The sequence below is a fragment of the Mesoplodon bidens genome (genome assembly GCF_964165515.1).
Source record: "Mesoplodon bidens genome assembly, chromosome: 4".
In the NCBI taxonomy this organism is placed as follows: Eukaryota; Metazoa; Chordata; class Mammalia; order Artiodactyla; family Ziphiidae; genus Mesoplodon; species Mesoplodon bidens.
This window is the reverse complement of record NC_138160.1, coordinates 112041083-112102030: the sequence shown is the minus strand read 5'-3', so window position 1 is coordinate 112102030 and position 60948 is coordinate 112041083. Positions and strand designations below refer to the sequence as shown.

Here is a 60948-nt window from a genome sequence, read left to right as displayed (position 1 = left end):
GATGGTGGTGTCCTGAATTTGAGCTGTGGCTACAGGAATGGAGAACAGTAAATGGATTGAATGATCTACTAGGTAATGTCTACCATGGGGGAATGTGGTGGGGAAGAAAATGGAAATGACCAGGAGATGCTGATTCTGCTTCCTGAGATATGGGAAGTGCTGGGGTGGAAGGAAGTGTGGGCGGTGTGAGATAGAGTGTGGGGAGATAATGAGTTCACCCATCAAGTGGCCTCAAAGAAAATGCTATGTGGGTCTGGAGTAGGCCTGGGCTGGAGATTCAGAACTAATAGCCAAGGATTTATAAGGGGCCCAGGAGCCCCTGGAGGGCCTGAGGGCATGTCAAGTGTAGTAGGTTGAATTGTGGCCCTGAAAAGATATGTCCATATCCTATTACCTGGACACTGTGGATGTGACCTCATTTAGAAAGAGGAATTTTGCAGATGTAATTTAACTTAAGGATCATGAGGTGAGATCATCCTGATTACCCAGGTGAGTCCTAAGTCCAATAAGTATACTTATAAGAGACAGAAGAGGAATAGAAGCAGACACTGAGGAAGGAGTGGGGTCCAGGACTCTGAAGGCCTGTGGAGGCTTTAGTCAGAACTTTGGCTATGGTTATGTGGAGCAAGGCATTAAGGAGACACCCATCCCTTCATATAATCATGAAATATTTATTGAGTCCAGTTCTGTGGTAGTTACTGAGGATGTCATGATGGACAAAACACACACTGTTTACGTACTCCCAGGCCAGTGGTGTGTGTGGGGGGAAGGGGGGCAGACATGAATCAAACAAACATTCAACTGTAGCAAGTGTTAGGAAGCATGTAGGACATGTGAGGCTGTTATAGGAGATTTTGACCTGGCCAGGGAAGTGAGGAAATTCCCTCTGGGAGGATCTGAAGGATTTAGTTGGGGAGGAGGGACATTTTCCTAGACAGAAAGAACAGCATGTGAAAAGGCCTGGGAGTGGAATGGGGAGGGAGAATGGCCAGTTAGAGGGACTGGAGGGGAAGGTCAGTGTGGCTAGAGGAGTGAGCAGGGACCAAACCATGCAGGGCCTTATAGGCCACTTTCAGGACTTTTCCTAAGAACAATGCAATTTACTAAGCTGAGAGTGATGGGTTCAGATCTGCATTCTGAGGAGGTCACTGTGGTTGCCAGTGTGGAAGAGAGACGGGAGGAAGTAAGAGTGGAGGGGGACAGTCAGCCGGGAAACTATTGCAATCATTCAAGTGAAAGAGGATGGAGAGAAATGAGTGAATTAGAGAGGGCTTTAGGTGGTAGAATTGAATGGACGTGAGATATGGAAGGACAGGGTTTGGGTTAGGTAACCGGTGGTGGTGCAGGGGGCCGGGTGGCTCCCTCAGTGAAGCAGGGAATACGAGAGGTATGGGGGTGGGGGAAGGGGAGAGAGCATGAACTCAGTGCTGGGCACGTTGTGATTGAGGTGCCTGTGGACACTCAGCGGAGATGTAGACTCAGCAGCCAGTCATACGCGTCTGGAGCTCAGGAGTCAGGGCAAGGGTAGAGAGAGAAATTTGTGTCATCTGTGTATAGGAAGAAATTATAGAAAGAGGAGAGGATAGTAGAGTGTCTAGGCCTGAACTCTGAGGAACCCCCAACCTTTACCGACTAATGGGGAGAGAGGGAAAGGAGGGTGAGCTGGGGGCGAAGATGCCTGGGCAGAGGTGGCCAGAGAGGATAGTGGCAACCGAGGGAAATAAGTGTTCAAGGGAGACAGTGGCCAAACACTGCTGGGGTGTCAGGTGCTGCTGGGGGCTTTGGCAGATGAGGACTGAAGAGTGGCTGTTGAATTTAGACTTGGAGGTTATAGAGAGTTTGTTGAGATCTGGTTTGGTCTTGTCGGGAGGCCAGAAGGCCCACTGCAGGGTTCTGAGGGGTGGGAGCAAAGTGAGGACAGACTGCTCTTTCGGGGAATTTTGCTGTGGTTGAGAAGGAGAGAGACACTGCAATAGTTGGTGGGGTCTAATGAGGGTTTTGTTTCCATACTAGAGACCTGAAAATATTTACAGGTCAAGGGATGTATCCATTTGAGGACAGGAGGTTGAACATTCAAGTGAGAGAAGGGATGATCCACAGGGCAAGCTCCTGAGAAGGGGGAGAGGATGGGAGGACCTGGGCAGACAGAGAGAGACTCCTGCAGCATAACAGGATGTAGCAGAGGCAGGAAGATTTCTGTCTGGTTTTAGTTGAGCTCTGGGGAGGTCAGCTGGTGGCTGAGGAAGGGCGGAACAGTGGCTCATTCCGTGTTTTATGTGTCTTGTGTGTATTTTTCTGTGTGTTCATGCCTTCCCCAGGTCTGGGCTGCCAGCCTGGATGGTGTGCCATAGGGAATATCCCCACACTGCACTGGGCGGAGGCTGAGCACCTCCCACTCTGGCCTAGCTCTCTGATGAGATTCTCAGACACTGTTTCCCCTCATTCATGTCTAGGAAGGTTCACAGAGCAGGCGTGGGAACCTGCTTGGCGGCCAGGGCCTCCTCTAGCCTAGGCTGAGATTTGCAGTATCCCTGCCTTCACTCCCTCCCAGCCTGGATTGGCTGAAGGAAGTGTCCACTGTTTTTGGCCCATGTTGTATGTAAGGGCTTGGGGAAAACGAAGGTTGGCTCCAGGGTGCCCCCCCCCCCGCCCCCGGAGGAGCGTCGGATCCGGGAGCTGGGGACAGTCTGAATCCCTTTGGGAGCTTGGCCCTGGGGGTGGATGCCAGGTCTCCAGTCTTCTTAAGGTCCTTCTCCACTGTCCCCATCCCTGAGAATCCAGCTCCTGGGCCGGGTGACCCTACCCCCTGTAACCTGATGGTGGTGATGATGGGGAGGCGGCAGTAGGAGCCGTGTATACAGCAGGACCACCGAGGAAATGGGCATGAGCTGGGGCCAGGGTAGCTGGCCAGCATCCAGGGATGCTCCCCCCGACCGCACCGACTTCAGGATCGGGTCGTGGGCCCCTCTCCAGCCGCCCAGGGGCCGGGGAGGAGGGCGGGCCGAGTCCCACAGGTGCGAGCGCCAAGGAGAGGCGGGCGCCGCGTACGTGCGGCGAGCGGCGGGCGGCATGAAGGGCGCGGGCGGCCGGCCCCAGGTCCGCTCCCGGCTCCCGCGGCCGGGCGGCCTCGGCCTTCCCGGGGGTCGCTGGCTCTGGTGGTGACCCCTGGCCGAGGCTGTCTGGGCGCGGAACCAGGGGCCGGGGGCAGGGGAGCGGGGGGCGGGGCGGGAGGTGGGGACGTGGCTGCCGCTCAAGCGGGCGGAGCCAGGCGACGGCGGGAGGTGGAGCCGCCGAGGGAGGAGGGCCCAAGCGAGCTGTGTGCCGCCGCGGGAGGTTCTGGAAAAGCCGGGAGCGGCGCGTGTCCGGGTGAGCGTCCCGCGCGCCCGCCCTCCGGGTCCGCCGCGGAGCTCGGGCGCGGCCCAGGGTCGCCGGTTCGAGCCTTCTGCCCGCTCGGGGCTGGGAGCTGGGGACAGGGCGTCGTGCCGTCCGGGCCGCAGCCCCGCGACCTCCGCTCTGTTTCTACACCCGTGTGGGTTCCTGTCCCGCCGCCGCGTCGCCTCCCCGAGCTCAGGGTGGTGAGGTCAGCCTCACCCTTCCTGCCGGTCCCCTCGGGACGGCCGGACCTAGCGGGCAGCCTGGCTGCCCCGCCTGTCAGGCTCCCGGGAAGGGGCGGCCTGGCCCGAGGGCTGCCAGAGGTTGGAGGCGGAGGCAGGGGCGCCGGGCAGGCCCTGAGGGGCCGCTTAGTGTTAGGGAGGTCCACCATCCTGCCTCCAAAGGGCTGGGAGTCTGCGGCCTTGGCCCCGCTTGCTGCCCATTGAGACAGGCTGTTGGATGAGAAAGTTTTGTTTCTGTCTTTCTTTTTTACCCCTCCAGACATCCTTTTCTAACCTGCATGGTTTTGCCTCAGCAGGCGCGGAGACTTGTAACTAGTTAATTAATTCAACAAACGGACCCTTCTGCGTATCAGAAACTGCAAGGAGTTGCTAGCCCAGTGGGGCAGGCGGACTGGAAGACCAGGAAAGGCCAGGCCCCGGGCAGTGTGGTGAGTGCTGTGCTGGGAGGGAGCACCGGACTGTGGGTACTTGGTAGAGGACAGGATGCTTCAAGCCAGAGGGCTTCCTGGAAGAGGTGACCCATGAGCTGGAGTGGTCAGATGAAGGCAGAAGAAAGGGTAAGCCGGAAAGAGGAACAGCGTGTGTGAGTGGAAGCAGACCTGGGCACTCTAGTGGAAGCAAGGTGATGGGGGAAGGGACGCTTTAGGGAATAGCTGCCCATGGATCCTGTCCAAAGAGCTTCAAGTGAGAGGACAGTGCCTGGTATTGTGCCCTGTATGTGGAGGATGCTCAGTGAACCCTTGCAGCATAAACATGGATCAGCATAAACCCTCCTTCTTCAGGGCAGAGGCCCCTGGCCTCTGTTTTCTAATCTGACACCTTTAAGGTGGTGTAGAAGAACATCAGAGTCCCTCCCAAGGCTGAGACTGGTGTCTTCTGCTGTAGAGTGACACCTAAGTCTTGTGCTGCTTGATGTAAACCATCTGAAGCTTAGCAACCTCAGTGCTTTTGCAAGAGATCCTGACCCTGAGAGCAGGAGTTGGGGAACATTGCTTTGTAACTTAGGGCATTCTCAAATGTCCCTGATTTTGCAGAGGTCCACTGTCCACCTAAGAATTTATAGAATGGTTTTGCAAGCTGCTGCCCGTATCACATCTGGGATAGCAGGTTCCATGATTTAGTTCTCCGTTAAATGAACCATGGTTTCCTTTGGCTTGTGCTTAAACAGCCCCTGAAGCTTCCAGGGTGCAGTCTCTCATTTTATTCTGGGCCTCAAGGGCCAGCCTCTCTGTTCAGTTCTCCCTACTTATAAAATGTTTGGGCTTTGAATCCTTTTATCCTTGGGTCTCATTTGTAGACGGCCAAGCCCACGCACTGTGTGGCCCAGCCAAGGAAGCCACGTAGCAGAGTTGGAGTGTGTTGGCTGGGGGCCTCATCCCAGAGATGCTGTCATACTGGGCCACCCTAGTTCGCTGAGAGGTCAGCAGGCAGACATGGTGGCGACTGAGCATTGTCTGTGGCTTGTGATAGGCGCTTCTACCCTGTCCAATGCTCTGAAATGGGTGTGCCCAGGAGAGTGCCTACTTTGTCACTGGTTTAGTCTGGCCACAGCCAATCTCTGTTCATTCCTGGAGTACCTCCTGTGTGCTGGGCTTCTGCTTAAAGTGTACCTGGGGCTGGAATGAGGGAGGAGGGAAAGGAGGTAGTGGCGGTGGCACTGTCCTTGCCCATGGATGGCTCACAGTCTCTCTGAGATTGCCGCTTCACGCTGGCAGGTGGTCATGTGCCAGGGAGGAGCTCAGAGTGTGAGTGCTCATGAGAAGGAGAGACCGCATGGGTGCAGCCCTGAGGAATGAGTGGGGTGAGAGAATTGGGGGTCTGCTCATTTCCTGAGAGAACCTCGCTTTTTGACTCTGCCCTCCCACATCCTTGGGAGGGTCTGAGACTGGATGGAAGACCTTGGCCAGTGTGTGGCCACGCTGGCTGTAGTGTGCATTGGGCTGGCCGGTGTGTCCCTGGCTCCTGGGATCTCTCAAGAGTTTAATTCTATGCAGATGGAAGTTGGCAGGAGATGTTGTGATGCAGGCACCTGCAAGCCCAGACAGGGTGCTGGAGTGAGAGTTAAGCTTTGAAAACGTTGCTTGAATCTAGCAATTTGAACTTTTGAAGTGCACTAGGATGGGACATCAGTCTGTTCTTGAGCAGAGAGGGCTGGTGGCTCCTGTGGTCTCTGGGGTTTGAGCTGGAGATGTGGAATGATGGGTATAGTTTTTATTCTCAGGAGGAGCAGAGGAGCCTGAAAAGGCTGGATTAGAGACCGAGGAGACCTAGGTCTTGGAGACCTAGGAGAGAGTGTTTGTTCAGGTGGTGTCATTGCAGGGCAGAGGATTAAGTGTTTGGGTAGTGAGTTCCCCAGCTCAAATAGGATGTCAGCCTGATCACAGACCAGCATCTGCTCTAGACCTTTCATGAAGTGCTTGCTAAAACATAGCCTGCTCTGTACCCGGCACTCCTGAGGGCCCAGGGTGTGGCCGCGATCCTGAGGCCTGGTACTTGTAGGGACTCGGAGTGAGCAGGTCAGAGACACAGAAATACGTGAGATTCTAGAGTATTGGTCCAGTCACCTGTTTTTGCCAGAGAACTTTCCTTCCTTGGTGAGAGTTAGAGCCAGTGATAGACCAGTTTCCAGAGTTATTCCCTGATGGTCAATATGTTGCATTACGCCTGACTCCACCCTCTGCTGAATCTCTTAACACTACTGGGACATGGAGTGTTAAGAGATTCAATTTCTCTCTTGTTTTCATCTTCACTGTCCCCTAGACTGGACCTTCTTTCTCTCCAGGGATGAGCTGGGAAGCTGGCTGCTTCAGGTCTATTGCCGTTCCTCTAGTACCTTTGGTGCTCTTGACTGGTATAAATTGTGCCTGGTGCTAGGCTGCCCACTGACATCTGTCATCTTATTCAATCTTGAAAACAGCCCTATGATATGCAGATTCTAATATTTTCACTGTTAAATAGATGGGAAAACTGAGGCTCAAAGAGACCCTGTAACTTGTCTAAGGTCCCAAAGCCTGGAAGTGATTGTGGAGCTTAGCTTTAATTCTGGGCATCTCTGACCCCAGGATGGGTGTGCCTGCCTACTAGACTGTACTGTCTTGCCCTGAGCTGGGCCATTCAGTCATTTGTGAGTGCTGTGATGTCTGGGCAGGAGTGACTGCCCAGTTGGACTCGAGGCACCATGTTTTTGTCTTCTGGGTCCATGTTGCTGTCTGCCTTCTGGTGGGATCCAGCCACGGATGTCATGAGGCTGCTTTGTGAACCACAATAAAGTCCTTGACCTGGGCAGGCCTGTTCTGCCAGGCCAAAGGGTGGCTCCTCCTTTTGGGAAGTCCTTGTGCTATAAGACAACAGGTGTTACTCAGTAGAATTGAAGGCAGCAATATATAGTAGAAAGTATGTTTTGGATTTGAGTCTGGGCTCTGCCATTAATTTCCTGTAGCGTGTGAGGTGCGCAGGAAACTCTCAACCTCAGTTATGTATCTTATATATCTATATCTGAAATGGAGATGATTATCTAGTTTACAAGGTGTTGGTGAGGATTAGATGGTAGAACTGAAAGATTTTTGGAAACATGAATAGTGGTTATCTTAGCCTAGAAAACAGAGCCCAAGGCAGAGCTTAAGTACTTAACACTTTGTTAGAAGGTACAGTTGCTGAGTAGCAAGGGTAAGGGAAAATAAAAGTGAGGTCGAGAAGGAGACGAAGCATATACAAGTTGGTGCATTAGCAAGCTGGCCAGTCTGCACAGAGATACACTAGTTGCTCAGCCATGCAGGACATCTCTGGGTGAGCTCTTCAGAAGCCCTGTGCTGCAGAACAGTTTCTCAGTGAAGGCCTGGAGAGGGAATTTATCTGCTGACGTCCTCTTGTTTCTGTCCTTCATTGGTCACAGTTGCCCCAGGAGGAGTTAATTCCCCCATGCTCACTCCTCAGTTGCACTCCCAGGGTCCTCCAGCAGCCCCTGGGGAGGTCAGCGTGGTGCTTCACTGGAGTCTGGAAATAGCAGGAAGAGTCAGAGATTTGGGGCCTGCACAGTCTCCTTCACTGGGTCTGAGGCAGAGCAAGTGGCCCAGGGCCCAGGAGGCAGGTGAGGCCAAGAGAGTACAAGGTGGTATGTCAGATGCATCCAGTATAGTGGTGTGTGGATTTTATTCTTTCCTGTAGTTCCTTATAAGGTAGTCTTACCTGGACTGCCAAGTCTTTGCCAAGACTGATTGAAAACCCAACTGGGTTTTGCATGTTGGTTTGTACAGCCTTTTCTACTACTTAATTGTCTAGTTACTAAAGCAGGAGACTTTGGGGTTTTGATGGTACCCACGTGGGAAGTACAAGTCAACATGTCCAGGTACTGGATAGAGAAACTACAGTCAGCCCTCCATATCCACAGATGCAAAACCTGTGGATACGGAAGGCTGACCGTACTACCCCTATTATGTAAGGGACTTGAGCATCTGTGGATGTTGGTATCTGTGGGGCCTCCTGGCACCAATCCCTTGTGGATACTGAGGGACAACTGCGTAAGGATAGGTATGCATGAACATCTAGGCTTTGTTAGGTTCTCAGTGAAGAAGAATGTTTTTCATGTGATGTGGTAGTTGAAGGTATGAAACCTGGAGTCATGAGATGGGGCTGGAGAGGACAGTAGGGCCGGGTCACGCAGAGTCAAAAAGGCGCTTAGTGCTAAGTAATTTGGACTTTGTCCTGAGAGTAGTGGAGAGCCTTTGGAGGGTTCTTAGGGAGAAAGAGACCAAATAAGGGACTGTAGTAAGCTGTGATGGCTATTTTGTAGAGCAGAGGTGGGAGGGAGGCCACGTAAGATGAGAGACCAGTGCAGGTAGGGGCCAGTATATAGCTGCAAGAGGGACTTAGGGGTGGCTCAGATCAGGGTGATGATTGAGGCATGACATCAGGTAGGGAGAGTAGGGTGCCTCCCATCCTTCCCTGGGGTGCCAGTGAGAGCAGCTTATGGGCCCAAATGGACATCCATGTACATAGGTAGGTGGGGTCTCCTGGAGCCTCTGTTGAACTCTTCCTAGGTTGAGCACGCAGGTCCTCTTGGCTCTGCCATTCAGAGTTGGCCACACTACTGGGAGGTAAGGCCGCTGCGGGGAGCCCTGTTCAGGCTCATTTTGCCCCTTCACAGAAGGCAGGCAGCCTCTTGTTCAGAGCTAAGCCAGACAAATACATTGTTAAAACTCAAGCTGTTGCATTTGGGTTGCAGCTGGGAGCTTGGCAGAGGTTCCTGCCTGATGAGGTAAGGGGAGAAGCTGAGGACACTGCTGGTTTTGCAGTTGGAAACATCTTTTCATGGTTATTTGGCCAGGTTGTAAACGTCCTTTCCAAAGAGCGGGCGTGCTAAGGCCTGTGATTGTATGTCTTGGAATTGTCCTGTGCTTAGAAATAGTGCCGGTCGCCTGGTGGGTGATTTATTGTCACTGGGGTGTTGGCAGGCTTTGGAGGACCTCCCTGTGGGGGTCCAAACTCAGGCTGCTGGGTCGCTTTGGAGTCTGTTTGAGAGGGCCTGCTTTGTTTTCTTTTCATTTTAAATATGAAATATATTTTAAATTTCCCATAGAACTCCTTGTGGAAAGATTAGGAAATAAAAGTAAACATAAAGAGAAAAATAAAATGATTTCACCAAGATACAACTAGATTTCTGACTCTCCGCTTGCATATATATGCAGGTATGTAAATTTCCATATATAAAAATTTTTCCTTATAAAAATGAAATCATAGAGTATATACTGTTTGGGAGCCTGCTTTTCTCACTTAACAGAATGCTTTGATCTTCTCTCAATGTTAATGTGCACACAGTGTCCATTTTTACACAATCCATAACAATCCACTGTTTGGAAGAATTGTAACATCTTCTGTTGTTACAGTTTCCTGGAATGAACAAGTCTGTGGTGAGGGTTTTTTTTTTTTTTTGCCGTTGTTGTTGGGCCAGACTTTGTTCTAAACTTGGGATGCAGCTCAGAAAAAACTCAGTATTGGTTTTCTGTTCAGACTTGGTGATACTTTATTTTCATAAAAGGGGCCTCAATGTTGCCCATTTCTCGGCCTATTCAGCATGGATTTCTGAGGGTTCCTGGAGGGCTTTTGACAGCACTGGACACTGGTGGGGGCACTGGGCAGGCATACATGCTCCCACTTATTCTGTCATAAGCAAGCTCTGGGTATAGGTACGAGATGGGATGGGGGGCGTGTAGGTGGTTGGCTTTTCCCATTCTGTGGCACACAGTCTTTCCTGGAGACTGCCTCCTCCCAGCCTGACCCTGATTAGATGGCCTTTTGTACACCTAATACAAATTAGTGTTCGGGGGCTCAGGATCAGGAGAAATAGGCTGGGACTCTAGTGTACCTTTGCCTGGGGTGGCAGTGTTGATTGTGGCGGTCTGGGGGCTGCGTGGGAGCGCCTAGCTCTCTGGACCAGCAGGGTTGTCATCCCCCTCATCCATCAGAGCAGGACTTCGTAGGCTCTTGGTCAGCCCAGAATCCCATCTGTGATTCTTTGGGCTCTGCCTCCAGGCTGGGATTCGTTGATAGGCTCAGTCTCAGCCAGATAGCACATTCCAGAGAAATGACAGCTGGTATTCATGTAATGAAGGAACTTGGCTGCTTTTTCCTGAGTGCTGTAAGGCATGAACCATGGGCAGTATCACCAGGGTGACTTGAAAGGAACAGAGAGGCTTCTCCCTCCCTTAAATTTGTTACCTGATCTCTGAATGGGCATGCCACTGCAACTGGTGATGGAACAGGGGACAAACGCTGGTGCCCCCCAACTTCCAACTGTGCTTGGTCTGGTCTCCTGCCTGGGCACTGCTCTCCCATCATCCCAGCCTGATGGGTAGTTGGCTGAATCCTCATTGTCCACAGATACAGCCTCCTGGCTCTGGGTTTTTACTGTTCCCTCCCTACACACATACAGAAGGTGTTCTCCTGAGCTGATGAAGCCTCTTGAAGTACAAGGAGCAGACCCTAACCCTGTGAATGGGTCTTATGTAAGCAAGAAGAGAGGCCTTCTGGAATCCCAGGGTGGAGATGTGGTATGCTGAGGCCTGGGAGCAGATTTGTGGCTGGCAAAAGGGGGATCTGGGCTTTACCTTGGGACTAGGCTGGGCCGTCTCACCTCTTCTCGGTGACTTGCTTTCATCTGCTGCCCTAACTTTATAATGGATCCCTTAGCCCATACTCCCTACCCTGCAGTAGGCTGTGGGCTGAAGAATCTTGTTCTGTGTATCTTTGGGGCCCTGACACCTAGGGTATTGATGGGCATGATGTCAGCTCTGCAGACATTTGGCAAGGGATGAACAAATGGGGACACTCACTTATTCTCTCCTCTTCCTCATATAGGAACCCGTTTGAGGGTGGGGGTCGTGGTTGGGCTTCTCTGAGCCTAATCTGGAACCACAGTGGATTGGAATTTCTTCTGAAAGGGTGAGGTGAGGAATGGTGGGAGTGACTGTGCATCTAATCATCGCAGGCAAAAAACTGCTGAGCTGGCGTTAGTCAGCTCAGACTTAGAATTCTGTCAGATAAGGCTTACATTTTGGAGAGAAAGCATTTGTATTTCCTTTATATTCCTTGTTTTCTGTCAGTAAATTTCCAGTGGGGCTTGGCTGAAGTAGAGCAGGAAGAGGAGGGACTGACAGAGCTGGGGCTTACGTGGGTGCTGTTCCTTCAGCATGCTCCAGGCTGCATGGCTGAGCTTGGAGATGATGTCCAGAGCCTCCATTGTGTACTTGGGTCCACTGCCAGTGGGGCTTGCCCCATGGTGTGCCTGCTGCCTTCAGAGCTGGGTCTCGCTATTTCTAGGCTGATGAGAAGACAGCAGCTGGCCTCTTACTCATGTCAGCAACCCAGCCTGGCCTAAGGTTTTGGCCCTGTGTGGCTGATTCATTTTTGTATCCCGAGTGCGTAGCTCAGTGCCTGGCATATGTGGGTCTTTAGTAAATATTTGTGAATGGTGATTCTCCATGATGACAGTGTCTCCCAAGGAGCTCACTACAGGAAGAGCAGTGTCTGCCCAGTCTGCTCTAACTGTGGCCAGGTGCAGACCAGCAGGGAGCAATCTGATTTCTCTTCTGGCTCACCATCTGTTGTACACCTTATTTTGGGTGTGGGTCCCCTGGGGCATATTGTGTCAAGTTCTCTTTCTGTCATTGTCTCTCCTGTACTTTCAGTCTTCTTGTGGGCAGGGACTGTGTGTTACATCTGGGTCCTCAGCACCTGGCACTGTCCTCACACCTGTGTTGGAAGGAAAGACAGAAACAGAGAAGAGGTCTGGGCCAGAATCTTGAACTGACAGACTGTTAGACCCAGAGGTGACTGTCGTCCATGGCCCCCACCTCCATTCAGCCTTCCCGTGTTGTCAGTGGTTACCAGAAGTCTAGAGGCAGAGCCTCTCCCAAGGGCACTTGGCCTCCCAGAGCAGGGGACAGAATTAAGCATACATCTCTGGTTCTATACCCTGGCATCTTTCCACTGGTGGTCCTGAATATCTTCCCTGGCTTCTGTGTGTTAGGTCAAGATTTTGGCATGTTTGAATGTGTGTATATATGTGCATATGTGTATGTGTATCCTTACCTAAGTTGCTTTTTACCATTGTTGATCTAATGACTACTATCACTGAATGCCTTGCAGACACTGCCCTCTGTGACCATGAAACTCTGGGTATCCATGTTGCTGGTGGCCTGGTTTGGTGTCCTGGGCCGTGTGCAGGCTGAATTCTTTACTTCTATTGGTATGTGCCAACAGGACTGTTGTCTACCTGAGCAATCCTTGGCTCATGTGCCAGGGGATGTCACTGCCTGAGGCCTGTTCTCATTCAGGGTGGGATGGCCTCATCCACTGGTTTTGACTAGATCTGGGGAGAGCTGCTGTTTCCCTCTCTGAGCCCTGATGACCTGGATGTCCTTCCTGGGAGCCAGCTGTCTCAGCTGAGCCTCCACCTTGGGTAGTGCAGGCTGCTCCTGGGCTGCCTGGCATTTCTGACCAACTTTCTCCTGGACTAGAGAGTAGTTCTGAGCAGAGAAGCCCCCAGGATGTCTATGTCCCAGTAACATGACCCAACTGGGTGGCAGTGGGAGAATGAGATTTGGGGTTCCTTCTTTAAGGTGTCCTCAGTGCACTTAACATTCCCTTGGAGACTCTGCCTCTCTCTTCCTGAAGCTGGGGTCCAGGACCATACGAATGTCTAGGCCTCCTTTAACTCTAGGTCCCCATGATCCCAAGAGAGTTGATATGCACTTGGCCCAGGGGGCTTGCCTCTGTGCTGATGTTTTGTGCCTCAAATTTGGGAGCTGGATGTCCCTCATCCATTTCTTACTGGCCCTTTTTTCTCTCCCTTGCAGGGCACATGACAGACCTGATTTATGCAGAGAAGGACCTGGTGCTGTCCCTGAAGGAGTACATCTTGGTGGAGGAAGCCAAGCTCTCTAAGATTAAGAGGTGTCTAATGTCCTAAATCCCCACACCCACCCTGAGCCAGCCCTCCTCCCCTGCCCCCCCGCCCCTGGAACCCATCCTGGGCGCCCATAAGAGGAAGCCCTTGAGGGGGCGATGTGGGGCTGGCCTGGAGGTTACTTCATGCCAGTCCCCCAGAGTAGCTAAGTATGTGGGCTAAGGACTCACTGCTTTTTCCTTTATTTTTTAAATAGAGACCCCCTGAATCTTACCAGGAAAATTACCATAGGTCAAGATCCATGTGTTAACCTTCCTTTTTCTCTGGTTCCACAGCTGGGCCAACAAAATGGAAGCCCTGACCAGCAAGTCAGCTGCTGACCCTGAAGGCTACCTGTCCCACCCTGTGAATGCCTATAAACTGGTGAAGCGACTAAACACAGACTGGCCTGCGCTGGAGGACCTTGTCCTGCAGAACTCAGCTGCAGGTGAGGAACAGTGAGCAGGTGGTTGGGTGAGCCATTATGTCTGTGTGCTGGCACCTGGGGAGTGTGGTTCTGAGACTGTCCTGGGTCGGGGTGTTGGTGTGCACGTGCAGTGTGTGAACATGCAGCCTGCCAGTCCGGTGGCTGTCATCTCTGTGGGGACCTGGCAGTTGTCTGTCCTTGCTTTTAATATGTTATAATAATCAGTTCTTGGGGATTCCCTAGTGGTCCAGTGGTTAGAACTCCGAGCTTCCACTGCAGGGGGCACGGGTTTGATCCCTGGTCAGGAACTAAGATCCTGCATGCTGTGCTACGTGGTCAAAAAAAAAAAAAAAATCAGTTCTTGTCTTTTCCTAGTGTTTTTGGGTCCCTTTTTTTTTTTGGTAGTGGCTTTTTTCTAATTACACTTTAGTAATACATATTTATAGAAACGTTGGAAAACACAAAAACAATCATATAAGAAAATTACAGTTCTTAATCCAATTGCTTAGTGATAATCACTGTTAAAATTCTAGTCTTTTTACACATGTATATACATTTAAAAAAATGGAATCATACATATATATCGTGGAATGCAAACTTACTTGCTTCGAGGGACCAAATGAATTAACAAAAGTAAGACAAGTGGGCTAAGTGGTGGGACCAGTGCAAGCTGGGGAGCACGGGCCTCATCTAAATTCATTCCCATTCATATCTTTTAGAAAGAAAACATTATCTGTTGGCAGATTTGTGACATAAGCATATACTGTTTTCCTGAAATTTTCAGCTTCTCTATATGTCCTTTAAATGTCCTTCTGCAACATGGTTTTAATGGCTGGACAGTAATATGTCATACTGGTGTAGTGTAAAACTGGTCAGGTCAGTGGATGTGGAATTGTTTCCAGATTATCAGCAATCTTACACATATCTTTATGCCCATCTCTGATTATTTTCTTATGATAAATTCCTATAAGTGGGATTTGCAGGTTACAGTATGAACTTATTTAAAGCTTTAACTGTGCTTAGTCTTTTACTATGGTAGTACTTTCTATGCTCTGATATTTTCCTCTTAGCAGGAGGTGGTGGGGCAGGCCTGGAGGTGGGCCCTTCTGATTCCAGCCTTGAGCCCAGCCCCCCTGGACCCACTTTCTCTTCTCCCTGAGTTGGAAGTGCTGATTAACTTCAGACTCATCGTCGTCTCTTGGGGCTGAGGCCTTTTAGCCCTTATGGCCAGACTGGGCTGGGCTTGGCTGGGAGCAGGGTGGCCTCAGGGCAGGGATTGGTGAGTTCAGCCGGGCGGAGCTGTGCCCAGTGAGCTCACTGCCTCCAGAAGCCACGGCTGCCTTTCCCAGACCCTGCCTCCCAGCCTGAGCCTGTAGCTCAGAACTGGCTGGCCTGCCTGCAGTGCCGGAGAATAAGCCTGCCCATATGATCTTCTGTTCTCAAGCCTTGTTCTTCATACCCATCCCCCACCGTCAACATCTGGTTCCTCTGGAAAACCTTATAATTACCCGGAGGGAGACAGGACAGCCCCAGAGAGCAATACGTTGTGTTCACCTCTTTCTTGAAGAGTTCTTTCCCATGAAATGGGGAGAGGGGGAGGCAGGGAGACATGCTAACAATGTGGCTTTTTCTGGAAGCATTTTTTTCCCCTGGATTGTAAACTCATAGAGTCCCTGACCATGCAGCCATGAGGAAGACAGGGTTGCAGCATCTTGGTCCCTGAGTTCCCGGGCAGGGCTAGAAGTGGGTGTTGGAGCCTGAGATTGTGAGAGTAGGTGGCTATGGGTCCTGCTGCTCTGGGGAAGAGGCCAGAGAAGAAATGGCCTTGGACTTCCCCTACTAATTCTCATCTTAGGAGCACAACTGAAGCCTCTGAATCAGCATGGGAGGGCCTGGCCTCCACCTGGAGTCCTGAGATTGCAGGAGGTGTATATCTTGCTTTACAACTAGGGCTTGGAGTCCCCAGACAGCTTCCTTGGGTGCTTCTGTGCTCAGGGGCTCTCCCAGGCTCCAGGCTGTGGTCTTGAGCACCACAATTGGGGAACTCATGCCCTGAGCTCATTGTGGGTCTGAGTGGTAGGAGTGCCCTAGTAAGCAGAGCAAGGCCCAGTGTGGTCTCTCAGGGGAACCATGCCGGGCTTGTGCAGCCCCACCTCAATACTGACCTTGGTCAGATGATTCTCAAGTCCCTAATCTTGGCGTGGGGACAGCACCAGACACCTCCAGGACTGTCATCATTACCTTTCTGGATGATAAGGGCCAGTGGTCAGTAATGAGTGGCCAGCTGGGCTCTCTGAGTTGACCACTTCTGTCCCTTGGGCTGTTCAACCTGAGATGTAGGCTAGGAGTCTGTGATTACCTGGCCAGGCTAATAATCCTGGATCAAGGTTTTCCATGTGATTTGTTTTCCACTGAGTGGTCAGCACGTCCTCCCTGAGTCCTTTCCTGTGTCCCTGTCAGTTACCCTCACTGTCCTCTTTTCCTTCTATCTCCACGCCAAGACTCTCAGATTCCCACGTGTTAATTAGTGTTAGGGGGCCTTTCTCTTCAGTTCCAAATGAGCAGCACAGGCACTTGGTACAGTGAGGAGTGAGAAAGGGGAGGTCTCCCTGGACTGGAGCCATCAAGGAGGGCCTCCTGGAGGAAGGGGAAACAGCCTTTGAGGGAAGGGGCAGGGAGATTGCACTAGCCAGAGACCCTCCGGTGGGTGCCTGTCTGGTTCCAGGTGGAATTCTATCCCTGGATGAGGGTAACCTTTTGTTCTCACTCTCTCCTTTGGAAGGCTTTATTGCCAACCTGTCAGTGCAGCGACAGTTCTTTCCCACTGATGAAGATGAAACAGGAGCCGCCAAGGCCTTGATGAGACTTCAGGACACATACAAACTGGACCCAGACACAATTTCCAAAGGGGAGCTTCCAGGTAACTCACCACTCCATGCAAAGCCTGTCCAGCCTGTGTGTCTGCTGTGGTGTATGGACAAGGATGGAGCCACTGCTGACTCATGGTCTCTATGCTCAGGCTCACCACGACCTCTGGCTGTAGTTCTTTCTTGGGTTTCCAGTTGTTGTCAGTCCTCTATTCCCATGACAGCTGTCTCCCCTCACCCCCTGCCCCACCACCTCCCTCCAGTATTAGCCCAGGCCTGTCCTCTCTCAGCTCAGAGAATGCCGAGGTTGCTGCTCAGGACCTCCTTGGTCTCTGTCTCCAGGGCACCACTCAGGTCTGCATCCACACCCACTTCTATTCCCCACCCTCCGATTTCATCTTGCCTAAGACTGATCTCTGGATTCATTGCCCCATGTCCTGTGTGCCCTCAGTTACAGTCTCTGCCCCTGTTCATTCTGTGTCCACCTCTCTGGACTCTTCCCCCTGAGCTCACACACATGCTCTGTTCTCGCTCATCTAACAAACCCCTCCCTCAGGATCCAAGGCCCTTTTGAGTCTCTGCTGCTGACTGATCTCTTCTCCCTCCTGGCTAGGCAGCTGGAGAGTCATCCACACTCTTTCTCTACTTCCTTGGTTCCTATGTCCTCCTGAACACACAAAGTCTGGCGTCTTTCCCCCCCCCATTGGCCAATCCTGCCCCTGCAAGGTCACCAGTGGCCACTTGGCTGGTAAAGCCAGTAGACAGGTTTCAGGCAGAATGTTCTTTAGCTTTTCAGCAGCATTTGGCACACTGATTGCCCCATTCTTCCTGATAGTCTCCCCTCCTTTGAATTCTGGGGCACTGATCTTGGCTGTTTCTCTTTTGGCTCCTCTCTCTCTCATTTTTTTATAGGCCCCTTTTCAATTCGGTTGTCTGCCTCAGTATGTTTATAAGAAGACGTGTTGGGGTTTGGTGGCTCTTAAAGGCCAGTAAACCCAGGGATTCAGTTAGACTCCATTAGACCTTGGATGCCACCTCACCCGTGGGGACCCTGTAGGAGGCACAGCAGAGGGAATCACGGTGAAGGGGAGGGATGCACTGTGTTGCCGGCTGGTCAGGGCCTGGAGCCTTGGTACTGAGGAGTCCAGTGAGCTAACAGGAAGGAGTGTAGACTTCTCCTTAATCCTCACTCAGTCAGGTTTTGGACCAAGCCAGGCCATGAGGCCAGAGAGAGAAGATGGCTTGGGGCACCTGCAGGATCTTTTCACCCTGTAGCTGTGAGAATGGTTGTTGGGAAGAGAGAGCCAGGCATTGACCTTTTACATTCACTTAACAGACCCATGCATATCCTGGAGGGGAAATGAGGGGTGGACAGCAGTTGTTCCCCAGGATGCCATCCCTACCTAGTGTCTCCCTAAGCACCTTCTCCAAGTGAGCCCAGCCATTTCCATCACTTGAGGTATCTCCTGTACATGGATGACATGCGGATCTGTGTTCCCTGTCAAGGCTTGTCTCCTGAGCTTTCAACCAGTGCAGGCAAATGGCTGTGGGACATCTCTACTTGGATGTTCCATGGGCTCCTTAAAATTCACGTGTCCCAAACTGAAATCCTCATCCCTTTTTGAATCATCTACTGTCCTTCCTCCTTACGTCAGCAAAAAGCACTCCATCCACTGGCTGCTCTGGATTCTACCTCCCTACAATGTCTTGTGTACTTGGAGGCCCTGACTCCAGCCTCATGGTCACTTCTTTCTCAACTGGATTATTAAAATATTATTCTAATTTATTGTATACCTCCAGCTCACTCCTTAAAATCATCCTCCATGTCGTCTTAAGCACATATCTTTTTACATGTGTTCCTGATCACAATGCTTAACTTTTAGGGCTAAACCAAATTCCTCTTAATGTGTGGTCTTTGTGGTCCTGTGTGGCACCATCTCCCTGGCTTCCTTGTCTGTTGTACTAAGATTTGCCACTGCTCAGCTTCTTTGTTCATCCCACAACCTCTGCAGGAATACCTTTACCCCCTTCAGCTGGGTTTCATCACGTGTGATTGCCCTTCAGCCCTCAGCTCTGCTGGCATTCTCCAGGGAGCACTGTCTAGGGAGCAGACTTTCAAGTTGGCTTCTGGGAAGGATGCTGAGTGTCTGGGAGCCATTCTTGACATTCTTGGTATCTGTGAGACATGTTGATAATAGCTACTGATTATTACTACTCTGGGGAATCATAGGAGACATTTTCATATGTCGCCTTGTTGAATTCTTGGCGCAAGTCCTCTAAAACTGATGGTATTATCTCTATTTAGAGATAAGGGACTAAGAATCAGAGGGGCTATGTAACTTGTCCATAGTCACACAGTTGTGGGGTGCCATAGTTAGGCCCACACAGACCCTATTTTGTCCAGCTCACTCAGCTGTGTTATACTGCCTCCATCAGTGTTCAGTTCCTTGGCCTACAGAGCCAGAGATCTGTGGAGGTACGTGGAGAGTGAACAGGCACTCAAGGACCTCCCTACCCCAATCTGTGGTCTGCCTACTAACTCTGTCTTGTGTTTACTCTCCCCATTTTCCTGTCCCACATTGTCTGTTCCTGAGCCATCATGGCGAGCAATGCTTGGTCTCTGAAGCAGCCAACACATTGCAGCAGGGGTTTCATCCTGTACATCTTGGACATCAGGCATCAAGAGCCTGCTCTGAGGCAACTCTTCCTTGTCAGCCATGCCTAGACTGCTCTTGATGGGGTTGTAGGGAAACTCCCTTGCTTTCCAGGGAGGGTCACAGCCTAAACCCTGCATCTCCCCATAGCTTACACACCACATCTCCTTTTTGACTTGAAACTCTCTTCATGGTCACTTTCCAGTGCTGAGTCAACAGCAGATGACCTGTGGTCACAGGACCTGCTTAATTGATCTTCACCAAGGGCCCCACCACCTAGTGGTCAAAGCTGGCACTGCAGTGTTATCTCTTGGTCTCCCTTGGCATCCGTCACATCACTCCTGCTCCTTCTGTTTCTTTCTCAGTGTTATTCACTCTGTCCTTGCTGTATAGGTGGTCTCTGGGGCCCTGGCCTCAGCCACCTTCTCTACTCTTTCCTGACACTATTTCTGGAAGCGATTATCTTCATCCATGGCTTTACCTGCCACCTAAGTTCTTTTTTTTTATATATTTAACTTATTTTTCTGACTTCCAGTCTCAAATGGCCAGCTGCCTCATAGACATCTGCCGTGTGGCTCACAGGACCTTTATACTCTCCTGAACACTATTCCTTGGGCTTCCTCGGCTCTTCCGTAACAAAGGACCCTTCCCACTTGGGGAGTCTGAGGTTAGGAGATAGGCTGTGCACCCCAGCCCGAGGCAGGGCCAGCCTTGGCTGTGCTTTCCGTACTAATGGCCCTTGGAGGTGTGTGGTCTGAAATCCTGGTGGGGCTCTGCTGGGATGATGCCTCCCACCCAGGGACCCAGGCTCCCTCAATGGGGGAGTCTTTCTCCCTAACCCAGAGGCTCTTTGAGCCTGACTATTTGCCTCACCTGCTGCAGGAACCAAGTACCAGGCTGTGCTGAGTGTGGACGACTGCTTTGGGATGGGCCGCTCGGCCTACAATGAAGGAGACTATTACCACACAGTGCTCTGGATGGAACAGGTGCTGAAGCAGCTCGATGCAGGGGAGGAGGCCACCACATCCAAGGCCCAGGTGCTGGACTATCTGAGCTATGCCGTCTTCCAGTTGGGTGACCTGCACCGTGCCCTGGTGCTCACCCGTCGACTGCTCTCCCTTGGTAAGGAGGTTCTAGGGGAAGGTCAGATGCAGAGGGGGAGGTAGCAGGGGAACTGGTCACCCTGCTGGCCACTACCTGACTGCTCTCCAGGAACTGAGCCAGTCTGACCTGCCGCCTAGCCACTGACTAATGCTTTGCTGCTTTCAGGCCCAGCCCAGCTGCCAGCTAGCTCTTTACCCACTGTAGTTCTGGCCTTAGCCCTTGCCCAATCACTGATGGATACACTCAGGCCTATGGCACCCGTGGCCCTACACATGGATTCCTAGTCCATTTCTAAATAGGAATCCAGTGCTGTAGTGCATCTGCTGCTATGTAGGGTGGAGCCTATACTACGTCAGGAATAGCTCGAGAGGCAAGCTGTATTTCAGGGTTGCTGCAGTGACAGTGACCTGACGTGTTAGAGGCCTGAGGTCTAACTGGTGGACTTTCCATGGCTTTGGTGATTTCAGTTGTCCTGTGGGGTTAGACTGAAGGGGATCAAAAGTGCTGTGTCTTAAGAACCCATTTGTTCCACCTCTTACTAATATATGGGCTATCATAGTCTGAGATTTCACAGACCAGCAAAGACTTCCTTTCGCTGCTCCTTTTCATGGGCTTTGGGTCTGAGACCAGCTAGTGTGAATGTCTGTAAGATGGATGTGGGAAGAGAGCTTTTTTGGACTCTGTCGTGTTAGTAAGAGCCTTGTACAGGGAGTCAGGACACCTGGATTCCTTTTCTGAATAACCTAACCTTAATCTCTAACATCTTTGGGCCACAGTTTCCTCATCTGAGGGGTAGCACAGTAATCCTGCCGAGCTTGCTCCTTCTTGTTTTGAGGCCCACAGGACAAAGCTGTGGGAGTGTCATGTGGCCCTTCTTGCCACCGGTGTTTCAGCCTGCCTTCTAGCTGTGGCCAGCATGTGATGTGGTCACCAGTAGTGGATGTACTCTAGGGGACGGCTGTAACTAGCACACAGCCAAGTGGGGAGGAGGAGGCAGAACTCTGGCCTGCTTCTCTGGACCTGTGTCCTTGGGACTTCCAGGGAGTTCTGGAGGAGAGCCGCATCGGTGGCTAAGCGTCCCCCGCGCCCCCCTCTTGTTGCTCCTTTCTCATCTCTGACCAGAGTAGGGAGAACCTCTGTTGGCCTTTCCTCTACGACCAGCGAACCCTGCTTAGGTGCTGTGGAAGGCAGAATGCTGCGTGCGAGTGAGCTGCTGGGAGAGAAAACCACTTACAGAATAACTTCTCTAAATGACCTAACAGATGTTTGTGGTTTCCTTTTGCTTCTTCTTCTTTGCTTTTTCTAGACCCGAGCCATGAACGAGCTGGAGGGAATCTGCGCTACTTTGAACGGTTGTTGGAGGAAGAAAGAGAAAAGATGTTATTGAATCACACAGAAGCTGAGCTAGCACCCCAGGAAGGCATATATGAGAGGCCTGTGGACTACCTGCCCGAGAGGGATATCTACGAGAGCCTCTGTCGTGGGGAGGGTGTCAAACTGGTGAGACACATGGATGGGTCAGGGCCGAGGCTGTGGGCCTAGACTTTGGCTCTGGACAGGCAGATCTGAGGAAGATGTTCCTCTGTCTGTAGGTAGTTTTCTCAGTTCTTGGTAGCATCTGCTGAGGCTGACATGTGGGTGTGCTCTGAGGTATAGGACAGGAGACTTGTCTTCCCTGAGGTCCCAGGCAGAGTTTCAATCCTCTGAGTTATAACTGAGCTCCCCTCCCCACCCCAACAGGGCAGCTTCTGCTTGACTCACTATTCTGAAGAAAGCCATGAGTGTGGATGTGTCTTGGGCCCCCCCAGAAGTCATGATCTCTAGCAAAGACAAGGCAGTTGCTAGAGCTTGGTATGGGGTACCACTGGCCTTTGAGAGCCCTTGGACCCCAGTGCTTCCTCAAGGAGGCTCAGGTGTGAGACAGTCTCTCAGTCTTCTCCATGCCCATGTCTGCTTGGCTCCCACTGGCTCCTCTGTCTAGAAAGACTTCTCCCTGGCCCTAGCCCTCCTGACCTACTCACATCTCTGTGAGAGGGGCCAGGGATTACACCCTGCTACAGGACTTGTTAACATAAGGTATTCTTGGGAGGGAAGAAACATTGCATGATTTGTGGGGTATCATTTCATGCCTGTCAAACTGAGGGGCTTTTGTTTTCTTCTCTGGTGAGGCGGGAGGGAGCGGCTGCTGGACATGGGGTGTGAGGCCAGTGTCTGCAGCCAGCTAGCCTGGGACTGAGGGTTAGGACTCACTCAGTTCAGGGCTTGTTGCTCTGTGCTCCCCAGACACCCCGAAGGCAGAAGAGGCTTTTCTGTAGGTACCACCATGGCAACGGGACGCCACAGCTGCTCATCGCCCCTTTCAAAGAGGAGGATGAGTGGGACAGTCCGCACATCGTCAGGTACTACGGTGTCATGTCTGACGAGGAAATCGAGAGGATCAAGGAAATTGCAAAACCCAAAGTAGGTGTCTCTGCAGTTCCTTCTTGGGCCACTCACTCCTGGTACCATGGGGCAGTTTAGTTGCTTACCCGGCTGGCCTTTGCTTATGTCTTGCATGAGTCCACTGTCGGGTACTAAGGTACTACAGACTCAATTTGACCTTGAGGGTTCATAGTCCAGTGGGGAAAGAAAATTGAGGAACCAGTATGGACAGACAAGGGCTGTGATAGAAGGGCACACTGGAAGCAGGGCAAGCCCACAGTGAGAGGTGTCACCTCACCGTGTTGGGGGCTGGTGTGTTGGCTAGTTTTTAGGAAGTTATGCCTTGGGGCACTGCCAGGCTGGGTCCTGTGGGTCTCCTGATCAGGATTGCAAAGAAGTGATTGACTTGGAGGAGCACGAACATCTCTACAGTATTGAGTCTTCTCATCCAAGAGCACTCTGGGTCTCTCTATTTATTCATATCTTTAAAATTTTTCTTCACCTAAGCCCTGCACTTTTCTTGTTAAATTTATTCCTAGGCAGTGTTTTTTTTTTTTGTTATTGTAACTTCACAAAAAACTGTTTCTTTCATCATTATGTTTTTACTGGTTACATTATTAAATTAGTTTACTATTATATACTAAACTATTGATTGTAAAAATATATTTCATAGTAATAGCTAATGTTTACTGAGTTGTGAAGTGTGGCAGGCCCTGGGGATTTTTTTTTTTTTTTTGGTAAATTTATTTATTTTATTTTTGCTGTGTTGGGTCTTCGTTGCTGTGTGTGGGCTTTCTCTAGTTGTGGTGAGCGGGGTCTACTCTTTTGCGGTGCACGGTCTTCTCATTGCAGTGGCTTCTCTTGCTGTGGAGCACGGGCTCTAGGCGAGTGGGCTCAGTAGTTGTGGCTCACGGGCTCTAGAGCACAGGGTCAGTAGTTGTGGTGCACAGGCTTAGTTGCTCCACGGCATGTGGGATCTTCCTGGACCAGGGCTCAAACCCGTGTCCCCTGCCTTGGCAGGCGGATTCTTAACCACTGCACCACCAGGGAAGTCCCGGCAGGCCCTGTTCTAAGTCCCTAACGTATGTTAACTGCTATGTCTACTTAGCAGGCTCTGTCATCATCTTCATTTTACCTGCAAGGAAACAGACGTGGTGCAGACCACAGCTACTTGTTGAACTCACTTATTCTTCATTTGGTTTTTAGCTAATTATCTTGGGTTGTCCAGATAGTATTAGCATCTGCAAATAAGAAAAATTTTGTTTTCTCTATCCTAATAGTTACAGTTCTTTTGTTTTTGTTGTCTTCTTGAACTGCCCAGAGCTTCTAGAGCATTTTTACAATAGGAATCTTTGTCTTGTTCCTGAATTTCATGGAAATTCTTTTGGTATTTCATTGCTAAGTAGGCAGTTGGCTGTTGGTTTTGTATATATTCATCATGTTATAAAATTATTCTTCTATTTCTAGTTCATGAAAGATTTTCTCCTTTTTGACATCTTTCAAAGAGAACTACTTCCTGCCATATCCCCATCCTTCCTCTATCGCTGGTGATCAGAAGGGAGGATTTAGCTGGAGCTCCTCTACTGCTCTGCTCCTAATAGAACTGCAGAGGCCAGGAGGCCCAGCACTCCGGGAGAGATCTAAAATAGGCTCCTATCCTAGGCCCTGGACTGTATCTTGGAACAACCTTGGCTTGAGATACTAGGACATCTCCGGCTCAGAGTCAGTTCTTAGTGTCATTGATGTCACTGAGGGAGGGTCTAGCCAGTGTGTGTGGAGAATGGGGACCAGGGACCCCCCCTGCCCCCCCGCTTCCATTCCCTGGACCAGCTCCAGATTCCTCCAGGAAAGAAAACTGCTTTCTTGGCTGTCAGGTGAGAGAGGCACTGTTGTGCCATAACCTCCTGAGAGAGTTCTCCCTTGTCTCTCTGACCAAAGCACTAAAACCTCTCTCTGTGTGTGTGTGTTGATGTTGGGTGCATGTGTGCACATGGGTGTGGCTGGGCAGTGTGGGCAGGGAGGAGCGTGTTGGGAAAACTTGTCTTTGAACAGAAGCCATGTGAAGAGCCAAACATGTTGGCTATTACAAGCTGACCTCTCCTTTCCGGAGCCTGTGAGGGACAGATGCTTTGCTGGCTTTGAAGTAGGGCCCATGAGCTTAACTTGTCCTCTGGGGAATGCCTGGCAGCTGCCTGTGGGTCTCTGGTCTGCTTTCAAAATAGCCCTGTCTATCCCTGGGAGCAGAGCCCCAGCTGCCCAGAGCCTCCCTGTGGGTGTCCGGCCAGTGCTGCAGCTCACATGTTTGGATGGGGTCTAGCTGCAGCTGCAGTTGTCATCAGGAAAGAACTGTAGATACGATCTCAGGGAAGCTCTCTGCTCTGGGTGCAGTGCCATCTTACCAGAATGCGCTGCAGCAGCTCGTGTCCAGGTTGGTTGATCTCACCTCCTGGCCAGTCTTCTTGTCCATCAACCCCCTCCATCCCTTCTGCCACCTCTTGCCCTGACCTCTCCCTTACATCCTCACTGGCCTCCTTCTTCCTGCTTTGACGCCTCCTTAGCCAACCCTCCATGATGTCTCCACAGTGATCCTTCTTACATTCAGATTGTGGTGTCCCTCCCCTGCAAAAAGCCTTCCCTGCTTCTCATTGGTCATAGGTTGCATCCAGCCCAACCCCCACTTGCCTCCTCAGCCTATTCTCATGTCTTTGCTCTGAGTTCTAACCCACAGTCATAGTGCCACATCCATTTTCACCTCTGGGCCTCTGCATCACTGTTCTTTCCCTGTTCCTGTAATGTTCTCCCACCTGGCTAACTCCTACTTACCCTTCAAATCTCAGCTAGGTGGTCCCCCGTGTAGGAAACCATTCTTGACCCTGTAGACTGAGCTCCTACAGACATTGAGCTTCCCCTCTCCCAGCACCTACCATGCTGTGCTGTGATTACCCAGCTAGTTTTCAGCCTTCCCCACTTGACTGAGGTGTATGAGGGCAGGGGTCATGTCTTGGTCACCCAGCAATGCCAGGCACATAGTAAGCACTCATTAGGACAGTCCACAGCCGAAGCACTGGGGGCTGGCTCCAGGCAGCAGGTCCTTCCTGGGAGTATCACTGCACCAGTCTGTGGAGACTGGGGGGATATGAGGTAGGTGAGTGTGTGTGTGTGTGTGCGCGCGAGTATGTGGAGGTGGCTTCCAGGCAGCAGTTTACTTATTGCACCTTGTAGATTCCTTTCCTATTCTATCATCTGACCTTGCAGGCCTCCCAAGGTAGTGAAAACTGTGCCTTCTTTTTTGGTTCCTTGGCAGCAGTGGGAGGCCAGCGTGGGCTGGTGCAGTAGGAGAGTGTTTGGGTAGGTTTCTGGGCAGAGAAGGCCGCTGAGGTTCAGAAGGACAGTGTAGTTGACCACGTTGAGAGGAGCATGCAAGATTGAGGCTCAGGGATGGCAGCACAGTCTGAATGTGGTAGGAGCAGCCAGGTGCAGGAAGGTGTGGTGGGTGGGCCTGGTGAGAAAGGGGCTGTCCAGGCAGATGGGCAGATGGACAAAGCAGACTCCATAGGCATAATTCTGCAGACAGCACGGACCTGGGAGGGAGCAGGGGCAGGCAGCAGCCAAGCAGGGTAGTGGCCAGGGTCTGATAGAGCAGGAATTTGGAGGCCCCAGACCACTGCCCTGGCCTGGCTTGCAGGATCATGGGGCCTTGGCTAGAGCCACTGACTGCAGAGCTCCTTCCCGCAGTGGCCTGATTGGCAGATCAGGTCCCAGTCTCTCCAAGAAAATATTCAAGGCAAAGAATAAGTCTGCCCTTTCTTCCTGCCTTCCAGCTTGCACGAGCCACTGTTCGTGATCCCAAGACAGGTGTTCTCACTGTAGCCAGCTACAGAGTTTCCAAAAGGTTAGCAAAGGTGATGGTGGTGGCGGGGTGGCTGCTCAAGCCCCAACTCCTGGGCCTCCCAGTTCCTACTGAAGGGAGGGTGGCTTGGCTTGTCCTCCCTGCTGGCACCTCCCCTACATGGAGCACTCACCCTGTGCTGCCTGTTAGTGCTGGCCCTGACGCTGGGGAGAGAGTGCAGAACCTCATCTAAATCTGCCTTCCCCACCTTCCTTTCTCTCCCTCTTGTTTTGGCTTAGCTCCTGGCTGGAGGAGGAGGATGACCCTGTTGTGGCTCGGGTGAATCTTCGGATGCAGCACATCACAGGCCTAACAGTAAAGACTGCAGAATTGTTGCAGGTACGGCTTGTTCCTGGGACCCTGGAGTTGGGAAGGGAGTATTTCTAGCTAGATGGTCTTCCAGGGTGCTCAGGGCCAGACATAGGGAGGCTTGCCCAATAAACTGTAGGACCGCAGGATGCTATGAGTATGGAGTGACCTCGTGTTGGGAAGCCAGAATTAAGTATGTCCACTGGCATTCAACAGTTAGCATTCAACAAATGTCAACTGAATGTCTTTTGTGTGCCCAAGTATCATACTAGGAGCTAGGGATCATTGGTGGGCATGGCAGGCCCATTTATGTCTTCCTGACTACAGAAGCTGAAATCCTAAGTTGTTTCAGGGACACCTCTAAGAGCTATAAATATCTTCATAGGTCATGATTCTGAGTCATAGTCAAATGCACTTGGAGGTAAAGTGTTCTGTAATACATTGGTAGCATTGAGAGGTCTGGACTGGTTGGCCGGTGAAGGTGGAATGCTCCTTTCTAAGTACCCCCGTGGGACCCTGGCTTCCTGCTTTTTATTTCAGAGGTGATTGTGAAGAAACATGGTAGCACCATGCTGAAAATTTGGGGTAAAGCTCCTACTAATGTGTTGTCTGTTCTGTTGAGTTCAAATCAGTACTGGCCACACTCCCTTCTGAACATCCCAACTTCTGGGTTCTGCTGTTAAATGACGATCTGAGACACTGCTAGAGAAGTTTCACTGGCATTTTTCTTGAGTCCCCTGGATCTGTCTGTTTGGCCAGAGTTTCCGTGTATTTAAGGAAATCACACTTTACCTGATCACCCATGGCTCTTCAGTAGAATATTGAACTGAGATCACTTGGAAAAGATTCTCGAACTTTTGCCTGGACACATCCAAGCAAATCAGCACTCAAATCAGCACTCATTTCCCTCCCCCCACCATAGCTATGTCAGCAACCAAAACTAATATTGAAGGTCATCCTTACGAATTTATGTGAAGTCCACCAGAGTTTTTAAAAACATGCTGATTATCTTACAGTCCTGTGAAATTTTAATATAATTTTTTCATTTCCACTCAACTTAGTGTTGAGTTTGTAAGCCTAATTTTTAGGTAAGTTCTGCAGACAAGCACATCAAGAGAGGACTTCTGCCACATCTCCCACTTTCCTCTTATGTGTGAGAACGCCACCATTTCAAGAGCGATGGGGGCTCTCCATGCCCTGGGTGCATCCCTGTTGGCGTAGTTGTGATTCATATCTTCCTGGAGCAGCTTTGTTGTTGTTGTTAAGACATCTACCACTGCATATCAGAGCCAGTGTTAGGACTGTTGTGGCCCTTACTGAGGATGATGTTCTTCTTGGTTGCTGATTCCGCACCCTGGACCAAGAGGCTGAAAAAAGCGTGCAGGACCTGTGCCTGTTGCTCTCCTGGCTGCACTCTCTGAACCCTATCTCACATGCAACCCCAGAAGACAGCAGCTTCGTGCTTGGACTGGCTTCTCTGCCACAACCCTGGCTTCATCTTTTTTTTTTTTTTTTTTAATTTATTTATTTTTGGCTGTGTTGGGTCTTCGTTTCTGTGTGAGGGCTTTCTCTAGTTGTGGCAAGTGGGGGCCACTCTTCATCGCAGTGCGTGGGCCTCTCACTGTCGCGACCTCTCTTGTTGTGGAGCACAGGCTCCAGACGCACAGGCTCAGTAGTTGTGGCTCGCGGGCTTAGTTGCTCCGCGGCATGTGGGATCTTCCCAGACCAGGGCTCGAACTCGTGTCCCCTGCATTGGCAGGCAGATTCTCAACCACTGCGCCACCAGGGAAGCCCCCCTGGCTTCATCTTAACTGACATCTTGTCATGTTGTAACTCAATTGATGAATGGGATCTGAATGCCACAACTCCAGTGAAGGGGCTTTTATCTTATTTTATTTTTATTTTTATTTTTATTTTTCGATATGTGGGCCTCTCACTGTCGTGGCCTCTCCCATTGTGGAGCACAGGCTCCGGACGTGCAGGCTCAGCGGCCATGGCTCACGGGCCCAGCCTCTCTGCGGCATGTGGGATCCTACCGGACCGGGGCATGAACCCGTGTCCCCTGCATCGGCAGGCGGACTCTCAACCACTGCGCCACCAGGGAAGCCCCAGTGGAGGGGCTTTTATGGTCAGGGCTCTTCTGGAAGAAGACCACAGCTGCCAGGAGGTTGAGACACCATTTTTGTTTGCTTTCATTCTCTAGGAACTGTCTTGGCATTTTCTTTGCCAGCCAGCATTGTTGAAAGCTTTGATCCTACATGGTCTGAGGATAGGAACCTGGGTTTCAGTACCTGTCTCTCTGCTCATTCTACATTCCACGCAGTGTGATACATGCCTAGGCACCAGCAACAGCCTTTTCACCAGGGTTCCTACAGGCTTCTGGAAAGGAACTGGTTTTTATGCTATCTATTGACATTCTTTCATCTGTAGTTGATGTAGTATTTGGAAGAAAGGGCAAAAGAGACTTTCTTTTGAATTGGATGAGGGCCTAAGAGTGGAAGAGATGCTACATTGCCAGAATTCTTGAAGATAGAAGACACCTCCGACTAGATGTCTCAGCCTCACCAAATAAGTGATTTCTAACCATTTTCCCCCTTCATTCTGACCTCAGTATCATAGATACCCACATTTTTCAAAGGACTGATTCTTCTACTTTTGTAACAAATGAATACCTCCTCCCAGGAATCAGTTTTGATTGTTATTAAAGATACGGGTGTGTGGCCTGGAGTTTTCCCAGATGGTGATTCTGATGGCTGCACATCCGGAAGTTCCTGTGACACTTGTACTATTTGGGGACAGTATTAAAATAGTATAGGTACAATAGCTTTAGCACCATGATCAAATGTGATTCCCAAAACTGTTAAAAGATGAGCCAGCTGTTAACAATACAGCTTCTTTCATTATCCCCAAGTAGTGAAAGTTTAAGCACTTCATCCAACAAGTGGGAGTGTTGGAAAATGCAGTCATACCCTGCTGCTCCAGCAACAAGCAGCAACTGAGTTTTCCTGAGTGCACTGGCAAATTGATCACAGTCATGTTTAAAATTTTCTTCAAGTTATCGACTACAGTGGATCCAAAGGAAAAGCATTTGTAATGTCACTTCATCAACTGCTGTAGAACTTCCCTCCTTAGATGAACCTCCAGGCTTAGGGTCACCTGCTGACCTCCTTGCACTAGGCCTCCTTGCACTGTTGATAGGATTTCTAGTTATTTTTGGTGTGGGAATCTTTTTTTTTTAATTAAAAAAATTAATTTATTTATGTATTTTTGGTCTCATTGGGTCTTCGTTGCTGGGCACGGGCTTTTTCTCTAGTTGCTGTGAGCAGGGGCTACTCTTCGTTGCGGTGCACGGGTTTCGCATTGCGGTGGCTTCTCTTGTTGCGGAGCATGGGCTCTAGGCGCGCGGGCTCAGTAGTTGTGGCTCACAGGCTTAGCTGCTCCATGGCATGTGGGATCTTCCCCGACCAGGGCTCAAACCTGTGGCCCCTGCATCGGCAGGTGGATTCTTAACCACTGCACCACCAGGGAAGCCCCTGGTGTGGGAATCTTGAAGGCTAAAGCAGTATATGACAGCATATTTTCTCACTGATTCTGATGCTTCATATCAACATTTTTATTTTTTTGGACACTGAAAAATCATGCTGCCGAAAATCCACATTTCATCACACTCACTAAATACTGTTTTCTACTCCAAGAGGAGGATTTTCTCTCTTGTAAAGCTCACCCTTCCTCTCTCTCCCTTGTGTCCATGGGTCGCCATTATTGCCAGTTTTGCAGCATCTTTCAACTGTTAGAATCGCCAAGACGGATATACAAAATCAATTTTCTGAGGACTAATAGTTGAACTCCAAAGGTGTGTATGGTTTCATTAAGATACAGTAGCCAAGTGTTCCCAGATGGACATTGGTGGTACCATTTGGTACATCAGCTTTCATGTCAGATTCTGTATTTTGTCTTGAACTTCATCTCTCATCTAGCTACTGAAGCTAAAATAACCATTGTGATTTAGGACTTCTGTTGTGCTGATAAACTGTTCATAAAGGCATTTATGATTTCTAATCCAATTAGTGGCACCTGAGGTGGCTCAGGCCTTATTCCAGGTCCAGGCTCCCACTGGCGGCACTGAGATAGAGCAGCAATTTTGGTCCCCCTGCAGCCAGCCGCCCATTCCCTGCTGCTTCACTTGGATGCAGAATTATTCTGTGCAGTGTACCACTCTGAGATGGAGTGGGATTTGTTTGTCCTATTCAGCCTGACCAAGAAGAGCTTCTGGGGCATGGTGACAGAGGTGGCAGGAGCACTGCCAGGCACTGAGTAGCTTCCAAACTAGCATTAAAAAAAACACCCCAATCCTGAGTTTGTTGTTGGCATTCATCTGGATTACCATCTCATTATCTTCCAAATAAACAGGGCCCAGGCCAGGGCCTGCCTCAAGGAGGGCTCCCTCTGCTGCTGTCCAAGTGTCCCTGAAGGGCTGGAGCTTCTCCACAGTGGCCATCTGCAGCTTGCCCATCTTTTCCTTTTTGGGAAACCACATTTGTGCTGCACCCTTCCTCTTGGACACAGCTGTAGACCTGTTTGCAGCTTTTGTTCTGCCCATACTGGCAGGGGATAGTTACCTTCCTTAGAGAGGCTGCTCTTGGGGATCTGGTTGTTACCTAGGGAGATGGGCTGCTTCAGGGTGGTTCATGCTGCTAACAAAGTCCAATGCTGTTATTTCCCACCAGGTTGCTAATTATGGAATGGGAGGACAGTACGAGCCACACTTTGACTTCTCTAGGGTAAGGCCCAAATCACAGGTGCTTTCAAGGGCTCTGCTGTAGCTGGTTTGAGAAGGCTGGAGCTTTTAGGAGCACTGTGGCCTTCACATCAGGCCCCCCTGCCTCACCAGGGCCCCCTCTTTGTTGCTGGAGAAGCCCAAGTTCAGAGCCAAGTGCAGCCTGGCTGTTTCCCCTTTGAGGTCAGGAGTGGTCCCCCTGGCCCAAGCCTGCCATTCTTTGCCCTGACTCTAAAGCAGAGGACCTCACTAGGTCTCTGTGAAAGCTGTTCCTGCCCCCTCTCCCCCATGCCTAGCCAGGGTTTCCTTTGCAGCCTTGGCCCCTGGTCCAGGCCAATATATGGAACACATACTTAGTACTTTCCCTTGACCTTTTTGGCCCCAGTCCTGTGGGTGGCGGGTGAAGTCAGTTGCAAACTCGGGTGAAAGTTGTTGTCTATTGCAGCGACCTTTTGACAGCGGCCTCAAAACGGAGGGAAATAGGTTAGCGACGTTTCTTAACTATGTAAGTATTGGGTACAGGCCCACTGTTTACTCTCACTTAATTTTATAGAAGGATGAGCAAGATGCTTTCAAGCGTTTAGGGACGGGGAATCGTGTGGCCACGTTCTTAAACTACGTGAGTATGACGCGTGCAGCGTATGGGCCTTAAGGGGAGCCTGGGTCCAGAGTGCTCTCTTATATCCACTCCTGTCAGAGCTGATACCACAAGCTGTTGCTTGATGGCTGGGCCCTTCTGGCCCTCAGCGCCCTCCTTGGCTGGAGTAGAGAGTTGCCCTTTGTTCCCATTTGTGTGCTTCCCCCAACCCCTGTGACTTTTACATCCCTGGCTCCTATTTGATGGCCCAGAGCTAGTCTGGACTTCTGGGATGGGTGTCCTGGAGGGTTCCCTGCTTGGCAGCAGAGTGAGGAGGTAGCTTGGAAGTGCTCTTAGATGAAGCTGCCCTCGTTTCCCCAGAGCTCAGTGGCCTGCCTGCCTGCCTGCCACCTGCTGCCTGTACTCCAGCTACAGGCTGTTGGGTTTACCTCTCACACAAGGAACAGTTTCCTCTCCCCTCTGCTGAGAGAGCCAGGTCTAGAGAGGCATAGAAGCTGTCAAGTAACTTAGAGACAGAAGCCTGTGTCCACTTTTCCCTTTGGTGTCTCGTTTAAGTTTTTATCATGTGGTTATTATGTGCTGGGGACTGCCGTGAACATGCTGGTGAGCAGGACATTTGTGGTCTCTCTTGGGCTTACGGTCCTAATATGAAAGACTTACTTTTAAACATAGGAGAGGTAATTGTTTAGTTACCATAGTGATAAGTGCTTTGAAGAAGTAGTGCAGAGTTGGGGTTCAGAGAAGGCCTACCTTGGGAAGTAACATGTCGGTTGAGACTTGAAGATTGAGTGGAAATTAGTTGGTGGAACATGATTTCTGGTAGAGAAGAGAATGTGTGGAGACCTGAAAGAGGGAAGGAGATTGGGATGTTGGAAAAAGAGATAAAGGGTTGTGGGTCTCAGAGATAGTGCATTAATCTGGGGTGGCTAGAGGGAGAGGCTGGTGAGACTGCCAGGACCTTCAGGTTCTAGAAAAGAGCCTGGATTTGATCCCCACTCTGGTGGGAAGCCATCAGGGGTTTTCATCTTATTCATTTACCACATGTCTGTTGGGTGCCTTTCAGTCTGTCTGGTATGTGTCCTGTGGAAATATTTTAGCTCCACATTTGATTACATTACAGGCAAAAAACTTGAAGTAAGAGACAGATGAGAAAGAAGTGGCACTTTGGGCATGAGCTGAGGCACGCTCTGTGGGCATGAGTGCAGCCTTGCTACTGTGGATATTGTGTTCCATTTAGTTTGAGGTTTTACTGTGGGAGAAAGCAGGCCCTCTGGAGACACAGTGCCCTAGCTGGCCCTGGGGAAGGTAGCTGTTCTGGGAAGGTGAAGGTCTGACTAGAGCTGCACGTTACTCAAGCCAGAGAAACAGAATCCATAGTTGGGACCACAAATGGTGTTAGAAGCTGCAGGGGGCTCCTGGTCAGGGCAGCTCACAGGGCACAGTGGCTTAGGCAGGCCAGCGTGGATGAGGCTAAAGGGGGTGGGGGTCAGTCAGGCATTTTCCCAGTACAGACTCAGATTTTTCCCACTTGAGGACAGCCAGGATATGGGTATCCTGCAGGCCTATATCTCTCCATGGCATGGAGACTGTCCTGATGAACCACACAGATTAAGCAGGGTTTAGGGAGGGGCAGGGTGTGGGAAGAGCCTTTCTTGGCCAAAGGGCTGGTGGTGGAGTTGCTCATGCTCAGAGGAGGGTGATCTGCATACTTTGTCATGTCCTTGGTGGCTCAGTTGCTCTGAGAGCATTGAGTAGAAGGGCCAAGCTCTATGCCTTGTATTCCCAGATGAGCGATGTGGAAGCTGGTGGTGCCACTGTCTTTCCTGATCTGGGGGCTGCACTTTGGCCTAAGAAGGTAAGTTCTGGTTCTTTGGGGTCAAAAGTTGAAGTGCAGGACTCAGACTTCATCCATGTCTCCTAGTCCCATTCTCTGGCCTGCTTGCCTATCACTTTGAGGGGCCTTAGCCCCTTCCTGCCTGAACCCTGACCTGTGGTCTCAGCTTCCATCTGGGGAGATGGGATGGAGAGGGAAGTCCCTTCAGGGCCAGGTGGGATTCCAAACATCCACACTACCGTGAAGCACGCTACTGTGCTTTCTGGGGAGCTTCTCTATACTGGAGTCCCAAAGCCCTGTGCCCCTGGACATGGGAAAGTGAGGGTGTTTCTACTCAGGGAGGGCTCTTTGGTACTTGGGGTCAGGTCCTTGAACCCAATATCTAAGGGTGTTGTATGACAGGCCTTCTCTTTCCAGGGCACGGCTGTATTCTGGTATAACCTCCTGCGGAGCGGGGAAGGTGACTACCGAACGAGACATGCTGCCTGCCCCGTGCTTGTGGGCTGCAAGTGGGGTGAGTGACTTAAGGTGTGGTGTTGGCCTCTGGGCTCTAGTGGTCAGCCTGAGACTCTGAGTTGGGAGACAGTTGCTGCTAAATTTTCACAAAGCCAAGACTGTCTCCCTTTTTGAGATTTTGTTTTTTGTTTTTGTTTTTTCTTGCTAACTGGTAGTCCACCCAGCCATGTTGCTGTCCACTCAGCTAGTTATGTGCCAAGACAGCTGGTGGGGAACACTCTCAGAGATGCCTAGAGAGCTAAAGAAGCCCCAAGGAAGAATAGCTACATAAGCATCGTAGGTCCAGGATGTCTCCCCAGAAAAGTGGACTCTGGCAAGGGTTCTGAGGTTGCAGTGGGGGAGAACTGGAAACAGAGAGGAAAGGGTGTCCCAGGCAAGCAAAACCCACGTGGAACAAGGCACAGGCTAAAACCAGCATCATAGGTGTGGGGGCTGGCTGCCTTTGTCTCGTGCAAGGGGAGGCCCATGGCACAGGGGCCAAGAGATGAGGCTCAAGGCTCGGACCAAACTGTGGAGGCTGAAGTTGAGCTTTGTTCTGGAAGCAGCTGTGGTGAGTCATGGAGAGGCTTGAAGCAGGATGTGACAGGAAGTGATCACAAAGAGATAAGTTTATAGCCCTCTTGGAGAGTTATGGGGATAAAGAGTGATAGGTTCAGAGAAAATTAAGCAAATGAAAAAGAAAATGAGAAAAGAAAAAGTTGTACAAGAAAGCAAATATAAGTACAGTTGACCCTTGAACAAAGCAGGGGAGGAGCCTCAAGATGGCAGAAGAGAGCTTCCATGGTGGCGCAGTGGTTAAGAATCCGCCTGCCAATGCAGGGAACACGGGTTCGGGCCCTGGTCCGGGAAGATCCCACGTGTCGCGGAGCACCTAAGCCTGTGCGCCACGACTACTGAGCTTGCACTCTAGAGCCCGTGAGCCACAACTACTGAAGCCCGTGCGCTTAGAGCCTGTGCTCTGTAACAAGAGAAGCCACCGCAATGAGAAACCCACACGCTACAATGAAGAGTAGCCCCTGCTCGCCGCAACTAGAGAAAAGCCCGCATGCAGCAACGAAGACCCAACGCAGCCAAAAATAAAATAAATTAAATAAATTAAAAAAAAAGATGGTGGGGGCTTCCCTGGTGGCACAGTGGTTGAGAGTCCGCCTGCCCATGCAGGGGACACGGGTTCATGCCCTGGTCTGGGAAGATCCCACATGCCACGGAGTGGCTGGCCCGTGAGCCATGGCTGCTGAGCTTGCGAGTCCGGAGCCTGTGCTCCGCAACGGGAGAGGCCACAACAGTGAGAGGCCTGCGTACCGCAAAAAAAAAAAAAAAAAAAAAAAAAAGATGGCGGAAGAGTAAGATGTGGAGATCACCTTCCTCCCCACAAATACATCAGAAATACATCTACATGTGGAACAACCCCTATAGAACACCTACTGAATGCTGGCAGAAGAACTCAGACCTCCCAAAAGGCAAGAAACTCCCCACGTACCTGGGTAGGTCAAAAGAAAAAAGAAAAAACAGAGACAAAAGAAAAGAGATGGGACCTGCACCAGTGGGAGGGAACTGTGAAGGAGGAAAGGTTTCCACACAGTAGGAAGCCCCTTCATGGGTGGTGGAGGGGAGAAGCTTCGGAGCCACGGAGGAGAGTGCAGCAACAGGGGTGCGGAGGGCAAAGCAGAGAGATTCCCACACGGAGGATTGATGCCGGCCAGTACTCGCCAGCCCGAGAGGCATGTCTGCTCACCCGCCGGGGGGTGGGGGCTGGGAGCTGAGGCTCGGGCTTCGGGGGTCAGACCCCAGGGAGAGGACTGGAGTTGGCTGTGTGAACACAGCCTGAAGGGGGTTAGTGCACTGCAGCTAGCCAGGAGGGAGTCCGGGAAAAGGTCTGGAGGCGCCAAAGAGGCAAGAGACTTTTTCTTGCCTCTTTGTTTTGCGGTGCGCGAGGAGAGGGGATTAAGAGCGCTGCTTAAAGGAGCTCCAGAGATGGGCATGAGCCGCAGCTATCAGTGCAGACCCCAGAGACGGGCATGAGACACTAAGCCCACTGCTGCAGCCACCAAGAAGCTTGTGTGCAAGCACAGGTCACTATCCACACCTCCCCTCCCGAGAGCCTGTGCAGCCCACCACTGCCAGGGTCCCGTGATCCAGGGACAACATCCCTGGGAGAACACATGGCATGCCTCACGCTGGTGCAATGTCATGCTGGCCTCTGCCACCTCAGGCTTGCCCCGCATTCCGTACCCCTCCCTTCCCCCGGCCTGGGTGAGCCGGAGCACCCTAATCAGCTGATATTTTAATCCCATCCTGTCTGAGTGGGGAACAGATGCCCTCAGGCGACCTACACGCAAAGGCAGCGCCCAATCCAAAGCTGAACCCCAGGAGCTGTGCGAACAATGAAGAGAAAGGGAAATCTCTCCCAGCAGCCTCAGGAGCAGTGGATTAAATCTCCACAATCAACTTGATGTACCCTGCATCTGTGGAATACCTGAATAGACAACAAATCATCCCAAATTGAGGTGGTGGACTTTGGGAGCAACGATATATATATATATATTTTTCCTTTTTCTCTTTTTCTGAGTGTGTATGTGTATGCTTTTGTGTGTGATTTTGTCTGTATAGCTTTGCTTTTACCATTTGTCCTAGGGTTCTGTCTGTCGGTTTTTTTTTTTTTAGTATAGTTTTTAGCACTTGTTATTGGTGGATTTGTTTTTTGGTTTGGTTACTCTCTTTTTTATTTTTAAATTTAAAAAAATTTGTAATAATTATTTTTTCGTTTAATAATTTTATTCTATTTTATTATTATTATTATTTCCTTTCTTTCTTTTTTTCTCCCCTTTATTCTGAGCCGTGTGGATGACAGGGTCTTCGTGCTCCAGCCGGGCATGAGGCCTGTGCCTCTGAGGTGGGAGAGCTGAGTTCAGGACATTGGTCGACCAGAGACCTCCCAGTTCCATGTAATATCAAACGGTGAAAATCTCCTAGAAATCTCCATCTCAACGCCAAGACCCAGCTCCACTCAACGACCAGCAAGCTACAGTGCTAGACACCCTATGCCAAACAACCAGCAAGACAGGAACACCACCCCACCCATTAGCAGAGACGCTGCTTAAAATCATAATAAGGTCACAGACAAAACGCAAAACACACCACCAGACGCGGACCTGCCCACCAGAAAGACAAGATCCAGCCTCATCCACCAGCACAGAAGCACTAGTCCCCTCCACCAGGAAGCCTACACAACCCACTGAACCAACCTTAGCCACTGAGGGCAGACACCAAAAACAATGGGAACTACGAACCTGCAGCCTGCAAAAAGGAGACCCTAAACACAGTAAGTTAAGCAAAATGAGAAGACAGAGAAACACACAGCAGATGAAGAAGCAAGGTAAAACCCCACCAGACCAAACAAATGAAGAGGAAATTGGCAGTCTACCTCAAAAAGAATTCAGAATAATGAGAGTAAAGATGACCCAAAATCTTGGAAGTAGAATGGAGAAAATACAAGAAATGTTTAACAAGGACCTAGAAGAACTAAAGAGTAAACAAACAATGAACGACACAATAAATGAAATTAAAAACTCTCTAGAAGGAAGCAATAGCAGAATAACTGAGGCAGAAGAATGGATAAGTGACCTGGAAGATAAAATAGTGGAAATAACTACTGCAGAGCAGAATTTAAAAAAAGAATGAAAACAATTGAGGACCGTCTCAGAGACCTCTGAGACCTCTGGGACAACATTAAATGCACTGACATTCGAATTATAGGGGTCCCAGAAGAAGAAGAGAAGAAGAAAGGGATTGAGAAAATATTTGAAGAGATTATACTTGAAAACTTCCCGAATATGGGAAAGGAAATGGTTAATCAAGCCCAGGAAGCACAGAGTCCCACACAGGGTAAGTCCAAGGAGAAACACGCCAAGTCACATATTAATCAAACTGTCAAAAATTAAATACAAAGAAAACATATTAAAAGCAGCAAGGGAGGGCTTCCCTGGTGGCACAGTGGTTGAGAGTCTGCCTGCCGATGCAGGGGACACGGGTTCGTGCCCCGGTCTGGGAAGATCCCACGTGCCGTGGAGCGGCTGGGCCCGTGAGCCATGGCCGCTGAGCCTGCACGTCCGGAGCCTGCGCGCCGCAACCGGAGAGGCTGCGACAGTGAGAGGCCCGCGTACCGCAAAAAAAAAAAAAAAAAAAAAAAAAAGCAGCAAGGGAAAAACAACAAATAACACACAAGGGAAAACCCATAAGGTTAACAGCTGATCTTTCAGCAGAAACTCTGCAAGCCAGAAGGGAGTAGCAGGACATATTTAAAGTGATGAAAGGGAAAAACCTACAACCAAGATTACTCTACCCAGCAAGGATCTCATCAGATTTGATGGAGAAATTAAAACCTTTACAGACAAGCAAAAGCTAAGAGCATTCAGCACCACCAAAGCAGCTTTACAACAAATGCTAAAGGAACTTCTCTAGGCAGGAAACACAAGAGGAGGAAAAGACCTACAATAACAAACCCAAAACAATTAAGAAAATGGTAATAGGAACATACATATCGATAATTACCTTAAATGTAAATGGGTTAAATGCCCCAACCAAAAGACATAGACTGGCTGAATAGATACAAAAACAAGACCCATATATGTGCTGTCTACAAGAGACGCACTTCAGACCTAGGGACACATACAGACTGAAAGTGAGGGGATGGAAAAAGATATTCCATGCAAATGGAAATCAAAAGAAAGCTGGAGTAGCAATTCTCATATCAGGAAAAATAGACTTTAAAACGAGGAGACAGGGCTTCCCTGGTGGCCCAGTGGTTGAGAGTCTGCCTGCTGATGCAGGGGACACGGGTTCGTGCCCCGGTCCGGGAGGATCCCACATGCCGCGGAGCGGCTAGGCCCGTGAGCCATGGCTGCTGAGCTTGCGCATCTGGAGCCTGTGCTCCGCAACGGGAGAGGCCACAGCGGTGAGAGGCCTGCGTACCACCAAAAACAAAAAAAACAACAACAAGGAGACAAAGAAGGACACTACATAATGATCAAGGGATCAATCCAAGAAGAAGATACAATTGTAAATATTTATGCACCCAACATAGGAGCATCTCGATACATAAGACAAATACTAACAGCCATAAAAGGGGAAATCGACAGTAACACAATCATAGTAGGGGACTTTAACACCCCACTTTCACCAATGGACAGATTATCCAAAATGAAAATAAATAAGGAAACACAAGCTTTAAATGATACATTAAACAAGATGGACTTAACTGATATTTATAGGACATTCCATCCAAAACCAACAGAATACACTTTCTTCTCAAGTGCTCATGGAACATTCTCCAGTATAGATCATATCTTGGGTCACAAATCAAGCCTTGGTAAATTTAAGAAAATTGAAATCGTATCAAGTATCTTTTCCAACCACCACGCTCTGAGACTAGATATCATTTACAAGAAAAAATCTGTCAAAATTACAAACACACGGAGGCTGAACAGTACACTACTTAACCAAGAGATCACTGAAGAAATCAAAGGGGAAATCAAAAAATACCTAGAAACAAATGACAATGAAAACATGACGACCCAAAACCTGTGGGATGCAGCAAAAGCAGTTCTAAGAGGGAAGTTTATAGTAATACAATCCTACCTTAAGAAACAAGAAACATCTCAAACAACCTAACCTTACACCTAAAGCAATTAGAGAAAGAAGAACAAAAACCCCCCAAAGTTAGCATAAGGAAAGAAATCATAAAGATCAGATCAGAAATAAATGAAAAAGAAATGAAGGAAACAGTAGCAAAGATCAATAAAACTAAAAGCTGGTTCTTTGAGAAGATAAATGAAATTGATAAACCATTAGCCAGACTCATCAAGAGAAAAAGGGGGCCTCCCTGGTGGCGCAGTGGTTGAGAGTCCGCCTGCCGATGCAGGGGATACGGGTTCGTGCCCCGGTCCGGGAGGATCCCATATGCCGCGGAGCGGCTGGGCCCGTGAGCCATGGCCGCTGAGCCTGCGCGTCCGGAGCCTGTGCTCCGCAACGGGAGAGGCCACAACAGTGAGAGGCCTGCATACCGCAAACCCCCCCCCCCCAAAAAAAAAAACACAAAAAAAAAAAGAGAAAAAGGGAGAAGACTCAAATCAATAGAATTAGAAATGAAAAAGGAGAAGTAACAACTGATGCTGCAGAAATACAAAGGATCATGAGAGATTACTACAAGCAACTCTATGCCAATAAAATGGACAACCTGGAAGATATGGACAAATTCTTAGAAATGCCCTTCCAAAATGCACAACATAGAACACTCTTTTACAGAAATCACAGCAAGATCCTTTTCAACCCACCTCCTAGAGAAATGAAAATAAAAATAAATGAGACCTAATGAAACTTAAAAGCTTTTGCACAGCAAAGGAACCCATAAACAGGATGAAAACACAACCCGCAGCATGGGAGAAAATATTTGCAAATGAAGCAACTGACAAAGGATTAATCTCCAAAATTTACAAGCAGCGCATGCAGCTCAATATTAAAAAAAATGAACAACCCAATCCAAAAATGGGCAGAAGACCTAAATAGACATTTCTCCAAAGAAGATATACAGATTTCCAACAAACACATGAAAGAATGCTCAACATCATTAATCATTAGAGAAATCGAAATCAAAACTACAGTGAGATATCAGGTCATACCAGTCAGCATGGCCATCATCAAAAAATCTACAAAGAATAAATGCTGGAGAAAAGGGAAACCTCTTGCACTGTTGGTGGGAATGTAAATTGATACAGCCACTATGGAGAACAGTGTGGAGGTTCCTTAAAAAACTAAAAATAGAACTACCATACGACCCAGCAATCCCACTACTGGGCATATACCCTGAGAAAACCATAATTCAAAGAGTCATGTATTACAATGTTCATTGCAGCTTTATTTACAATAGCCAGGACATGGAAGCAACCTAAGTGTTCATTGACAGATGAATGGATAAAGAAGACGTGGCACATATATACAATGGAATATTACTCTGCCACAAAAAGAAACGAAATTGAGTTATTTGTAGTGAGGTGGATGGACCTAGAGTCTGTCATGCAGAGTGAAGTAAATCAGAAAGAGAAAAACAAGTACTGTATGCTAACATATATATATGGAATCTAAAAAAAATAAAAAATAAGGTCATGAGGAACCTAGGGGCAGGATGGCAATAAAGACGCAGACCTACTGGTGAATGGAGTTGAGACCACGGGGAGGGGGAATGGTAAGCTGGGACAAAGTGAGAGAGTGGCATGGACATATATACACTACCAAATATAAAACTGATAGCTGGTAGGAAGCAGCCACATTGCACAGGGAGAACAGCTCGGTGCTTTGTGACCACCTAGGGTGTGGGATAGGGAAGGTGGGAGGGAGGGAGATGCAAGAGGGGAGAGATATGGGGATATATGTATAGCTGATTCAATTTGTTATAAAGCAGAAACTAACACACTGTTGTAAAGCAGTTATACTCGAATAAAGATGTTAAACCCCAAAACAAAGCAGGGGTTAGGGGTGCTGACCCTCTGCACCTCTGAAAATCCGTGTCTCATTTATAGTTGGCCCTCCATATGCACAGTTCCTCCATATCCAAGGTTCTGCACTTGCAAACTCAGCCAACTGCGGATCATGTTGTACTGTAGTATTTACTAATGAAAAAATCCGCATATAAGTGGACTTGCTCAGTTCAAACGTGTTGTTCAAGGGTGAGCTGTATCATCTATTCGGTAGTTCGAGTGTGAGTAATATTTACATGACATAATAATGTAAATACTGAATATTAAGTTAACTAGAACTTGTGATTTAACTATAGTGGGGGATGGGAGGGGGATCTATGTATTTTAAGAGTGGTGTAAAAAATTCCAAATCTCCATCTTCCATGGTAGACTGTCAACATATAAGATCTAAAGTTGGAAGTCAAGAAATAACATTATGTTTTAGAAAAATGAGGATAAATATCAGAAGAAACAAGAGTTGAATGTTAGAGGAAGTGGGGATTGGTGGTGGGAAGGAGTAGGTAGGAGATTGCTATTTATCATTATAAGCCTTGTAGAACAATTTGATTTTTCCAAATCAGTACGTGTATTACTTACAAAAATTAGTTATTATAAATTGTATTTTAAAAGTACTATGACTTCATTAGTACATTAAAAGCAATTTGTTTTTTCATTCATTATGAAAGTCTATATTGAGAAGTGAAATTGTGGTTTGTGAGCATTTAAGACACAACTTTAGGCGATAGTGCTGGCATCAGCTCTTCTTCTCTGCTACCCACAGAACACAAGATTGATCTGCCGGCCCAGAGCTCCTGAGGTTGACATCCAGGCCCTCCACAATCCTGACAGGCTTCCTCGTCTCTTACCTCTGAGTTCCCACCCACCACATCCCAGTAATATCAAGCTTGTTGGGGTCCTTGACACATACCAGCGTGGATCATGCCTTGATGTCTTTCTCATCCTGTTCCCAGTTCCTAGACCCCCTTGGTATAGGAACCACCTGTTCTGTCCATCTTCTTCCCTGGATAACTCCCATTCAGCTCTATGTCCCAGCCCTGGGGTTTCCTCTTCCCCCACATGGTTAGATGCCCTTTGGCTCTGTTTCCATGGCAACCTACACACATGTATCGTGTGTCACTGACAAGAGTTTTGTACAGTTATCTCTCTTCCTCACCAGCTCATAAGCAACTTGATGCCCGAAACCAAGTCTTACTCATGTCTGATTCCCAGGCCCAGTGTAGGAGTCACCAAGAAGGAATCATTAATTTTGGCTGCTGAACCAACAGGATTGTAACATACTTTCTATCTGTTCACAGTCTCCAATAAGTGGTTCCATGAACGAGGACAGGAGTTCTTGAGGCCATGTGGATCAACAGAAGTTGACTGACATCCTTTTCTGCCCTTCACCTCCCTGTCCCCACAGCCCATGTTGTCTTCAAGTTCAACGTGACAGACCCCCTCTACTTTCCAGCCTTTGTCAGGCGGGTCTTTGGAGGAGTGAATGTTTGTCTGGAGCAGAGAAGGTCCTGGGGAAGGTCCTGGGTGACTTGGGTGACCTGGGTCCCAGCCTCACCAGTCAGTTATCTCTGGCCGCAAGGGTAGGGTTGAAGCAGAGTCAGGTGGTCTAGCACCTAGCAAGGTGCTTTTGTACCTCAGAGCTTTAGGTGTGAGATGTTTCAGTGAACCAAAGTTCTGATACCTTGTTTACATGCTTGTTTTTATGGAATTTCTATTAATGTGGTTTTAACCAAAAAATAAAATGTCCCTGCCAGAAGCCTTAAAGAGCCTTATTTGGAGTATTTTTTTTAAGATGGGGAGCTTTTACCAAGTTCACCATTTCCTATGCATCTTCTCTGTACAGGCAGAATCTAGGTAATGAATACTTGAGTGGCAAACCTGATGTTAGGTTCTAGACCAGGTTTCAACACTTATTTTTTCTCTAAGCTTCAGTGTCCTTTCTGCAAAGTAAGGGAGACAGTCCCTTCTTGCATCTCAGAGAACATAGAGATCATGTATACACATGATTGTGATGCTATTATAATTTGAAATTTCTAACTTTAAAATTTTGAGATATACACACAATTGTTTGTGATACATAGATGTACAGTTTAAAGAATATGAAGGTGAGCACGAGCACCCATGTCACCATCACCTGGGTTAGAGAAGAGATTATTTTCAAATTTACACCTCAGGACCTGCTGTGAGTTCCTCCATGATCACATTTCTGACCTTCCCCCAGTACCTCGGTGGTAACCATTGTCTAGTGATTTGTGGTAGTCATGCTTTTGCTTTTCTTTGTAGTTTTACTATATGTGTCCATATCCCTAAATAAATAGTAATAAAAAATAATAAATAAAAATTTTATTTTAGATAAAATTTATTTAAATATAAAAATTTTATTACTAAATAAATAGTAATAAAAAATAAATAAAAATTTTGTTTTCCCTTATTTTGAACTTTTTGTAATGGAATCAGAGTATATTTTGGGGGGTGTTTGGCTTCGTTTATTTGACAGTTTCTAGGATTCATTCATGTTACTGTGCAGCTGTAGTTTATGTTAACTCATGTAGTTCAGTTCTGTTAGTATATTTGGTAGGACAGCACCATATTATAGCTGATATACTGTTGATAGACATTTGAGTTGGTTTCAGCCTTTTATATTATGAATAAGGCTGCCATTGCTTTTTTTTTTTTTTTTTTTTTGCGGTACACGGGCCTCTCACTGTTGCAGCCTCTGCCGTTGCGGAGCACAGGCTCCGGACGCGCAGGCTCAGCGGCCATGGCTCACGGGCCCAGCCGCTCCGCGGCATGTGGGATCTTCCCAGACCGGGGCACGAACCCATGTCCCCTGCATCGGCAGGCGGACTCTCAACCACTGCGCCACCAGGGAAGCCCTGCCATTGCATTTTTATACGTGATTTCTGGTGCAAATAAACACATTTCTGTAGAATATATTTCTAGAAGTGAAAATGCTGAGTCTCAGTAGGTGTGTCTTCAACTTTACCATATAATGTATTCCAGAGTGGTTATGCACATTGTCACCAGGAGTAAATAAGAGTTCTTGTTATCCCAGCCTTCTCCAATATCTGGCATTATCATACTTTTGCATTTTAGCTAGCTTGTTATGTGTATAGTGTTATCTACTTTAACATGATTATTGACATTGAACACCTTTTTTTTTGTATGTTTATTAGTCTTTAGGTTTCATCTTTGTCTATTAAAGTCTTTTTCTTACTAATTTACAGGAATTTTTAATATATTAGGGACACAAGCTCTTTGTTGGTTACATGTTTTGCAAATATCTTTTTTCTAGTTTGTCTTTTCACTCCTAGTTCTGTCTTTTGATGAACAAAAGTTCTTAATTTCTATGTCAAATTTATCAAGCTTTTCCTTTTTGATTTATGGTTTTTATGTCGTTTAAGAAATTCTTCTGTATCCCAAGATTATGAAGATATTTCTTATATTCTTTTCTAAAATCATTATAGTCATATCTTTTATATCTTTAATACACCTAGGTTTTATTTTTGTATATGAGGTGCAAGGGTCTACTTAAAAAGATTCTTTTTACATATTTTATTAGGCTAGGCTAGGCTAATGCTAGAGTAATAAAATAATCCCTAAATATCAGTGGCTTAATGTATAAAACTCTCTCTCATGCAAAAAATCACTGGCTCTAGGGCAACTGTTACCTATCTTCTGCCATGTAATCTCCCTCTAGTGCCTTCCACCATCAGAACCTAACAAGAAGCCAGCTAGTAAGGGAATCTGAGAAATATAGAGAGTTGCAACTCCAGTATAACAGCAGAGTATAGAAAAATGAGTTTAGAGCTGAGAAACAACAAAAATTACTGGCAAGCTAGGTGGGTTTGTTTTTGGTCTTGTTTGAGATTCTTTGGGCTTCTTGAATCTGTGCAGTAGTATATTTAATCAGTTTGGGATAATTATTCAATCCTTTTCTCTTTCAATGTTTTCTGCATTCCTCTGGAACTCTGGTTAAATGTAAATTAGAGTATATTGTACTATTCTTATCTCTTAAGCTGTCTTTCATATTTTTAATATCTATGCTATGTTTTTGGGTAATTTTTACAACTGTCTTCTTTTTTTAAAATTATTATTTATTAGTTTCTGCTTTATAACAAAGTGAATCAGTCATACATATACATCTGTTCCCACATCCCTTCCCTCATGCATCTCCCTCCCTCCCACCCTCCCCATCCCACCCCTCCACTACTGTCTTCTTATATACTAATTCATTTCTATTAAATGTATCTAGGAGGTTTTTTCTTTTTTAACCACTTTAAAGATGTAATTCCATTCTTTTCTGTCTTTATACTATTTCTGTTGAAAATTCAGCGATCTTGTCATTTTGTTGCTCTTTTGAAAGTAATTTCCCCCCACCCCCTCCCTACTATCTGATTTTTAAATTTTTTCTTTGTTTTGGTGTTCACTAGTTCTACTATGATGTACCTAGTGTGAGTTTCTCTTTTTATTTTCTGGCCTGGCATTTACAGAGCTTCTGGAATTTGTGGGTTGATGTCTTTGATCAGTTTTGAAAGTTTCTCAGACATTATTCAAATATTGTTTCTGTCTCATTTTCTATCTCCTCTTTTTGGGGTCCCAGTATCTGGATTTTCATTGTGTTTCATCATGTCTCCTTTTCTGTATCTTCCATTCTTTTTCCCCCTTGTGCTTCAGACTAGATATTTTCTATTAATCTGTCTTCTAATTCATTCATCCATTTTTCAGTTCTAGAATGTCTTTTCGGGTTTTTTGATAGACTCTAATTCTCTGGGGAATTTACCTTTTGTTTTCTCCATGTTTTTCTTTAATGAATCAGTTATTTTAAAGTTCTTGTCTGATAACTCCATGATTTATATTTTCTATGTATCACTTTCTATTGTCTTTTTTTTCCTGTGATTCCTGGTCATTTGGTCCATTCTATTGGTATGCCTGATAATTTTTGATTGAATGCTGGACACTGTGTATGACAAATTATAGAGGCTCTGGATAGTGATAACCTCTTACATCACTCTCCTACTAGGCAGAGTGAGGATTGATCACCTTAATCCAGTCAGGGCCTGGGCTGACTTAATTAAGGCTGGGTTGCAGTTTTCTTCAGACACTACCTCTGGTTTACCCTTGTTATCCCCTGTCAGGGAGGGGAAAATTTCCCCTTCTGCTCCTCTTGAGTTCTTGTGGCTGGTATAATAATAAAATTGATACAAGACAGATTAACAGGAGAAAAAAACATTTTAAATTATGCATACAGAGGTCTCATAGAAATGGGATCTAAGAAGTGGCCAAAGCAGGCAGTTTTTATACCTTTTAGACAAACAATAAAGTTGTGAAGCATTGGCAGGACAAAGAAACTTAGGTTTTGGGTGCTCAATTAATAAAAAATCTAAACAGAATTTGGACTTAGGGTGGTAAATTAAATAAGTAACAAGATTTATGCAGGCTCCTCAGTCTGAATTCCCTAACTCTGGTGATAAGGGTGTCCTTCTACCTCCAGATGCAAGGAGGGCACCTTTCACATGAGAGATTTATTTCCTGCTTTCAGGGAGATAGAAAGGAGGGTCAGAGTGTCCCCCTTGTGATGTCTATTTCTTAAGTAACTTTGATTCAAAATAATATGCCATTCAGGTACATTTTGGGGTGGCCTACCCTGGGCCTCAATACCCCCTTACGGGATATAGTCCACCAGGGATTTTTTAGTTGACAGCCTAGAGTGTTCCCTGGATCTCACTGGCAGTTCTACACTTCTAATCCTTGTATCCTCAGTATCTAGACACTGCTCCCCAAATCCATTTTTTCCCCAGATGTTTTCTGCTTAGCTTTTTAATCTTCCATTGTGCATGGCTTCAGATTTCAGAAAATGTCCTAATGGGTAAACAGTCTGAGTGGTTTACTAAGTTCCACACCCCTCCCTCGTATTCAATATGCTAAAAAAATTAGTCTTATTTCTGTCTTTCAGTGCCCTTTGAGACCACCAAGACCTCTGCTGGTTTCTCTGTCTCTTAGCAGTTGCCCATTGCTTGGGTCCTTTATCTGGATCCTCAGCCTCTTATGCTATGCCTAGAATCAGTAAATGATCAAAGGATAAAAGAGGCCAGACTTCTGGCTCACCCACCTGAGATTCATTCTTCCCCAGGATCTTGATGCTCAAGCCCTTTTTGCTTCAGCAGTCTGCTGATGTCTTCAGATTTTTAAGAGATTTATCCAACTTTCACGGTTGTTTTTGACATGAAAGTTGATCTACCACAAGCTATTCCATCTTAGCTAGGAGTAGAATTCTCTTATTCATTTGAGTTTTTGAAATTAATTTTCATGTGAAATGAAATACAGATATCATTTGCCTTTGATATCTTCGTTATCTGGTATAATAAGATGTTCGACATTCACCTTAAACATTTCCTGCATTAAGCATGGAATCTGTTATGTGTTGTTGCCTTCCTGTCAACCCCTGTATGGTCCTGGAAACAAACAGAAGATAACCTTAGAGATATGGCATGGTTTTCAGTAATCTTTATTAACCTACTTAGCTAAGTATTAACATGTTCACTATGGCACCAAAGAGTTGAACATTTCAGTGTGTGTTTGGTAGTGTGCTAGGAATGTTGCAGTCTGTTATTTCAAACTCACAACTCTTTAGAACAGATACAGAAGAAGCTGAAGGTCAGAAAGGTTAGATAATGTATCTGAGGTCACATGAGGTCTCATTGCTGGTTAGTGAAAGGCTTGGAAATCAGACCCTGATCTGGCAGCTTCCCAAAGCTTTTGACCTAAAAAAAGTAATTTACATTTTTATTCATTCAACAGTTATTAAAGATTTGATGTGGCAGCAAAGATAAATACTGCCTTTACCTTTAAATAATTTGGGGTAATGGAAGAGATTCATAAATAGATGTGTAAAGTTTGAGAGGTTTGATAACAGAGAACCTAGTGCTTGAGTAGCACAGGAGAGTGAGGTCTCATTTAAGGAGGGAGTTGGCACCACATTAGATCTGGGTCTTGAAGTATAAATAGAAATTTTTTTTCCTCTGCTATCCCAGTTTAAAATACATGCACATGGCTTAAAAAATAAGGAACAGAAGAGCTTACCATGAATAATGCTTTCCCACCCTACTCTCTCCTCCTCTAGTCCCCCTTCTTAGAGGAACTTTTTCAATTGTCTTTTTTTTTTTTTTTTTTTTTTTTTTTTTTTGCTGTACGCGGGCTTCTCACTGTTGTGGCCTCTCCCGTTGCGGAGCACAGGCTCCGGACGTGCAGGCTCAGCGGTCATGGCTCACGGGCCCAGCCGCTCCGCGGCATGTGGGATCTTCCCGGACCGGGGCACGAACCCGTGTCCCCTGCATCGGCAGGCGGACTCCCAACCACTGCGCCACCAGGGAAGCCCTTCAATTGTCTTTAATTGTTCTGCCTCTAAAGCATATATTTACAAAGTGCTGTCTCTTGATTTTTCCACTTTAGAAATTTGAGAGATGATCATCTAGCTTTATTCACTATCCTACATTACATGTTTCCCCTCCCTTTGTCACTTTTTGATAGCTATAGTCCTTTTTTCTTTGCCTGGTAACACAAACGTCTTTTTTGTTCTGTAAGCCTAAGGTAACATCTCTGACATTTTACTATGTGAGCTGAAGATCTAGACTAGCGTTTGACCAAACAACTGGTCACCATAGTCTAGCCAAGTTAACATATAAAATTAGCTTTCACATGCCTTTTGACCTCCCAACTTCTGTCAGTTATACTTTGGACACTTTTAATATCCAGGATAAGTTGAGTTTAAAAGTTGGAAAACCAAAAACTATGTATGTATCTTAGTTTAATTGAACTTATAGTCATTATGATGTTGATGTAGCTATCGTAAAAAGGAATCTGTGCCTTATTTGTCTAATAAAATTCAAAACAAATTTACAATACGTGTTAGTTTGCTAGGGCTGTCAAAACAAAATATCACAGACTGGGTGGTTTAAAACATTTATTTTCTCACAGTTCTGGAGGCTAGAAGTCCAAGATGAAGGTGTCAGGAAGTTTGGTTTCTTCTGAGGCCTTTCTCCTTGGCTTGCAGATAGTCACTTTCTCACTGTGTCTTCACATGGTCACCCCTCCATGTGTCTGTGTCCAAATCTCCTCTTATAAGGTCACCAGTTATATTGGATTAGGGCCCACCCATATGACCTCATTTTACCTTAATTACCTCTTTAAGGCCCTATTCCATATACAGTTGCATTTCAAGGTACTAGGGTGTCAGGACTTGAACGTATGAATTTCGGGGAGGTACATAATGCTGCTAGGAAATATTAGATTTGCAACATTATTCGGAATAAAAGAGGCAAAATACTTTCCCTTACTTTTTGTATATCAGATGTAGCCCATCATGAACAAGTGTGTCAGATTTTTCAGTATGTCTGCATTAAGAGAATCATAACAGGGACTTCCCTGGTGGTCCAGTGGTTAGGAATCTGACTTACAATGCAGGGGATGCAGGTTCCATCCCTGATCAGGGAACTAAGATCCCACATGAGCCAGGGCAACCAAGCCCGCACACTCCAGAGTCTATGCACCACAACTAGAGAGCCCGTGCGCTGCAACTACTAAGCCCGCATGTGCTCTGGAGCCCGTGTGCCACAACTAGAGAGAAGCCCGTGTACCACAACGAAAGATGCCGCATGCCGCAACGATGATCCTGCGTGCCACAATTAAGACCCGACGCAGCCAAATAAACAAATAAATAAATATTAATAAGAAAGAATATAACGGAAGAAATTTTGATTTTACTGAAGAGATAAAGAGATTAAGGGATATGAGCTATCTTATGAAATGAAACTTTTAATAAAGTATCTTTGAGACCAGAGTTATGTTAATGGAACAAATATTGCAGGTGTGTATATAGGGTATACAAGCCATTATTTCCCCCAAAAATGATTATGCCAAATTTGTGCCTTGCTCAGCTCATAATTTAATGTGCAAAAAGACTGCTTTCAGTGACTTCAAATATAACCTTTTCAGTACTGTACAGAAGATATAGATATACTGATAGATATATATATAAAATTCATTAAGCAGTTAGAATATTATGCCTGTTCTAAAAGCTACATTAAAACACAAATGCTAATCCTGAGGGGCATCAAGATCAAATGCAATCAAGGCACTTCACACAAATTAAAGATATTTGTCAAATGTTAAAAGATACAACATCAAACGACAAAATACAACATGCTGAAACATAAAGCCTCATTGTGCAAATAGATTACAAATTTTTATGCAACTTATATGTTTGGGATGATATTTTGAACTAAGAAAAAGTTTTTTAAAAATCACGACTATACACAAAGCTTCATGCTTAATAGAAGTCCTATCCCTTTGCTTATAACAAATGAGAGCAAGGAACTCAAAGTATGTTTGATTAATGTTAAACTTTAGCAATAGGTATGAATATACTTCCTGAATTTGAAAACGAAAAGAAATTGGGAATGTAAAAATTATTGAATGAGTCTATCAATTATTATAAAAAAAGTGTTTATCAAATAGAAATTAAAGAGATTATAGATATCCTAGATGTGGACTTACCAAGTGAAGTGTCTTCAGATATTCTGAATTTTTACCTGGAGAAAAGTTACTTTCTATGAATACATCTGATTTACAAAAAGCAGCCTGTTAAATAGTCTGATGATTTAAATACTATGGACATTTCACCTGAAGTAGTTTTAATGATTTGTAATATCAAATCAGCATTGTGTTTGGATACTCTAAAACTGATTCACAAATTTTTCTTAGTGCAATTTTATACAAACTTGGAAGTGGTCTAGGGAATTTTATTCTAAATACCAGTCAGTGGCATCCTACAAAAGAAGTTTCAGGGCTTCCCTGGTGGCGCAGTGGTTGGGAGTTCGCCTGTGCAGGGGACATGGGTTCGAGCCCTGTTCCGGAGGAGATACCACATGCCGCGGAGCGACTGAGCCTGTGTGCCACAGCTGCTAAGCCTGCGCTCTGGAGTCTGTGCTCCGCAAAAAGAGAGGCCACCGCGGTGGGAGGCCCACGCACCGCAGGGAAGAGTGGCCCCCTGCTCTCCGCAACTGGAGAAGGCCCGCACACAGCTTCAACGACCCAATGCAGCCAAAAAAATAAATAAAATAAATTGAAAAAAAAAAACATTAAAAAATATATCTAAAAAAAAAGGTTTCAGTAAACTGAAGCTAATTTAAGATGACTTAAGATTGCACTCAGTCAAGAAAGGTAAATTTTGAAATTTTTACTGACGAGTTTGCCTCCACTAAAATAGAACATAGTAATTTTTATTTTTGGTATAAATAAAATACTTAAAAATAATGTGAATTTTAATATACCAATCTTTTCAAGTTTGCAATATTTTCAACTAATTTACTACGTTGGGAACACTAACAAAACTACACAAAAACATGTATATGAGGGACACGCGATTTCTTCCGTCTCAGGCTCTAACATGGCTTGGCATAGCACCGTGCTTAAGTTTCCAAACCTAGCATCTGAACTCCAACATTAGGATTGCCAGATTTAACAAACAAAAATACAGGGCACCCAGTTAAACTTTAATTTCAGATAAACAACGAATAATTTTGCATGAGAGGTATTAAAAAATTATTCGTTGCGTATCTGAACTTCAAATTTAATTGGGCATCCTGTATATTATCTTCCCACCCTAAACATTATTTTACGTGGGCGAGAAAGCTGCCTGCCTGTTTCTGGGTCCACCAAGGCCGCCTCGTCACCCTGACCGCTGGTTATGCAGAGGTGACTAGGGCTCGTAGGGGCAGTCGCCTGGCTTCGAGTCACGCTGAGCGGCCTGTAGGCACATCCAATCCTTCCAGGTAGGGAGACCCCCGCGCCCTCACCCTGACGGAGGGCGAGCGGCTGGCGAAGGCGGAGAGCACCTTCTGTTCCCACCACCCTCCCTCCCCTATGCCTGCGCTCCAGCACACTGGCCTCCTCAGGCCTTTGTGCTTGCTGGTCCCGCTGCCTGGAATGTTCTTCCCGCAGGTAGTCAGAGAGTTTCTGTCCTCATTCCCTTCCGACTGACCAAGTCCCACCTTCTCAGGTGCCTCATCAGACAGGCCTTTCAAGACTTCCGTGAAGATCTGTGTCATTTCCCTACCCCGCTCTGCTTTCTTCATAGCACACACCGCCACGGTTAAATGACAAACTTATTTGTGTATTAGGTTTTAACCCAACTCGAATAGAAACCCGCTAAGGGAAGGAGCTTTGTCTTCCCACTTCTCTATCGCCAGAGCCCAAAACGGCGCTGGACTACCTGCAGCCCTCCCCCAAGAGGCGATAAAGCGCGGCCGTTCGGAGGGAAATAAGTACCCGGATGGGGCTAAGTACCCGGATGGGGCGGGGCCTGCGAGCAGCCTTGGGAAGGGGTGGGGCTTGTTGTGGCAGTCTGCGGGAAGGGCGGGGCCCGGGTTTTCCCGAAAGGCTTTGGGCGTGTGGCGCGTGATCCCAGAGGTGAGGTGGTGCGAGCTGGTCCTGGGGGCCTCGAGGGTAAGGCAGTCTGTGTAGCCACTCTGGTTTAGGGCTTCTGGCCCGCCCGTCTGTTCAGGCCAGTCCTGTCGGAGCAGGCTCTCACGGCCAGGTTGGTCCTGAGTGGGCCTGTGGGGCTGTGTCCCTGTGAGGGGGCGCTCACAGCGCAGGTGGCGTGGAGTACGCGCCCTGAGGGAGGGCTGGGGAGTGCCCAGCACTGTCTGGGACATCATTTACGAGGTTGAGGCCACTTTGAAGAGGTTTTTTAAACTTTTGTGAAGATTTTTTTATTCCTCTAAACTCAGGGAAATTTTTGTGTGTGTGAAGTGTTTGGGGGTTTAGAGAATAAGTGGAAGGAAAAGGCCACGGGTATTTGGCAAACCCGAAGCTTCGTGTTTTAAAGTAACTTTTCGGTGTGTTTCTGAAAGTGCTTTTATAATATAGGGGATCAGCAAACCCCCAGGTGGTCTCTTGTCCCTGACAATACTCTCTTCTCTGAAAAGTCAGCCTCCTTCTTTCCCTTGCTTCATGAATTTGCAGCCACTGGGCCTCGCTGATGTCATAACCAAAACCTCTAATGGGATCACAGCTGTCCTCTTGTCTGTCTTCTTGATTCATTGGCAAGCTACTTAAAACTATATACTATACTGTCTTTTCACCTCCCATTCTTTATTTTTTGGCATAGTAAATCTACCACAACTAATTCCCTGAAATTGTCTGTTGAAGTGTTCAGGGTCCTCCTAGTGGCCAAACTCAGTAGACACTTTTGACTTTTTTTCAGTGAAGGAAAAATAGCTTCATGATTCTTGATTTTTCTTTCTTTCCCAGCCTCCCTTGCTCGCTTCTCTTCATTGGGCCACATTTCTCCTGTGTATGTTCCCCAGTCCATGTTTCCTTTTTGCAATACTATTCTGTAGGAGGAGGGATCTTATTTACTCTCAGTGCTGTAACAGTCGTTTATGTGCTTATGATTTATTAAACTGCGCTCAAATCTTTCTCTTGAATTCTGTTCTAGACCCTTACGTCCAGCTTCCTAGTGGACATATCTACTTGGACCTCGCACATAAGTCTGGAATGGATGTCACAAATTATGCAGTGAATCATCATAAATAGGGCCTAAGGTGGAAAAAAAATACAGTTATAGTGACTATTAACTTTTGGGGTGACAGACCCTCTTGGGAATATTATGAAATTGAGGACTTTCTCCCTAAAAAGGTGCACACAAATTTTTGCCTGTGGTTTCAGAACTTCTCAGACCTGCTACAGTTCAAGAACTCAGATTTTGAGTTAGGGTTTCCTCAAGTGATGATAAAATGAGAAAGTGTGTTTTCATAGATATACATCGGATTTAGAGCTTTTCCATGAGAATACATTTTATTCCATTCTCCATTGACCAATAAGTCAAATTAATCCATCAGACTTATTTATAGAAACTTTGTCTTTAGAAGTAGAATCAAGAATGAAAAGCCAGGAGCCCAAAGAAGAGCATTTCTGATTAATTATGTAGATTTTGTGTATCACAGTCCAAATGGGATCTACCTTAGCCTGGTCAGAGATCAGAGTCTGCTGCAGACCTTTCAGAAAGTGCTTTTGCTAGTGAGAGTGTAGCCTGCTCCTTTCCTCTGAGTACAGGTCTGAGGCCTGGTGCTTGGCAAAAGCCCTGAGTAAGGAGGCGAGAATGATAGAGGTGCATGAGAGTTCAGCTTTGTTGTTGTTGTTTTAGCAGAACCTTCCTTTGATGATTCATAGGGCCAGTGATAAGTGGTTTCTCAGTTCCAGAGTTATTCCCTTGATGGTCAGTGAGTGCTACTTTGAGACTGACCCCACTCTCTCCTGAATTAAATCTTATTTCATCTCTTTCGTTCTTGTGCCAATAGTCTACTGAATATGTTTTTTTTTTAATAGAGATGAGATCTAAGGAAACATTAGCCACTTTAAAACAAAAACAAAAACGTTCTCTTGGCTTCCATGGGAAGCCAAACCAGTTGTCTTCTGCTATTTCTTCTATCTCTGACTACAACTACTCAACTCTCCCCTGGCCCTTCCTTGTCAATCCTTAGTTATGGCCCAGAGTTTCTTTATGGCCCTTTTGCTTTCCCCTGAAGGCTCATGATTTCCAAATACTGCCTATGTATTGACAACTCTTGAATCTTTAATTCTAGCTTTTATTGCTTTCCAGGTAGCAGCTATAGCTCTGCTTAAAGGGCCCACAAGTTCTTCCATGTTAATATATCCCAAAGCAGATTCATTATACTTCCCTTAAGTGGTTCCTATTTCTGTTTTGCCTGTCTCTGTGAATGGCAAAAATAACTGATCACTTCTCTAGCTACAAACTCCTGTGAGATTCCAGATTCCATCTTCTTTCTCCACTGCTCTTCATAACTAATCATGTGAACTTTCTAACTTTCATTTTTTTTTTTTTTTTACTGCACCAGGAAATTGATGATTTGTTTCCATTTTGTTTTTAGTATTTACAGTAACCTTGGAGTTTAGGTATGTACTTCCCATTTTTACCCATGGGAAAATAGCCTTAGTTTTTAGATTATTAATTACATAAAGAACATGTATGTACGTATTACTGCTAAACAATTTAGGCAAAAACAGAAATAGAGCAAAATGTTACAATGTTTCCTCCCCCCATTTTCCTCCTATCTCTAATGCAGTGGGGTTTTTTTGTTTGTTTGTTTTTTTAGTATTTATTGGTTTATTCTATTGATCACTCTGAGGTCTCTCCCAGGGTTCTTACAGTGTTGTCCACAGTAACTTGTTTTTCTTTTTCTTTTTTTTTTTTTTACAGTTATTTTATTTTTTTATTTTATTGGAGTATAATTGCCTTACAACGTTGTGTTAGTTTCTGCTGTACAATGAAGTGAATCAGCTACATGTAAACCTATATCCCCTCCCTCTTGGACCTCCCTCCCACCTCCACCCCCATCCCACCCATCTTGGTCGGCACAGAGCAGTGAGCTGAGCTCCCTGTGCCATAAAGCAGGTTCTCACTAGCTTTCTATTTTACACAGGGAGTGTATTTATGTCCAATCTAATCTCCCAATTCATCCTACCCTCCCCTTCCCCCCTGTGTCCACATATCCGTTCTCTACATCTACGTCTCTATTCCTGTCCTGCAAATAGGTTCATGTGTACCATTTTTCTAGATTCCACGTATATGCATTAATATACAATATTTGTTTTTCTCTTTCTGGCTTACTTCACTCTGTATGGTAGACTCTAGGTCCATCCACATCTCTACAAATGACCCAGTTTCATTCCTTTTTATGGTTGAGTAATATTCCATTGTGTATATATATATATATATATATACCACATCTTTTTTATCCATTCATCTGTTGGACATTTAGGTTGTTTCCATGTCCTGGCTATTGTAAATAGTGCCGCAGTGAACATTAGGGTACATGTGTCCTTTTGAATTATGGTTTTCTCAGGGTATTTACCCAGTAGTGGGATTGCTGGGTCATATGGTAGTTCTGTTTTTAGTTTTTTAAGGAACCTCCATACTGTTCTCCATAGTGGCTGTACCAATTTACATTCCCACTAACAGTGCAAAAGGGTTCTCTTTCAACTGGACACTATTTGCCCCACAGGGAACATTTGGCAAGGCCTGAAGATAATTTTGATTATCATTACTGAGAGGATACTATCGGCATCTAGAGGATAAAAGCTAGGGATGCTTCTAAATATCTGCAGTGTGTAACCCCAACAATAAAGAATTATCAGGTCTCAAATGTCAGTGGTGCCGAGGTTGAGAGACACTGTTCTAGAGGTAATCATTATATATTTATCTATAACTACACTGTCCAAACTGTAGACACTAGCCACATGAGGCTGTTTAAATTGAAAGTAATTCAAATTAAATTAAAAATTCAGTTCCTCAGTTGTATTAGCTACATTTTAAGTGTTCAACAGCCACATGTGGCTACCGAATGGAACAGTAGATTATGGAACATTTCCATTATTGCAGTAAGTTTTATTGAACAATGCCTCAGGTATATATCATGCAAATAAATTATGTTCTACATAAATAGAATCATATTAAACATATTGTTCTACAGTTTACTTTTGTTAGTAATATGTCTTGAAGATTTTTCTTTTATTTATTTATTTATTTATTTATTTATGGCTGTGTTGGGTCTTTGTTGCTGTGCATGGGTTTCCTCCAGTTGCAGCGAGCGGGGGCTACTTTTCATTGTGGTGTGTGGGCTTCTCATTGCGGTGGCTTCTCTTGTTGCGGAGCATGGGCTCTAGGAGCGCGGGCTTCAGTAGTTGTGGCACGTGGGCTCAGTAGTTGTGGCTCGTGGGCTCTAGAGCACAGGCTCAGTAGTTGTGGCACACAGGCTTAGTTGCTCCATGGCGTGTGGGATCTTCCCGGACCAGGGCTCCAACCCGTGTCCCCTGCATTGGCAGGCGGATTCTTAACCACTGCACCACCAGGGAAATCCAAGATTTTTCTGTTCTTTGTATATACAACTAAATATTTAAATGTAGTGGTCTTGTGAGATAATTCAATTTTATAATTTAGCAATATAATTTTACCTTTTTAAAAGTTTATGTTCATGAACTCATACACTGTTCTATTAGGTCTAGTTTATTTTATTCAGTGTTACGCTTTTAAGATATGTCCATGTTATTTTTGTGTATCTTGTATAGTTTGTGTAGTTCATTACTTTTAAGTACTCTGTGGTATTCAATTGGATAGAAACTGTGGTATACCGTAGTTTCTTTATCTGTGCTACTATTGATGGACATTTGAGTTTCTTCCACTTTAGGGATACAATGAACTCTGGTATGAATATTCTATTTTTTTAAAGGAAGTTCTTTTTTATTTTTAATTTAATTTTTACTTTATATTGGAGTATAGTTGATTTACAGTGTTGTGTTAGTTTCAGGTGTACAGCAAAGTGATTCTGTTATACATATACATATACCCATTCTTTTTCAGATTCATTTCCCATATAGGTTATTACAGAATATTGAGTAGAGTTTCCTTTGCTAAACAGTATGTCCTTGTTGATTATCTCTTTTATATATAGTAGTGCATATATGTTAATCCCCAAATCCTAATTTATCCCTCCCCCCCACCTTTCCCCTTTGGTAACCATAAGTTTGTTTTCGATGTCTGTGAGTCTGTTTCTGTTTTGTAAAGAAGTTCATTTGTATCATTTTTCAGATTCCACATATAAGTGATATCATATGTTATTTGTCATTGTCTGACTTCACTTAGTATGATAGTCTCTAGGTCTGTCCATGTTGTTGCAAATAGCATTATTTTATTGTTTATTTTTATGGGTGAGCAATATTCCATTCTCTCTCTGTCTCTCTCTACATATATATATGCCACATCTTCTTTATCCATTTCTCTGTCAATGGACATTTAGGTTGCTTCCATGTCTTGGCTGTTGTACATAGTGCTGCAGTGAACATTGGGGTGCATGTATTTTTTCTTGTTTTAAATTTATTTATTTGGTTGCACCAGGTCTTAGTCGCGGCAGGCGGGCTCTTTAGTTGTGGCACGTGGGCTCCTTAGTTGTGGCATGCGAACTGTTAGTTGCAGCATGTATGTGGGATCTAGTTCCCTGACCAGGGATTGAACCTGGGCCCCCTGCACTGGGAGGGTGGAGTCTTATCCACTGGGACACCTGGGAAGTCCTGCATGTATCTTTTTGAATTATGTTTTTTTCCCTGGGTATATGCCCAGGAGTGGGATTGCTGGATCATATGGTAACACTTTATTTTTTAATTTATTTATTTATTATTTATTTATTTATGGCTGCACTGCACGGCATGCAGCATCCTAGTTCCCTGACCAGGGATTGGACCAGTGCCCCCTTCAGTGGAAGCGTGGAGTCTTAACCACTGGACCGCAGGGGAGTCCCTCTATTTTTAGTTTTTTAAGGAACCTCCATGCTGTTCTCCATAGTGGCTGTACCAATTTATATTCCCACCAACAGTGCAGGAGGGTTCCCTTTTCTCCACACCCTGTCCAGCATTTATTGATTGTAGGTTTTTTTCCCCACATCTTTATTGGAGTATAAATGCTTTATAATGTTGTGTTAGTTTCTGGTGTACAACAAAGTGAAATCAGTTATATGTATACATATATCCCCATATCCCCTCCCTGTTGAGCCTCCCTCCCACCCTCCCTATTCCATCCCTCTAAGTCATCACAAAGCATCAAGTTGATCTCCTTGTGCTATGCAGCAGGTTCCCACTAGCCATCCATTTTACATTTGGTAGCTGTTTATAGACTTTTTGATGATGGCCATTCTAACCAGTGTGAGGTGATACCTCATTGTAGTTTTAATTTGCATTTCTCTAATAATTAGTGATATTGAGCATCTTCTCATGAGCTTTTTGGCCACCTGTATGTCTTCTTTGGAGAAATGTCTCTTTAGGTCTTCTGCCCATTTTTTGATTGGGTTGTTTGTTTTTTTGATATTGAGCTGCATGAGCTGTCTGTATATTTTGGAGGTTAATCCCTTGTCAGTCACTTCATTTGCAAACATTTTCTCCCATTCTGTGGGTTGTCTTTCCTTTTGTTTATGGTTTCATTTGCTGTGTAAAAGTTTTTAAGTTTAATTAGGTCCCATTTGTTTATTTTTGTTTTTGTTTTCATTACTCTAGGAGGTGGATCAAAAAAGATATTGCTGCGATTTAGGTCAGAGAGTATTCTTCCTATGTTTTCCTCTAAGAGTTTTATAGTATCCGGCCTTACATTTAGGTCCTTGATCCATTTTGAGTTTATTTTTGTGTATGGTGTTAGAGAACGTTCTAATTTCATTCTTTTACATGTAGCTGTCCGGTTTTCCCAGTACCACTTATTGAAGAGACTGTCCTTTCTCCATTGTGTAGTCTTGCCTCCTTTGTCTTAAATTAGGTGACTGTATGTGTGTGGGTTTATTTCTGGGCTTTCTGTCCTGTTCCATTGACCTCTATTTCTGTCTCTGTGCCAGTACCACACTGTTTTGATGACTGTAGCTTTGTAGTATAGTCTGAAGTCAGGGAGCCTGATTCCTCCAGCTCCATTTTTCTTTCTCAGGATTGCTTTGGCTCTGGTGAATATTCTTGTACTTGTTCCTTTTACACATATTTCTATTCAGTTCATGGGAATGAAATTACTGTTTATTTCATGGAAATGGAATTACTGGGTCATTGAAATTTGTTAGATTATGCCACTTTCTCAAAACAGTTGTATTTTCACTTCACCAGCCATGTGATTGCGCTGCAATCCTTACCAATATTTTGTATTTGTAAGACTCTTAAATTTCAGACCTTCTGGTGGTGTGTAGTTGTATCGTGTAGTTTTATTTTGCATTTCTCTGATTATGAATGGTACTGAACACCTTCCATATTTTTATTGGCCATATGGATATCTCCTTTTATGAGTTCTTTTTGAGTCTCTAGCCCACTTAACATTGAGTTGTTTTTCTTACTCATTTGTAGGAATACTTTATATATTCTGGATACA

At 46.6% G+C, this 60948-nt stretch overlaps 1 protein-coding gene across 14 annotated transcripts; it reads left to right on the top strand.

The window, feature by feature from the left end:
* Positions 1-3282: 3282 nt before the first annotated feature.
* P4HA2 (prolyl 4-hydroxylase subunit alpha 2) lies at positions 3283-43745 on the top strand. Of its 14 annotated transcripts, none has more exons than XM_081233959.1 (18): positions 3376-3529; positions 3911-4042; positions 9190-9298; positions 10968-11051; positions 12258-12357; positions 12968-13064; positions 13353-13504; positions 16266-16403; positions 19887-20126; positions 21415-21608; positions 22392-22568; positions 26351-26421; positions 26658-26757; positions 31455-31508; positions 32058-32123; positions 33889-33957; positions 34354-34450; positions 43280-43745. In XM_081233959.1, the coding sequence occupies exons 5-18, from the start codon at positions 12276-12278 to the stop codon at positions 43348-43350; spliced, it is 1608 nt and encodes a 535-aa protein (XP_081090085.1). In that variant the 5' UTR covers positions 3376-3529; positions 3911-4042; positions 9190-9298; positions 10968-11051; positions 12258-12275; the 3' UTR covers positions 43351-43745. The 14 variants fall into 14 exon arrangements, with proteins under 14 accessions (XP_081090078.1, XP_081090080.1, XP_081090074.1 ...); XM_081233958.1 differs by having other exon boundaries at positions 10968-11056; XM_081233952.1 differs by lacking the exons at positions 3376-3529; positions 10968-11051 and adding an exon at positions 3283-3366.
* Positions 43746-60948: the final 17203 nt, after the last annotated feature.

Coding starts and splice junctions, on each gene's coding strand:
- P4HA2 (XM_081233952.1), top strand. Junction 22,569..26,350: donor AGGAAATTGCAAAACCCAAA/GTAGGTGTCTCT, acceptor CCTGCCTTCCAG/CTTGCACGAGCCACTGTTCG. Junction 33,958..34,353: donor CTGCACTTTGGCCTAAGAAG/GTAAGTTCTGGT, acceptor TTCTCTTTCCAG/GGCACGGCTGTATTCTGGTA.